The 71,795-nt window shown below is 47.2% G+C and overlaps 1 protein-coding gene across 1 annotated transcript; it reads left to right on the top strand.

The window, feature by feature from the left end:
• The first annotated feature begins 15,155 nt into the window (after positions 1-15,155).
• IL2RA (interleukin 2 receptor subunit alpha) lies at positions 15,156-61,263 on the top strand. The gene is made up of 8 exons (XM_055543486.1): positions 15,156-15,569; positions 44,689-44,871; positions 48,907-49,020; positions 51,160-51,381; positions 52,739-52,819; positions 53,167-53,238; positions 54,397-54,463; positions 57,753-61,263. Exons 1-8 carry the CDS (start codon positions 15,506-15,508, stop codon positions 57,775-57,777), a joined length of 828 nt encoding a protein of 275 aa, XP_055399461.1. The 5' UTR covers positions 15,156-15,505; the 3' UTR covers positions 57,778-61,263.
• Positions 61,264-71,795: the final 10,532 nt, after the last annotated feature.

The following is a 71,795-nucleotide window of genomic DNA, read 5'->3' as shown; positions in this document are numbered from 1 at the left end:
CTGGATGGCTGAATGGATGGAGCGACTCTGAAGGAGCTGGGGAGTCTGGGAGAACAACTTGGGGGAAGATGGTAAGTCCAGTTTGGGAAATGTTACCTTTGAGAGGTGACAGGCACCTGAATATAAGTCTCTCCAAGGCAGTCTGATGAATGTATCACTCTGTAACCAACAGGGAAAATTTGGGCTGAATGAAGATTTACAAGATCAAAGTAACTAAAGCTATGGCTAGACATACTGAGAACAGAAACACCCCCCCCCCTTCTCAGAGCTTCTGCATCCCTGCTGGCGGTTTCTCTTGTGAGTTACAATGCCTCCCCACCCACTGGCATCTTTCTGGGCCATGCAACTTGCTTTGGCCAGTGGTGCGATGTATGGGCTTCCCAGGTGGCTCAGTGGTAAAGAATCTGCCTGCCAATGCAAGAGCCCCAGGAGACATGGGTTCTACCCCTGGGTTGGGAAGATGCCCTGGAGGAGGAAATGGAAACCCACTCCAGTATTCTTGCCTGGGAAATCCCATAGATGGAGGAGCCTGGTGGGCTACAGTTCATGAGGTCGCACAGAGTCGGACACGATTGAAGTGAGTTAGCACACATGCAGCCTGGAGCAGAGCCACAGCCATGGCGGGGCTCAGACAGTCTTCAGTGGACATGCAGCCTTCCCTTGGCTTCTGGTCAAATCAAAATAAAATCGTTAACTCCTGACTTGTGTCTACAGACACTCAAACAAGCCATGCCTCTGAACGTTTCCAGATGCGTCTCGCCTGTGTCTTCTGGCTCAGCCGCCACACAGTCCTGAAGATGTTCTCTGTTTTCTGTTCCTAGATGGTGAGCTCATCCCCGATTTTCCCCCAAATCGTTATGTCGACTAAAAAGATGCGCAATGTTAGAGTCGCAAGTTCAATTTTTTTGGGAGCAAGATGAGGACTGCAGCCCGGGAGAGAGCACCTCAGATATATCTCTGAGAGACTGCGCCAAAGAGGCAGTTGGGGAAGGTCAATATAGAAGATTTTGGTGAAGGGGAGTTTAGTGCCACGCAGTGCTTACTTTACCAGAGGTTTGCTGCCAGTCACGAGGAGCATCTGTCACCATGAAAGGACTTCAGTGCTTTTCTAGAGATGAAGAGATGCGAGCATTGGGATCATGAAATCCGTTCCTGAAAACGTCTAACTCTAAAGACCTGTTCTACCGGATTCCCTAGAGCACAGAGTGCCTCAGCCCACCCTGAGCTCCCTCGCTGGGTGCTGGACGTCCACAGCACAGGACCCTGCAGAAGCACAGGGTTCGGTCTCCACAGAGGCAGATAGCAAGCGCTGTAGTTGTTGTTCAGGGCTGGCAAATGCTCTTGTCAAGTGCCAATTTGTAGTTGACAGTTACATGCTTTGTTCTCTCACTTCACCTAGGTCTCTGGCCAAGTGTCTACAACTTTGAGGGGCTTTAAAAAAAGTTTTTTGAAGGTCTTTTGCCCATGCTTCATGTATGGGGGATCTTAGTTCCCTGACCAGGGATCGACCAACCATCTGCAGTGGAAGCAGAGCCTTAACCACCGGACCTCCAGGGAAGTCCCTGCGGGGCTTGTGTGGACCCTGACCTTTAGAAGCATCCTCTGTGTCCCCTCCCCCGGCCCGCTTTACTCTCCTGAATTGTTTTTCTTTGTAAAACAACGCAACATTAACACTGTAGGTTTTCCTTTCTTTATTCGCTTATTGTCTGTCTACCTCACTAGGACTTAAGCACCACAACAATGGCAAGGATTTTGTCTGTTTTGTTCTTGCTAAATATAGTAGCTGGCTCAGTGTGCCTGGCAAACAGTATAAGTAAATGGTGTATAAAGTAAAATTGTGCAAGTGTTAGCTGCTCAGTCATGCCCAACTCTTTGTGATCCCATGGACTACAGCCCACCAGCCTCCTCGGTCCATGGCATTTTCCAGGCAAGAATACTGGAGTGATTTGCTGTTTCCTTTTCCAGGGTATCTTCCCAACCAAGGGACTGAACCCAGGTCTCCTGCACTGCAGGCAGATTCTTTACTGACTGAGTCACCAGGGAAGCCCAAAGTCACTCAGTCGTGTCTGACTGTTTGCGACCCCATGGGCTATAGCCCACCAGGTGCCTCCATCCACAGGAATTCTCCAGGCAAGAATACTGGAGTGTGTTGCTACGCTCTTCAGGGGATCTTCCCAACCCAGGGATCGAACCCAGGTCTCCCATATTGCAGGTGGATTCTTTACCATCTGAGCCACTGTAGAATTCTCCAGTCAAGAATACTGGAGTGGGCAAACAGTAGATACTCAATAAATAGCAGTGGTAACAGCAAACGAGCTCAGCAGAAAATGAAGAATTTCCTTCTTTGCATAAAACAGGCATGTCACCAAGGTGGGAAATATGCCATCAATAGGCAAGATAGAGTTTTTTGTTTTTGTTTTTCAGAAAAAAAAAAAAAACCAGATAGGTGAGTAAATTAGAAATTAGTCCTGTCTCTACCCTGGATGAAATCAATCTAGTCTCAACAGATCTCAATCCCGTAATTTCTCAAACAAGAAACAGAATACATCACAGTAGTTTCAGGAGTATAAATATGAGGTTACTCAAAAAGTTGTGAAGTTCTAAGAAAGAAATAATTTCATCAATTCGAGGTATTGTTAATACTCCATCTGGCCATGACTGATGAAACAGATATTTGGATTCCATGAATCTAACCACTTGCTAATGTCACTTCTAGAGTCTTCAAATGAATTCCTTTGTTCTATTTTCATCCTCCAGGTGTCATAAAAAATTTTTGCCTATTATGAAATACTATTCTGGCCTCATGACCCCCAAAAGTCCCTGCTTTGTTTTTGTTTTTTATTTTTGCTTTGTTTTACTTTGTTTTCTCAAGCTCTGAAACTAGAGGTTTCCAGAAAGAATGGTGGGGCAAAGTGGGAGCTTTTAACAGAGGATCACAGCTGCCCAGAATCTAAAGCGAGGGGAATGTTATTTTCTCTCCTCACCCCCACCTCCCCGCCTTCTGGCCCCTTACTCAGAAGACAAGGCTCCTCGGCTCAGTTTCTGGAGGCTCAACTGCTCTTTTAAAAAGAGGCGAATCCAGAACCTGAGAGGACAATCTCAGCTCCTCACCCCAGCTGGCCGACTGCACCCAAGTCTCTGGATTCTTGGCTGAAAATCCTGACCATCCTGCCTCTTGACACTGCAGGTGTGAGTATAAACCAGACTCTTGGTGTATGTGTGGACTCAGACATGCCATCATCAAATGACTTCTCCTGAAACCCAATTCCATAAAGAAAGAGCCTGCTGAAAACCGGTGAAGACCGACAGCATATGACTCGGCTCTCAAAAGCAGAGCTCAGAATGGGTTCTCCATGTGATCACTCTTTCAGCAGACTCTTACTGAGTGTCTGTTCTGTGCCAGGTACTGCATGGGGAATAAAAGGGGACATAGAGGCACTTTCTGCCTCTAAGACTCGTGGAGTTGAGTAGTAATGATCAGACATGTCTCCAGAGACCCAGGACACAGTTAGAAGTTGGGAAGGGTCCTGAGAGTGAGGGGATGTGGCAGGTAGACCTGGGGACCCAGACAGGTCCCCACCCCCAGGTAACGGGGAGTGTGGGCGTTGCACAACCTCAAAGAGATTCAGTATCTTCATTTGTAAAATGGAAATTGTGATGGTTACACTGACCACACCCATTTTTACAAGAGGATGGGGAGACGATACATATGGCACGCTTAGCACAGGGCCTGCCCTGTTGCACACACTTCATCACTGTTAGTGATTGTCATCGGTTTTACTGAGGCACAGGAAGGAGAGATTAGGTGAGATCCCTTTAGGAAGGAGCATCCGAACTGGATCTTAAAGAGTGACTTAGGTTTGGCCTTGAGGATCTGGCAGAGAGAACCTAAGGGGATTAGTGAGAAGTTGATGACTTTGGTTTTCTCTTGTGTTGTTTTTTTTTCCTGTAGCAGAGTTGTCATGAAAGAGAGAGGTGGAGAATTCATGTTGAAAAGAGAGGCTAGGGCAGATTATAAAGGACCCTGAGCACCAGGCCAAGGAACCTGGGCTTAATTTCAGGGACATTAAGGACATTCCTAAGATTCTAAGTTTTGGATAATAGAAGAGAAAAAATGACAAGGTTCTTTAGAAAGATTAAGCCGAATCTAATAAGTGAGAATTGTTGAGGAGTGAGAGACACATCTGAGCCAGGGAAGCCCATGTGGGAAGCTGGGTAAAGGTCTAGACAAAAAAATGATACAGGTCTACGCACCCTCCGAATACCCCCAGCCCCTGAGCCCAGACGCCGCCCAGAACCTGCTCCAGGCAACTATTGGTAATTGATCATCACTGGCTTGAGAGAGAAAACACATTATTATCCATCCCCGAACTAGAGCCACAGTGGAAGAGGTGAGGGGGATTTTACTGAACTCCATATAGCAAACACATCCTGCTCTCGAACAGAAAGGGAGAAAAGGAACCTCGCTTTTGGACAACCTTGGTGGAATCCCGCTGGAAAAGTCCTCATAAGCTGCAAAATGACAGCAAAATCCCTTTTTGACCATTCGAGATGGAGGACTTGGTTTTTGGTTCATGCCAACCAGCTGTTTACTCCCTGTATTTTATGGGTGGGGCAAGTCACAGCTTCTTGGATACCAGATGTGTGAGTCGGGGAGAGGAATTTGATGCATAGTAGGTTTTGTTTTTTTCATGGTACCATTTGACTAGTGAGATCTGGTGGAAATTATGAACTGCAGAAATTCAACTCAGCGTCTCAATAACAGGATGCACCTGTAGATTTCGTAGAATTTGCAGCAGAATTCTCTCGACACGAGTTTGAGAGAAATAAGACTGTTTTCATAGTAACAACTGGGGCGAAATCTGAGGTACTGTTATGTCCTTCTCAGTGACAGCAGGTATCAGCCATGGCAGATACCATCCACCGTCTAACAGGCGTGGTTTGAAGACCTCCACGCTGCAGCCTCTCTTGCATTGATTGATCAGTTTGGGGGATTATCAAGCTGACAATGTGTCTGCAGTTAGCTGGGGCTTTTCTAATCTGCAACCCCCATGATTAGACTGTGGGCTCTTTGAGAGCAGGAGCCCTTGTAAATTTCCTTTTGCCTCTCCCAGTCCTCACTGAATTGAATTATACTGAAGAATGCTCGCCAGAGTGCACGAACTACAGGAAAGAGTAAATTGTGGGACTTCTACTGGAGATTTCAAGTCCATAACTAAGAGGTCAAAGGCAGAAAGACCTGGGACACCACACCACAGACCTGGGAAAACCACCTGTTTTTTCAACTGGATAAGGCATGTGTGTGCTCAGTGGCTCAGTCCTGTCCGACTATGAGACCCCAGAGTCTGTAGAACTCCAGGCTTCTCTGTCCATGGGATTTCCCAGGGAAGAATACTGGAGTAGGTTGCCATTTCCTCCTCCAGAGGATCTTCCCGACCTAGGAATCGAACCCAAGTCTTTCATGTCTCATTGTCATTGGCAAGCGGGTTCTTTACCATTAGCGCCACCTGGGAAACCTATATGCGCTATGTAAACAACAGGCTCCCTGCACTACCTCTGGTCATCACACTGCCTCTATCTGGGAGAGCCAAGTTTCTTTTCTCTTGGATTCTGACTCTGAGACCACAGCTCAGCACATAGCTCTGCTAGAGAAAGGAGGTACAAGATGAGAGAGCAAGGCTGCTTTTATGTGGTATGGCTGGGTGAGGCAGGGCAGCCCTGGTGGCTAAGACACCCTGCAACTCAAGTCATTCCCCTTGTGGAGGGCGCATCTGTTTCACCTTTGAGGAGACCCTGAGCATCCCCTGAGCAGGGCCGTGCCCTCATTTCTCAGATCCCCCCAGGTCCTAGCACAGTGCATGTTTAACTGTAGGTGTTATCAACTTCTGTTGATGTAGGACTTGACAAAGATGAAATCCTTTTTATCCAAGTCTCACCTCTTCTCTTTCTTGAACTTTCCTTGAAGATGCTAGAAGAAAATAAAATGGTAAAAAAAAAAAAAAAAGCAGAGGCAGGAAAGACCAGAGAGAAATCATGAAGTTCTGAGCTAAACAGCTGTCTCTCTTGTCCCAATCTGTCAAAGAAAGCTGTGCTCAGCATTTGCACACGTTCTCCAAGCGAAATTAACCCCAAAAGGCATAAGCAAGAAATGGGCACCAGAACCAAGATTTTCATTGAATTTTCTTTGGGGGAAAGGGTTAACATTGCAAAGCAAATGGCAAAATCTTCCAATGATTTTAAATTCCCCTTAATTTTTCACTCTATCCCAATCCCTTCTCTGCCACTTTCTCTCAACCCTACTTCCTCTTGGTCCAGCATTTCTTTCTTTTAATGGAGCACTTTTTCTGGGCCTTGACTGCTCTAACGCGCATACTCATGCCCATTTTGCAAGCACAGCTTAGAGCAGTGGCATTTTAATACCTGAAAACAGTAATCGGTGGACTCAATAGAGAGCTCACCTTAGCACCCTTTCATCTGCGGGAGGACAACAACTCCAGTGATCAGGGGTCAGCATCCCCAGGTGGGACTCAGGGTCTCGCTGCAGTCACTTCTTCCTTATCTCTATCTTCCTTGTCCTACCCTTTCTCTTACCTCATCCTTTTATTTCTGCATTCAATCCTTCACGATCCACTTCTTTTATTGGCCTTTCATAGGAGAATCTGTGCAACTCGGGACTAGGGGCACTGTTGAAATGACCTTTGACAAAGCCATAACGGAAAGTGAAGGAAAAGTGAAAGAGGAGGATTGATTTCTCACCATCTCTTCTTCTTTTGCCTGCTGCTCCTTTACCCTCCCTCCCCAATCTAGATTCTGATGAATAGAAGCAGTTTGTTGCAATTTGTTCATTATAAGGGGTGCAGGGAAAGATTGGAGAGCCAAGGCTTAGGATAGTCTGGATGATAAATGACAAAGTTCGTGTCTTCAAGGACGGAACAAGAGAGCAAGAATGACAGACAACCACCAGTAATCGACTAACTCCTTCCTATTGATCCAGCAGTCCTCAACCTTTTTCGCACTGGGGCTGGTTTCAAGGAACGCAATTTTTCCATGGACTGGCCGGGGGGGAGATGGTTTGGGGATGATTCAAGTGCATTACAATTATCGTGCACTTAATTTCCTTGTTATTACATCAGCTCCACCTCTGACCATCAGGTACTAGATCCTGGAGGTTGGGGACCCCTGCATTAACCCACCTTTCTTCCACTCACCTAACCTCAGCCTCATGCACCCGGGTTTAAACATCCATGGTCTTCTTCCACCTCCTCCCTTGCTGCGCCACTTCCCACTGGTCTCTTCATCTCACACTTATTAACATCTTTGCCTGGGAATGTTCAAGGGAAGGAAAAGGTTAAACTCCAATCAATGAATTTCACTTCTGCCAAAGTTCACAGTGTCCATCCCCGACCTCTTGCCTCCAAATACCAGGTATTACAAGCTGCATTTTTCTTTTGTCGTATATTCTGACAGTAACCCTTCTGCCATTCCAATCTGCATCATCCCCTCATTCAGGTCCTGTTATTTCCTGCCTGAAGAGCATCTCGGGATCTCTGTCCCCATACTTTTACTTTCTGCTGCACCAGCTCAGGCTGACTATGATGTCATTGAATATGTCCCACTCTGTTTAGACTCCATTAGCGGCTGAAGTCCACACATCTCATTCTCTCCTTTGAGGTCCACCTCCATCTAAATCCAACTGCCATTTCTGCTCTTGGCTCCCACCCCCTGGTCTGTGTTGTTGTGTGTTAGTTGCTCAGTCGTGTCTGACTCTTTGCAACCCCACGGACTGTAGCCCGCCAGACTCCCCTGTCCATGGAATTCCTCAGGCAAGAATACTGGAGTGGGTACCATTCTGTTCTCTAGGGGATCTTTCCAACCCAGGGATCGAACCCAGGTCTCACACATTGCAGGCAGATTCTTTACCATCTGAGCCACCAGGGAAGCCTATCCTCTGTCTACCTACCTCTATTTCTATTCGACCATAGACCACGCCTTCTTAACCCCAGTATCCACCTACCCACTCATCCTTCAAGGACAGTTCTGAGACTGATCATATCAGTCTTCCTGAATTTTTCTCTTCCTGAACTTCTATGTCTCTTATCATTATCACTAGTATTTATCACCTTCTACTGCTACAAAATTGTGACAAACCTCAGAAAAGGCAGTCTGGGTCAGAAATGTGTTGTCTGATGCAATGAATGGTCTCTTCTGGGAAGTACCAAGTGTTTCTGATAACAGAATTGAGCAACTTCCTGAAAAATTGAGATTCAACTTGAACAGTTGACCGCCTCTCCTGGGAGAAACTTAGTTACCTTTAACCAAACTTTCTTTTCTTGAACATAATCTGTCTGTGTCATCTAGTCACCTTTTCTTCCAAAAAGAATCTCTACCAGGAAGATCTTTGACCTGGACTGATTGGAAATGATCTGGCAGTAGTAGGCTTGAAACAAACCTTCAATGTGTGCTCATGAAGAATGTCTGAAGTTGCTTTAATAGATGCCAGTTGTATTCTTATAGGTATGTATTTTAACAAATAGCCATTGGATACCCACGTGTCACACTCTGTGTTGGGTCGTGTGAATTAAGCTGCCCAGAGGCCCGTAAATTGGCATGAAAATCTTTTCATCTAAGTCCTCAAAGTGAAGGAGACTCTTCTGAAATGGACTCCTAACTTCCTGGGGATGTGTTGATGTATATTTTTTTCCAAGGGAAGAAATTAGAGATTCTATCAAATTCTCAAAAGCGTAACCACATCCCCCCAAAACACAGATTAACCACCAGACTAGAGGAAGAAAAGGCATATGAAGGTGGGGATGACACCGTCTCCCAGAGTAATGGAAATAAAAACAAAAATGAATAAACAGGACACACTTAAACTCAAAAGCTTTTTCACAGCAAACGAAACAACAAACAGAATGACAACAACCCACAGGTTGGGAGGAAATATCTGTAAATGATGTGACTAATGAGAGACTAGTCTCCAAAATTTACAAATAGCTCATGACACTTAACAGTATCAAAACAAACAACCCACTCAAAAAATGGGCACAAGACCTAAAAAGACATTTCTCCAAAGAAGACAGGCAGATGGCCAAGAGGCACACGAAAAGATGCTCAACATCATTCATTATTAGAGAAATGCACATCAAAACTGCAATGAGATATCACCTCACAACAGCCAGAATGGCTATCATCAAAAAAATTCACAAACAATAAATGCTGGGGAGGGTGTGGAGAGAAGGGAAGCCTCCTACACCGTTGGCAGCAATGTAAGTTGGTACAGCCACTGTGCAGAACAGTGTGGAGGGTCCTTAAAAGCTAATAATAGAGGCACCATATGACCCTGCAATCCCACTCCTGGGCAGACGGAGAAAAACATGATTCAAAAGGATATATGCACCCCAATGTTCATTGCAGCACTATTTACAATAGCTAAGACATGCAAGCAACCTAAATGTCCATCAACAGAGGAATGGATAAAGAAGATGTGGTTCATATATATCGCAGAATATTACTCAGCCATTAAAAAGAGTGAATTAATGCCATTTGCAGCAACATGGATGGACCTAGAGAGTGTCTTACTGAGTGAAGTAAGTCAGACAGAGAAAGAGAAATATCATATGACATCCTTTATATATGGAATCTAAAGTGACATGATCCAAATGAATTTACAAGACAGAAACTCACAGACTTAGAGAAGAACTTATGGTGGTCGGGGGAAGGATGAGGGGAAAGGGATAGTTAGGGAGTTTGGGATGGACTCTTATATTTAAAATGGATAACCAACAAGGACCTGTTGTACAGCACATGGAACTCTGCTAAATGTTATGTGGCAGCCTGGATGGGAGGCGGGCTTGGAGGAGAATGGATACACGTATATGTATGGCTGAATCCCTTTGCTGTTCACCTGAAACTATCACATTGTTAAGCAGCTCCACCTCAATGCAAAATAAAACGATCAAAAGTTAAAAAAAAAAGAGTGGATGATAATACAGCAAAGCAAGTGCTGTGATAGTGTCAGTCTGTTACTGAACCAGGTTCATCTTACTCGACATAGCAAGACAAAATGCTAGGACACTGAGGTTTGAAGCAGAGAGGGGTTATTTACAAGGCAGCCAGGTGAGGAGACGGAAAAGCAAATCTCAAGTTAGACTCCCCGATGGCAAGGGGCTGGAGTATTTCTGGGATGAAGACTGAAGAAGCAGGATGGTCTGAGGCATGGGAGTGTGGGGAAAGACGATTGGGAAAAGGTGCCATGATTATCTTTCTGTGCAAGAGTGACTAAATTACCTTCAAAAGGTCACCATGCAGACATTCACACCTGCCCAGTTGAAAGGTCTTTGGTTCCATCCAGTCTTAACCACATCAGCTTGAACTGGACACAGCAAACTCCAAATTCCTAGCCGACAACTTGGGCAAGCATCTTATTGTTCAGGCTACGTGCTGCTTAGACGGCATGCAAGTCTTAAAATGACCTTGATGAATGAAGGCAGGTAAAATGAAATTCAACCCAGGGTTTGAGTCTGAGGATTAGAAAGTGATAGTCAAGTGTCTTTCCTTCTCAAACGTGAATCCACTGTGGGGAGTAGCTTTGCTCTATGCAGCCTTGGTACAATATATACACAATTCACGACAAAATGGGTCTGCTCTCTTCTCCTGTCTCTGCCTCCACCCAGTGCTGTCAAGGTCAGGAGACTAAGACTGAAAGTTCAGGTCAGTGCAAACTGTAAAACTTGACCAAGTTATTTGTCTTATATGAGTCCATCTTAGCGCCAGGAGCTGGTCCCCTTATTTTGTCAGAAAAATTCTGTAGACTTTGTGACTGTTACTCATATGCACGTAGATATTTTATCATCACACTCCATTAAGTACTTCAAGACGATTTTTTTTCTGCTGCTTTACTAGTGGACTAGGTGCTGCTTAGCTACTTGAACTTCACCAACCTCTTGGTTCGAAGGTCAAGGTGTGTTTATATGAAACAATATTAGGAAGAAACCTCAATTAAATAACATGTCAAATAATTGAATCATTTACCTAGATTTAATGTTTAGAGTCCCACATTTTGAAAAGGTAAGGGAAAACATTTTTGGTTAGAAGCTCACAAAATGCTGTTTGTTTTTTTTTTCCATTTATGATGAGTCAGATTGAGACTATTATGACAATTCTTATGGGATTTGAGAATGGTTGAGTCCTCCCTAAGCAGACCTGCCACCCCAAAGGAAGTCACTGATCCAGGGGCACACGATGTTTCATCCATCTGTGGGAACCAATGATATCAGTCAGGGTAAGCTAAGTTGCTGTAACAAAAACCCAACAAGAATGCAACCTAATATACCAGAAAATCTACTGGTTTCCTAAATGACAATTCATGGATAGGTGTGCTCCAGGCATTCAGGAACCCAGGGGGAGCACTCAACTTCCAGGATGACTCTGGTCACTGCATTCCAGCCATGGAATGAAGGGAAAGAAGGAAAACAGGCAGGGGTGTAAACGCCACTTCTGCTAATGTTTCTCGGCAAGAACATCACCACAGAACCAAACTTAGCTCCAGGGGGTTAGGGAATGTGCTCTGATCATTCACCGGAGAAGAAGGGAAGGTCACCTGGGGGACCTGCTGGCTGTCTCCACCCTACCATGGCATGTCGTCTCCATGACAACAGTCATGATGTGGTTGTCAGCCTACTGGTCTCTGGTCCCTGTCCATAACTTCATCATGTACTTATGATATTATTCAGTTTAATGAACCCCCACATGTATATCATATTGACTAAGCTCTGTGACTTAAAAGAGTTTTACATGGTTGTCCCAAGAAGACTGACTTAAAAAGATTTTTCATGGTTTTCCAACTTGGATTGACTTAAACAACACATCCTAACATTTCAAAGTGAAAATGAAAAATTTCAACCTGAAATTTCTTACAAATGGAAAAATGAGCGTCCCAAGGTAAACCACCTGATGTTTTTGGGAGCAGTGTGCAATTTCTACGCCCTACCTTTTCCCTAACATTCCAGTGCGGAATAAAATGTCAAATGTGGCTTTCTTTCAAGGCTCTAATTCAGCAACACTACTCATAAAAAATACAGTTATTTGATTAAAAAGAACCCCCAACCAGGCAACTGCAGGAAGAAAACTTCTAGTTGAACTAAAAAAAAAACCCACCTGCTAATTGTGGGGTGAAATAAAGCTTTTACATTATTTAAAAAAAGCCCTGTTTCACTATTTTTGTTTCCACAGTTTATACATTATTTTAAATAATAAACAAGATAAAATTAAAGGTGTTTAACTATTTTGCTATTATTTTCTTATTTTGTTGCTAATAAGATAAAATGGATTTAACTTTTCTAATAATTATGAGAAGGGGTTGAGGGAAGTTCTGTTGTAAAGCAAAAAAAAAAAATTACAACTTGCTAAAATATGACACAAATGAACCTATCTATGAAACAGAAATAGATTCACAGACATAGAGAACAGACTTGCGGTTTTTACAGGGGAGGGAAGGGTTGGGAGCTTGGAATTAGCAGATGTAAACCAATATGTCCAGGGTGGATAAACAGTAAGGTTCTACTGTACAGCACAGGGAACTATATTTCATATCCTGTAATGAACCACAATGGAAAAGAATGTGAAAAAGAATAGATATATACATAACTGACTTACTTTGCTGCACAGTTGAAACTAAACACAACATTATAAATTAACTATGTGCTAATACAATTTTAAAAATTACAATTCAAATTTTGATTATTTTATATAACAGTGAATTAATATGTGAAATTAATGTTGTCTACTTACTTCAGTCCAAGTATATCTTCCAAATCCTGGTTAATATTTCCTTGGTCCTCAAAAATTTTGTAAATAAATATCATTACATTTAATTTTAAATTCACAGAAGAAAACTGATATAAAACTGAAGGTATTAGTAAACTTTAGGTAATTGTTACTTTCCAAGGAGAAATACTAATTCCAAAGACCCTGTAGAGTTAAAAAAATATGAAATACCTTCAAAGCTTGTATGTCAATACTTCCTGGTGGTCCAGTGTAGCCACTGGAGTCTTAGCAGACTCCACACTCCCAATTCAGGGGATCCAGGCCCAATTCCTGATCCCGCATGCCGAACTAAAGATCCTATATGTTGCAATGAAGATGGAAGGTCCTATGTGCCACAGCTAAGACCTGGCACAGCCAAATAAAGAAATTAATTTTAAAAAAGCATGGAGGTCATTCTGGTTTGTTTGCTTCTCCATTACCAACGTGCTCACTGATCTTGGCTGGATTTCACATTTTGGTCTCGTTTTCATTGCTTTACTCTTGAATGTTGAGCACTAACCATTCTCTGCTCCTTCCCTTTCTGAATAATTCAGCCCTAAATATCACATTGGCAGCCACTCTTCAATGCTTTGGGGGAGGGGATGTTATTTGGATTATATTTCCAATTTTTCTGTGTTTGTTTCAAAATTATACTTTGATACCTGTAGCCAGGGAAAATCTCCAGCTTAATAACTGGGCCAGCCCTACAGACAACAGGAACTGCTGCTCTCATTCTGCGGGTTGAGAATGTTTCCAGCAGCGAGCGTAAGCCTGTCCTGGAATGCTATCGATGATCCTGTCACATTCTGACAAGTATTGCACTCCCAGAAAGAGAGCAGTTCATGCTTTTCCCTGCAAACTCTGGTATTTAGTCTGAAAACCACTTTTAGTTCATCTGCAGGTGGCTGTGGCTCAGTGGTAAAGAATCTGCCTGCCAAAGTAGGAAACGCAAAAGAAGCGGATTTGATCCCTGCCTGGGTCGGGAGGATTCCCTGGAGTAGGAAATGGCAACCCACTCCAGTATTCTTGTCTGGAAAATTCCAGGGACAGAGGAGCCTAGTGGTCGACAGCCCATGGGTCACAGAGTTGGACAGGTCTGAGCACTCACACACTCATGCACAAGGCTCTTTTCAGAGATGGTAATTGCTTTTCTTCCTTCCCTCCCTCCCTCCTTCTTTCCTTCCTTTCTTTTTCTTTCTTTCTTCTTCTTCCCTGGGGCTCAGACGGTAAAGAATCTGCCTGCAATGAGGGAGACCTGGCTTTGATCTCTGGATTCAGAAGATCGCCTGGAGAAAGGAATGGCAACCCACTCCAGCATTTTTTTCCATGAATTCCACAGAAGGAGGAGCCTGGAGAGTACAGTCCATGGGGTTGCAAAGGGTCAGACAGGACTGAGCTGCTAAGACACACACATCTTTTTTTAAAGTCTTTATTGAACTTGTTACAATGTTGCTTCTGTTTCGTGTTTTGGGTATTTGGTCCTGGGACATGTGATTGAACCTCCACCCCCTGCATTGGAAGCTGAAGTCTTAGCCAGGGAAGTCCCAGTAATTGTCTTTCTTAGACCCAGTAATTGCCTTTCTTAGAGAATGTCAGAATATTCTTAGAGCTTATCAGTAACACATATTGGAACTATGAACTGCTTTGGCATGCCTGGATAGTCTTCCTTTTGTCAATGTTTTTGCTTACTTGCTAATATTTTTTAAATTTTATTTTACTATAAATACACGATGACATGAATTTCTAGAGCACAAAACATAGTCAACTATTCTGTGAAAATCAGAAGATAGCTCTGATCACTAAACAGGAAAGCAAGATTCAACTTTCTGGAAAAAAAGAAGTCCAGCGTTGAAAACCAAAATCCACTTTTAGTAATGATCTTTCAAGAGAAAAACACAGCTGGTGGCAAAATATCTTATAAAACGACAACTCATATTCAGAACCCAGGGCATCATGGTGAGGGAATTACGGCTAGTACTGATTGTAAGTCTTGGGAGAATATTCAGGAGTTCTGAGCGTGGGGCAGTCTGTGCTTCCTCTTCAATTATATGAATATTGGAGACCCCACCCGAAGACCCAGTGGACTTCTTCAAGGACTCCGTGGTCAGACAGCTTTAGGAAATTCCCATCTAGGGCCAAGACTGCTTGGCATGACCTGGCGCCCCTCCGTCTTGAGTGGCACCTGCCGACTCCCCGGGGAGCTGCGAGTCCGGGACCTCAGTTTCACGGTGACATCAGCTTATGAAACTCTAGTTGAGACCACTGCCAAGAAGGGCTTGCTCACCCTGCTTTAACGGCAGTGGGAATCTCCCTGTCCTTTTCAGGGGTAAGCCAAAGAACGGATTCATAAATGAACCCCAATCCTTCTCACCAACCCCAGCCCACACCTCCCAGCAACTGAACTTGAGAAAGAAAAAAAAAAAAAACCTGGTTAAAACCACTTCCTATATTTGAGACTAGAGAAGAGAGTGGTATGCACAATTTCCTGGCTGAAGAACCCAGGCTAATACTTATACAGAGTAAGCACTGACTGCCCTAGAGGTTGACGGACCGGCAGGGATGACAACCTGAGCGGACTCACGCTTCATTCCCGTCTCCTGGTGCGATGCCAACAAGAGGCTGAAGGGAAACCCGGCGTTCTGCAGAGCAGCACTTTCTCTTCCCAGCCCCAACATCGGCAGGGGTCTCAGGGGCCAGGAGGATGGAGCCAAGCTTGCTGATGTGGAGGTTCTTCGTATTCATCGTGGTACCTGGCTGCGTGACAGGTAAGAGGTCACTGGTGTCTTTGGAGTCCTGGGAAGGCTAAGGATGTAGACTCTTCCCAATCACACAATACGAGGGGCATCTAAGTAGAAAGTTCAGGGAGGGGACGGGACCCTGGGTTCTGCCCCTGTGTCCATGGCCCACCGGGGCCCCATTCTTTGCCTCAGTCATCACCGACTTATAAAGAGAACTTGGAATGGGGAGTTCTTGTCACTCAAGGTCTTTGACGGTTGATTCTGGGAAGAACATAGTGGTGTGATATTTGACTGTTAACCAGATACTAATGAGCAGATTCCTCACGAGATTTTATTTTCCCGTGAGTTTAGTTTTCCACTGCATCCACTGGCTGTAAGGGTAATACTAGAAGTCTGATAGAAATCTCTCTAATACCAGGTGAATGTGCCTCAGATGTCAGTAACTCATTTATGAAGCACTGGGATCATTTAGGATCTCAGAAAAGTTAAGCTTCAAGGATGTGTACTTTGTTTTTTATTGCCTAAGGAAATGATACCTAGGAAGCTCCTTGTATGTGCAACTTTATAGAAGTTTTTTAAAAAATATAAGCATATCACTTTGAGAACATTAATTCTTATCTTCTTATGTGTCTACATGCATGTATATATATGTGTGTGTATGTGTACATATGTGAAAGTTTTGCATTTCATTCATCCTTTCAGAAGGATATTGTCTGTTTCTGTTTTTTGTTTTTTTTTTAAAGAAATAAGAAGCCACCAATTTCAGCCTCAAACCTCCTTCCTAATGGCATGTGAATTTTCTAAAAATGTCCTCCCTTGCTTATGCAGGAAAACGTATCAGCATCTATAATTTCATATCCTTCATTTCTAGACATATAATAATGCCAAGTGGCCACAAAAAGATGTGTTAAGAAGTGAAACACAATGATGCATAAAGAGTCTTTTGGGCCTGTTGAGGGGAAGTGACCAGTGACTGGGCGATGAACTGACCCAGGGGTAGGATCTTCTTTACTTTAAAGTGAAAAGTGGACATGATTTTAGGAAGACTTATGTGACTTCTGCCTCTGCTGGGTCTTTGCAAAGTGAGAGGCAGGCCAAGGGAACAGAGAAGTCTTTACGGTTGACTGCTCCTCATCTCTAGGGAGCACATTTCGAGTAAGTGCGGGTTACTGACAGGTGTTGGTGACTTATCTGAGGATGTGAATGGTCTGATCGCAGTGCTCTGCCATACACTCACATCTTCAAAAATCTATCCAATGCCTCTTGTTCCCCTCTTCAACAGTACAGGAAATACAAATGTGAACAAAACATAGCCTCAGCTTAAAAAGGATATAACCTGGTGAGGGGAAGAGAGTTATGACAACAGTGTGGTTGGGGTGGGATAAGATCTATGGGAGCAGGGGGCCATCTGGGAAGGCTTCACAAAAGCGGCAGCACAAAGAGCCCCGAGGGGCCAGTGAATTTCCCTCCATGGGGATTCCAGAGAGAGAGGACCACACGCGCAGAGATGCGGCAGAGTGCCAGGAAAAGCCCTCAGCCTCGGGTGGAGGTACAGGGCTACTGGGGATTAAGACTGGATGACCCCAAGTTGAGGATTTTAAATTTCATTTGGGAGTCAATCAAAGACAAGGAGAAAGTAAAATTTACCATTTATAGGGTACCTTACGGGGCTTCCCAGGTGGAGTAGTGGTAAAGAATCAATCTGCCAATGCAGGAGACACAAGAGACATGCATTTGATCCCTGGGTTGGAAAGATCCACAGAGGAGAAAATGGCAACCCACTCCAGTATTCTTGCCTGGAGAATCCTGTGGACAGAGGAGCCTGGCGGGCTATAGTCCATGGGGTCCCAAAGAATCGGACACAGCTGAGTGAGTGAGCACAAAGTACCTTGTATAGGCCAGACACATGTCTTCCTTCCACCTTCATAGTTCCTTTGCAAAGTGGATGTTACCAACCCACGAGATGAAGAAGACCCCAAGAGTCAGAGGCCACAGAGGCAGTGACACGGCCGGGACTCAAACCCGGTTCTTTCCGCTGAGTGCTCTTTCTGTTCACTGTGGACAGGGCCCAAGTTCTATGGAGGTGACTCCACAGAGAAAGATGGGCAGACAAGATCTCTTCCAGAGACCAGTAAGGACTTGGCAGCCAAAGAGAATGACATGGGCTGAATTTCTGGGATCCACACATGGCTTAGGAATCTCTCCAGGGTCAGAAATAATCTCTCAGACTTTTTCCTCCCAGAGGAGCCCAGTCTTAAAATAAACAAATCTTATTCCTAGGAAGGGAGAGGTCACTAACAAAATCAATCAGACTGTCAACAGATGCAATTTCTAGCTGATTCATAAGGCTGATTTTCATTCTGAAAATTTCCAAAGCCACCATTTAAAACTTGAGGGCTGACAGGGAGTGTATTGGTCAACGTGGGTGTTTTTAGTCTCTGTATTACTGGGTCCTGGGATGTGGTTGAAAATAGAATTCTCCTGATGTTGCCAACAGGCACGTTATTGATGGTGCCTTTCTCAGCATTGTGGAAATTCTGAGAGTTTATCTGTGCCTTCATCATCTTTCTTTCATTCTAGGAATTCTGTGATCAAATCTACATGCCCTAGACTCAAAAACACACACCCAGTGCGGAAACCCATGAAGATGATATTTTCGTCTAATTATCCCTTCTTGTAAAGATGACTGCCCACACTGGAATTTCCATCTTCACGTTTGTCATTAAAACACAAACGCTTAACCCTTCACATTCAATCATTCAGTTTCTCTAGATCCCAAAGTGTGATTACCACATGTTCCTTGTTTATCTTTAAGATATGCCTTGGAGACGGTAGTGTATATAGATAGATGGATAGCTCATTACCGTGTGTGTGTATATATATATATATATATGGATTTGGTAAACTTAGGGAGTATCTCATAAAACAGTTGCTACTTTCTTTAAAAACAGCATTTCTTAAGTAGGTGGTGCTGTTTATCACCTGTACATCTGGTCCTTTTGAGATCTGAGAGCATCAAGGCGCCAGAAAGAGCTGGCTTCGCTGCCAGTCAGCTGCTGTAAAGAATGGCTGATGTGCAAGAGAAGAGTTCTTAGCTTCTCTGAGCAAAGCCTTGAGTGGTCTCGAGGCGCCTGTGTCACCTCTTGCTGAGATCATTCTCATCAGAGCGACAGTCACTCTCAAGTCGGGCTAGCCCTCCCCCAGCCCCCACACATTCCCTGCCCTCCTCACCGCCTCATGACCAGCAGAGACCTGAAAGAGAAACAGGGGTTCCTTTGGGAAGTGGGGCCATGTCCCCCGAGGCCAGGGCAGAGAAATGTTAGGAGGAAGCTGAATTTTGCAGGGGGGTGAAGGGCGTGATTTGGGGGCAAACTGCTGGATCTCTGTGGGCCTCAGTTTCTCTGTAAAATGAGGAGGTTGATGGGGCTGATCCTGAGACTGCCTTCTGGTTCTCTTGCTCTATGTCAAGAATTCTGAACAGGAAATAAAATAAGCTCTGTCAAAAGGCCTTTGCAAGCTGGGGCACTTTCAGATGAAAAAGTTTCCAAACCGAAGACATATACAGCAGGGTCCGGGTTGAGAGGCCTTTGGAGGCGCGAGCGCCAAGGCTGACGTGTCATCACGGTTATTTCCAGCCTCTGGGAGGTTCCGCCCTGCGCTCAGGCCTGGAGCGCGGCTTCAGGCAGGGTGAGGGCTGTAATACCGCTCCCTGCTGGGGAGGCTTCTGCTATTTGCTCTTGGGGCCTTTTTGCCCTCAGTCGATGTCCTTGCTTCTCGTAGGGGAGGGCTTACGTAAGAGGGAACCTATTTCTCTTCTCTTCATCCCAGGCCATTCCCTGGGAGGAGAGCAAAGAGGGTCTTCATTCAGTCAATTGCTTCAAAAAGCTATAAGCCCTTGCATTCTTGAAAGCGGTTAAATTGAGGCTTTCTAACGACTTCGGGGGAGCCTCAGAGGGGCACGTGTGCTGGGCAGGAAGACAGTCAGGGCAGAATTTTGGTTCTTCTCTGCTGCCCTCCAGTCTCTGTTTCTTTTAATACTGACTTTTGTTCACACATTTGGCTGCACGGGTCTTAGTCGTGGCACGTGGGCTCTTTGATCTGTGCTGAGGCCTGTGGCGTCTTCAGTTGTGGCCTGTGAAGTCTCAGCTGGAGCATGTGAGATGGTTACCTGCGGCACGTGGGAGCTTAGTCCCTGACCCAGGAGGGAACCTGGGCCCCCGGCATGGGGAGCATGCAGTCGTAGCTACTGGGCCACCAGGGAAGCCCCTCCAATCCCTGTTCTCTAACTTCCCCTCTGAGAAAATGAATGTATGCATATGTGATGACATTCGTACTTTTCGTACGTCAGAGCACCCAAGCGCGTACCCGTGGGTCCTCGGCCTTACGCGCGATTCTCGGCTTTCGTTCCTCGTCTGCTCCCTGTCCCAGTCTTTCGGTGGCAGCGAGAAACAGAGAAGGAAAGAGACTTGAGCAGGAAGGAGGTTGAGGCTGGGTGAGGGAGGTTGGCACTGAAGAGGTAAGACCTGGGCCGTGGATTTACTCAGGTGAGTGCCCTGGAGCTCAACGTTCAGAGGAAAGGGTGCCTCCATCTTTTCCTCCCCAGACAGTCCTGGGCACCCTTTCTCCGGAAGTACCTGAGCAGAGCGTAGAAGAACATTGGTCACAAGTGGTATGAAGAGCTGGGCAGCAGGGCTCAAGGGATGGCTTCTGAGCCCTTTGGACTCAGGACCTAGGATTCCTGTCTCCAGGCTAACAGAGTGCGTCACCGCAGCCCAGCGGGGCCCTCTGAAGTCACAGTATTGTGAGCTGCTCCATTGTGTCCGACTCTGTGTGACCCCATGGACTGCAGTCCACCAGGCTCCTCTGTCCACAGGATTCTCCAGGCAAAAACACTGGAGTGGGTTGCCATGCCCTCCTCCAGGGGATCTTCCTGACTCAGGGATCAAACCCACATCTCTTGCATTGCAGGTAGATTCTTTCACCATTTGAACCACCAGAGAAGCCCCTGAAGCCATAGGTGGGGGGGGTACCCTAAACTTCCTGTGACCCTTCTGTCTGTTGCTCTTCATCCAGGCATGTATCAGGGGAGGAGAGATTGGAGGCCACTAATGAGGACCCTCATCTGCCTCTTTTGCTACCTTTTCTAGTAATTTCTTCAGGAAGTTCTGCTTAGGTGGAGTCAGCTGCTGTCCCAAGCATTATCCGGGGTGGGGGGGAGGTGGTGGTGGGAAACAGCCCAGAGATGACCTTACCACATAAAGATGGACCTCATTTGTTACTCCTATATACATCCTGAAACTCCCAACAGGAAGAACAGTGTGATAGACACACTCTATCTAGCTCCATCTTTCTTGAGTAGTGAGTCCTTGAGCAAATTTGGGGAGTGCTGCTACTTGTTTCCTTAGAAAACTTTCTTATGCACAAAATTTTGAGAGCAATATTTGGGGTAATAACCTCCCTGTCAACCAGGGTCTCCAGGTAAGACCTCCGATCAGGTTCTTTAATATCTGAACAGCCATACTCTGAGCACAGAGAATGAGACACAGGATGTTACCCTCACTAGTAAGGGAGATGTAGCTGGCTTGGCAAAAGTAACCTAAAAGGCCTGGGTGCCTAGACAAGATTGGAAGCAAAGGTTTCCAAGGAAAAACCAAAGACACCAGGGAAGCAAGAGGAGTGGAGATCTAGCACTAGAAGTCAGGCCTCTCAAATTCCAGTACAATATTCCCCATATGTCTTCACATCAACTCTCAGTGACATTCATCCATCTACTTTCTATCCATCCACCCATCCTTCCTTCAATCCAACCATCCATCCATCCATCCTTCCCTCCTTCCTTCCTTCCATCCATCCATCCTTCCCTCCTTCCTTCCTTCCATCCACCCATCCATCCTTCCCTCCTTCCTTCCTTCCATCCATCCATCTCTCCATTCATTCATCCTTCCTTTCTTTCATCTATCCATCATCCATCCATCCATCAATCTATCCATGCATTAAGATTACTGAGATTGAAAAGGTCTTTGCTCTCAAACTGCTCCTGGCCTAAGACTGGAGATAAAACATCTGCTGAGCAACTCCCACCTTGAGGACTTGCCAAGGGAGGCAGCAGTATTTGCCAATGACTCAACAGCCATCACTGAATCCCCCCTTTCCCCAGGCTTTCAAATAAGTCACCCATTTCGGGGAAAACAATACTAGAATCATCTCTGGGTCTTTTAGGTATTTTCCACTCTAAGATTACTCAGGAATTTTCCGGCTTTTGACTTGTTTGGAGCTTACTCTGGGATTTGCTTCCATCAGTGAGAAAACACAAGTCTAACTGGGAATTGTATTTATAACAGCAGTTTCTGGCACAAAGTGCACATTAAATGTGCATCTGGGAAACTTTCACAAATGATGTCCAAGTCCCACCCCAGACCAGTTAGGTCAGACTCTCTGGGGATTAGAACTGGACATAAGGCTAGCAGTATTGTTAAGCTGCTCAAATGATTCAAGATGCAGTTAGGATTAAAATCCACAGAGTAGTGATTTCCATGGTTGGTCCGAGTCCATTGTTTTATTCCTATTCACTGGGAATAGATGCCCTAGCATAGTACTTCCCAAAGTTCAGTGTATTACAGACCACCTGTAATACGGGTGAGGCAGGGGGCTTGTTGTGAGACAGATTCTGATTCACGATATCTGGGGTGAGGGAGGAGATTCTGGTTCAAACAGGCTCCTCCATGAGATCCGAGTGCCTGGTGCCTGAACCCATTTTGAGTAGCAAAGCTGTCATGGGAGAGAAGAAGCAGGTGCTGTGTCCACCCCACACAGAACTTGCAACTAAAATGGGAAAACCAGTCCGGGAAAGACACAAGATTGAACGTAGCAGCGTGGTAGGTGGCAGAGTTGATGACACCCTGGCATCCAGAGGTGCTTCCTGGGGCATTCAGAAAGCCTTCTTGGAGAAGGTGGCTCTGAGCTTGCGCTTGTGAATCTCAGGAGCTGGCTGAGGGGTGGTGTTTCCTAATGAAGTGGCTAAAGTTGTATACATGAGTCATGCTCCTTGAGCAACAAACTGAAGATTGAGGTGTTCATAAGGGCAAAGAAACAAATGCCCCACGTTTCAAATATTTCCTACTCCATGTTGGTCGCTTGCTGAACAAAAATGAAGCTCAAATGCCTAGTGATCCTATAAAAACTAGTACTTCTGTTCTGACAAGAGGCACCTGGGTTCTTGCCCTCTCACTTTGATCCTCTAGTAACACACATCGTTGGGGTCTGGAGTCTGCACTCCCACAATGGGCCACCAAGTCAGCATCACTAGGACCTCATGACACCTCTGGGTAACAGTCAAGAAGTCCGGGGTCTTATTTCCCCACATTCAAATTTTGCCCCGACCTCTGTCAAGCACCAGGGCTTCCATCCTGACTGCCCACGTGACCGTCTGCCCCTAACCCACCCTGTACACAGCTTTCCATCAGCCATGGTGCCTGCAGTGTTCAGCCCAGGGCCAGGGACCCACGAGGATTTCAGGCAGCAGAAACTCTAAGGCACCAAAGTGTGGCTGCCCCGGGTGGGGTGACCAGAAGGCCACTGAGCATGAGCGGGGTGGCCGGTGCAGGCCAGTGGAGTTGGGCTTCTGGGTGCCCCCTTCCCCACCCACCCCTCCAGACACAACGAAAGGGCCAGATGGATCAGGAGACTAGGAAGAGTGAAATGCTTCTTTCTGAAAAGAAGAAAGAGCAGCAGGTTTTTAAAGAACACAAAGTGCGTGCTAAGGAGGTGATGGGTCCCTTTACTCTAAAGAGCATGAAAGTGATGGGTCCCTTTACTCTAAACAGCATGGAAAGCCCACTGGGCTCCAGGAGGCTCTCGGGAGAGAGGGAGATGAGGAAGGTGGGCAGAGCTGTGAACTGCACAATGGCTGGCTGGTTGGGGCAGGCCCCGCACAAACCCTGATCCCAGCACCCACTTTTCCCTTTGAGGCTTGTTTTGCCTTCAGCCTTGTGCCAGGAAACAAACACTTTTGGAGGGTGCTGCACTACAAAAGCTTGTGGAATCTTAGTTCCCCAAACAGGGACTGAACCTGGGTCCGGGCAGTAAAAGCACCAAGTTCTAACCCCTGACCCCCAGGAACGTCCCTAAGAAACATTTGAAACACGAGCGATAACGACAAGAGCTCATATTTACAGCTCTCTCACAGGCACTACGTGAAAACGTGTTGGCTCTGTTAATCCTCAAAATTGGGTCCACCTTGTTCTTACCCCCTTCTCGTACCCAGTAAACTGGGGCTCACAGAGGTGAATCAGTTATCGCATGGAATACAACCGGGGGTGCGGGGGTGCCGGATGGGAGCCAGGCTGGCTCCATGCAGGGCCCGCTTTGTTGATGATTCTCGTAAACTGCTGTTAATAAAGAAGTTTAGTTTCTCCTTTTGAAAGTCTGCTCTGAGTAGGCCCCCTGCCCCTGTGGTTGTCGATAAATGAAAAGCCTGTTCCGACCGCATCCAGCCCCAGACGCCCAGAGGCCCCCTGCTGTCTTCTCGAGGGGCTGGCTTTTCAGGCCCGCATAATACCTGAAGTTTAAATTCTCTAAATCCTGCTCTCCCCCCTCCTACCCGCCAAACAGCAGCTCGGGGTGTCTTTCCTGCATTTGACTGGGCTTCAAAGAAAGCACTCGTCAAGCCACGTCTGCCCCAGCCGCCCACGAAGCAAGGAAATTCTGAGCACCTTCAGGCATGAGTCAACACCACCATGTTCAGGAATCTCTGCCCACAGAATCACCCACTCTTCTGTTTGGGCCCAAAATAGATACCTCCTTCAGAAGCCTCCCTGCTTTCTGTAGTTCAGCAATAAGAAAACAAAGGCGAGGGTAGGTGTGCATCCAAGCCATGATGGAGGGAGTTGGCTCTGTTGTGAAGTTCTCTGCAGTGAAAACACTGCCGCTGAGCTGGGCCCGCAGGACAGGTGTGGCAGGCAGAAGAGGGACGCAGGAGGGCGGCTGGGGACGGTCGTTCCTTTGTTCATTCATTCGCTTGGCGAACATTTATTAAGCAAATACTATGTGTCAGATACAGGGTCGGCAGATGGGTGCAACCCAGCCCTGGGTCTCCAGGAACCCACCATCCAGCAGGAGAAAAATACATCGCACAGACAATGCCAACCGAGCTGAGACTCAGAATGCAAATACAAAGAAAGAGTGGATGGCCACACAGACAGGCATTTGTTCCCATGCAAGTCCCTGGACATTGTCACTCAAGAACTGCCTCACTGTCCTAATACCTGGGACAGAAACGAGGGCTGAAGGCATTTCTCTGTCATTACTAAAGCTATTGAAATCATACACTATGGATTTTGAATTTAGAACAGCATAGTCAGAAAATGTGCGGAAGTTTTCCTTTGCTCAAGAAACTCCCTGACCAAGAAAATAGGAATATTTTTGGTGGGAGCAGTTACTTTCCTTAAAGGAGAAACGGATGGCTCTCACAGCCCACGGGTGTTGTAGAAACACCGTTATCATGCGGAGCTGACAGATGGCACCTCCTCACCAGCGTGTGAGCCAGTCTCCAATTTCAAACACCCAAGAAGGAACTGCCTCTCCAAGAAAGGGATGAGTGGAACCTAGTCAGTCTGGTTATGCTAGGTACTTAAAAGGAACAGTGTTTTTTTAAACTATATATGTGTATATATATATATATATATACATATAAATATATATACACATATACACACATATATATATTGGATTCATAAAAAAAATTTGTGTTTTTCTGTAACATCTTTCAGAAAAACCTGAATGACTTTTTTGGCCAACCTGATATATACAGGTTGTATACACATGCTATATATAGTGTATATATGTATACACATACATATATGTACTATGGATATATACGTGTATGTGTGTGTTTATGTACATATATGTGTCTCTCTATATATATGTTTAGTTGCTAAGTTGTGACCGACTCTTTGCAACCCCATGGACTGTAACCCCCCAGGCTCCTCTGTCTATGGAATTCTCCAGGCAAGAGTCCTGGAGTGGGTTGCTATTTTCTTCTCCAGGGGATCTTCCTGACCCAGGAATTAAGTCTGTATCTCCTGCATTGGCAGGCAGAGTCTTTACCACTGAGCCACTGGGGAAGCCCATGTGTATACATACATGTACACAAATATACATATATACACTATGTGTATATACATATATGTATATACACATGATATATACACATACATATATGTGTGTGTGTATGGATATATATCTGCCTACAATGTGAGAGACTCGGGTTCGATCCCTGGGTCGGGAACATCCGCCTGGAGAAGGAAATGGCAACCCACCCCAGTACTTTTGCCTGGAGAGTCCCATGGATGGAGGAGCCTGGTGGGCTGCGGTCCATGGGGTCGCAAAGAGTCGGACACGACTGAGCGACTTGCCTTTATGGATATATATAAACATATACAATGTGTATATGTGTGTGTGTGTGTAACTATACACGTGTATAGAATGTGTACATATATATGTGTATAACCATATACACATGGTTTCATGAAATGAGGCCCTTGGAGTGAATCAGTCTACCTCCTCAGAGAAAGACTGTGGCACAGTTAAAGGGCAGCGAGCCGTTTCTACAAGTTTTGCTTGAAATCCCCACGGCCCGGGCTGACGTCAGCCTCTTCCTGCCCGGGGCCCTGTGAGTTTCCCGGGAGTTTCGGGGCGGCTGTGCTGCGGCTCCGGTCCTGGCTGTGGCAGGCTGGCGGCTTCCCCAGCGGGCGAAACCAGTAGCGCCTGCAGACCCAGCTGAGTGTGGTATCTGTTTCCGGCCCCTGCGGTAGTGACACCTCTGCTCAGCGTCTGATTTAGAATAAAAGGATCTTCGCGAAGAGAAAACTCCTTATTTCAAGTGGAAGGCAAAACAAACAACTACCAGAAAAAGTCACAAACCCCAACACCTTTTAACCATAGGAGGGCAGTTTCCGCTGACATCCTGCTGACACCCAGGAGAGTGCGGGGACCGCAAAGGGTGAGCGCTTTAGGCTCAAATGTGCTAACAGGCACTTTATTTCACTTTCAACGCCTTTCACTCGCCAGGCCATCAAGTTTCACTTTCCCTCTCCCAGGGTTTCCTGTCTCGCTCCTCTAGCCTGAGTTTGCGGTGGGCTCCCGCGGAGGGACTCCCACCCTCCTGCTCCTCCTATTCCTCCTGGGAGAGGAACTGTGGGCCAGCCAGGCACCCGGCTGTGCCTTCTGCACCTGTGATCTTACCGAAGTCTCACAACAGCCCTGTGAGTCAGGGACCACTGGGATCATTGCCATTTTACAGACAAGGAAACTGAAGTTGTTAGGCTTTCATTCACACACCCCAGAAAGTGACGGAGCCAGGCTACCTGCTCCATCCTTGTACAGAGGAAGAAGGCAGTTAACCGGTCTCATCAATTCCCCTGGGCTTCCTAGGCAAGTTTTCTGTCTCTTATTTTGAGTCACTCTTTGATCCACTCCCAAATTAATTCTCTTGAAAGCAACTTTCACAATGCCTCTTCCCTGATCAAAGACCTCATGTTGTTCCCCCACCACCTGTGGGGCATGCTTCCTCTGCCTGGCGTCTGGTGTTTTTTCTGACCTGGTCCTTCTGAATGTCCTCTGCATATTGGACCCCCTGCAGCTCCAGCCACTCCAGCAGGCAGGGCTCCTGTTCTGCAAACATAGCTTCCTCACCTACAGTTTCAAAGCCTGGCACCTAGGGACACCTCCCCTTTTATAATCTACCACATCTCATCTGCCTACTTGGAATTCTTCGCAATTGGGAAGCATCTGGGGAGAGTAGAAAGGACTCAGGAACTTGGGATTCCACAGGGCTTGGATTCAGAACCTGGTTTGAACTTGTGTAATCCTGTTTTCCTGTAAAACCATCACTGGATACCATTCTCTGCCAGCACTAGCAGGGTAGGGACAGCTGATGGACAGGTGAGAGCAGATGGTCCAGGAAGGCAGAGGCATGCCCAACCCCAGAAGAAAGGGCCAAGGATGCTTCCCAGAGCAAAGTGACAAGGAAGGGTACTGCAGGACAGGCAGAAGGCAGGCAGGAAGGGGGAAGCAAAGTCTCGAGCGAGTTAATGACAGAGGACACAGCACAGTCCTTCAGGTCGGGGAGCACCCGTGGGGTGGAGCTGTGAGATGGCCGTGGAGCCGGGCCAAGTGCAGGGGCATGGACTGTACCTGGGGAGGAGCCAGCGCCACAGAGCAGCTGCAGGGATGGGGGCCATCTGGGCTTGAGGGCATCAGCCCTGTTATCTGTGTGTATGACTGATGGCAGGTGGCACGGGGGAAGGGGTGCAGCCCCTGAGGGTGCTGAGTGACTTGGGGGAGAATCGGGAGTGGGCCGGTCCTTCAAGCCTCCAGGGGCCTCAACTGCTGTGGGACGAGGCAGCCTGCCTAAGGTAATCAGGATACAGTAGGTGCTCAGTCAGCACGGCTTGCTGGGCCTGCAGTCTGCACTGCCGAGAGCCAGAGTACCTCTCCACAGGCTTCCCAAGTTCAGTACAGCCAGTGCTGGGCGCCCCGCCCCCCACCCCGCCGGCTTGCTCGTCCTCCGTTATCTCCAGTTTTAATGAAAGATGCTACCCACCACCACCACCTCCAGCTGCCCAGGGAACATGCCCGGAATCCCGCTCCTTTCGCCTTGCTGGCCCCACACTCCTTAAAAAGGCCCAGTCCCTGGGGAGTCCAGTCTGAACCATCTCTGCATATTAGTACCCAGTCTCCACTCTCCAAGCTCCAGCCCCCCAAACCCCAGTCCGAGGTGCCCGAGATGGCCTTCCTGCCTCACAGGACGCACGGGGGATGGGGCGGAAGGAGGTCAGAGGCTACTGTGGCCACAGGGACAGGAAGTAGCTGCGACATAGGAGGAAAGGTGGGCGCATACAGTCATGGGCGCCTCCCCCCCGAGAGGCTGCGGATCCTGGCATCGTGGAACCGGCTGTGTGACTCTGGGCAGGGCACTGACGCTGCCGGCTCACCGCATTGTGTATAACACGGAGCCAGTAGGGACGGCCATCCCGTCATTAATCACACTGAAGTGATTCTTATTTACAGCTGTATCAATAACACTGTAGCATTCTGTATATCTCAGTTTATTGTATATTCAATGTCTTGCTTATAATAATGGACTATAAAATAGTCGTCATATTAATTGTCATGAATGTTCATAACAGCCTCCTACAGAGGTGGCTGGGGGGACCGGGGAAGCCAATTGTGTGCCTGGATCAGTGGCCAGCATGCAGTGACTGCCACATCTTGGACAGAGCGGGCACGCTCTGTGCATCCGAGGAGATGCCAGAGAGGCTCTCTAAGTCCCTTTCAGTTCTGACATTCTGTGGTTAATAAACACCCCAGAGCAGGGTGAAACCCCATCCCTTCCACGCTGTGCTGATCGAGCCGTTCAGGCTCCCCACCAGCCAGCCCGCTCCCCTACTGCGTCCCATCCGTTCACCAGCAGGACTGAAGGCATCACTCACACCATGGGAGGAACTCTATGCAGTTCATGCTGCAACGACTACATCCTTGACGGCTCCCATCTGTTCTTTTCAGCACAAAGCAATTCCCCTTGAATCATGGTAAACAGGTCTTAGTTCCCATGTCCTTGGAAAATACTACCACCTTGGATTTAAATTCAGTAAGAGGAAGCCCAACACGAAAACCCCTTACAAATTCATCGCCTGTGGTCAAACCTTCTAAGTTGGGTGTCCCTTGAAAGGAACAGTGCTTGCCTCTGGCTTTGATCAGAGACCACATTGTGGGTGCTGCCTATGAATTTAGAGAAGGCAGGAATGGTGTGGATTTTAAAATATTTTTATTTATTTGGCTGTCCTGGGTCTTAGTTGCAGCATGCAAACTCTTAGTTGTGACCTGTTGGGTCCACTTCCCTGCCCAGGGATTGAACCTGGACCCCCTGCACTGGCAGTTTGGAGTCTTAGCCACTGGACCAGGAAGTCCCTAGAGCTGATACTTTAAAAGGTGCTCTGGGGAACTTGGCTCAGACAGTAAAGAACCTGCCTCCCAGTGCAGGAGATGCGGGTTCAATCCCTGGGATGGGAAGATCCCCTGGAGAAGGGAATGGGCAACCCATGCCAGTATTCGTGCCTGGAAAATTCCATGGACAGAGGAATTTTGTGGGCTACAGTCCATGGCGTCACAGAGTCAGAGCGACTAACAGTTTCACTTCACTTTCTGGGGATCTTGGAGTCTGTTTCCTTCAGTAGTCCATACACTACTCTGTGGACTACTGAGTCCACAGAGTAAGCTCATTAAAAGCCTTTCAGTTGAGGCTGCCTTTCTGAGGCCAGTTCCTGGAGTACTGGAGAGGGCTCTGGGCCTCGTCTACGCGACAGTCTTAAACACCCTCCTCCCGACTGTGTGGCCACCCCCATCATCAGTTCCCTCTGACACAGCCTCATCCCCCTGTTCTCTGTGGGGCCTCGCCTACTGATGTGTGGATTTGGGGAACACGTTCCGGCTGCTGTTGGTCTACACTGAACCCATCTTAGGCTAGTCACAGTAGACAAGCAGATCAGGGCTGCCTCCAAAGCACCAAGAACCTCAGAACCTAAATCAGCACCTTCCCTCCAGCTGGCCTGTGGCCTCCATTTCCATAGCGGCATTGACCTTCTCCATGGAAAGGCTGGTCACCATCCAAGACAAACAATGATGTCTTCGTCTGAGCAGGCTGTCCTAGCAGAAGACCACGGCCTGGGGGCCTTAGGACAACACAGCTTACCCCTCACTTTATTCCTGGGGGCTGAGATCTGAGCCGGGGGTGGGGGCAAGTGGCGTGATGGGGTTTGAGCGAGGGCTATGGTTCCCCCCAGAGGATTTCTTGTGACTCTCCTAGGGGACCCAGACCCACCTATGAGGGTCCAACCTCACGGCCTTAAGTCACCCAATGCCCCACCTCCTGACACCGTTGCTCCAGGCAGGAAGGTTTCTTCATATGAATGTGAATCCAAACACTTATTTGAAACGGAGTGTATTCTTGAGAGCAGGCAGGAAGAAGCGTGCCCAGAGTGAGGGGTATGGGAGGTACCCCGGGAGGTGGGGGTGGCTACTGGCAAACCTGACCCTCGTCTTCCCAGGACACTTGGATTTGGGGCGCCTGACGCGCTCGGGGCCCACTCTGGCACAGCCAGCCCCTGCACGACACCTGAACGGGATGTCAGTTCTGACGAGTGACTCTTCCTTCTGGATGTCTCCATGTTCTCCTGTGACTTTTTTCTTTTTTCTTCTCTCCTATGTTTCCCCTTGGGTCTTGAGTTTCTACCCAGCATTGTACCTATGCGCCTGGCATTCTTTAAAACAGTGGAAACTCTGTGGCTATGGAGTTGAAAATCTCACGACTCCATGGTCTAAATTCTCTGAAGGCTCCTCTTGGGGCAGATGGTGGGTGGGATTCACCAACGTAGCACATTTCTGCTGAAACCATTATTTCGTCCCAAGAAACAGCTTTCAAAGGTTTGAAGGAAAACTGATTTTCGATTTCAGAGAAAGAACATTGTTATATTTCTACACCCCTTGTTTTTCTTATCTGACAATATTTTAATTTTCATCGGGTTGACATTCGGCGGTAAATGTGTGGTTAACTTTTTCACATACAGAAATTTGTTATCAGCTAAGCCTCCCAGGGACAAAACCACCACCCTCAACATTTCATTCGCAGGAGCATTTGAGACCCCCAAATGCGACAGCTTTGACTTAGGGACAGAAATACTACTGGTTCTCACTTTCCTTTCTTCCCTTCTAACGTAAAGAGAAAAGAACTCTTTTCCCACCCAGCCCCCCATTTTTCTTGGTAACAAGTGTTGATTAAGGCAGAAGGTGTTCTCATTCTTGAGTTGTGGAAACTCTGACTCTTTGGTCTGAGAGGCCCAGCCGGGTCTCAGAAACTGTGGGTCAGATACAGAACTCGTGAGCGAAGGATGCTCAGTACCAGAGAACCAGCCCAGCTGCACTGAGTCCCCCCCTCACCCCAGAGCACACAGCACCCCCACTTATTCCCACCTGGGGAGTCGGGTGACCTTTTCTTTGATGCCGTTAACCTGCCTTAACCCCATCCCCCCACCCAGCCCACAGCGTGGTGACCCTGAACTTGGTTTTGCCACATTTCCCTCAGCATGTGGGGGATTCCCAGGTGGTGCAGTGGTAAAGCATTGTCTACCTGCAATGCAGGAGACAATAAGAGACGCAGGTTCAATCCCTGGGTCAGGAAGAGTCCCTGGAGAAGGAAATGGCAACCCGCTCCAGTAATTCTTGCCTGGAGAATCCCCTGGACAGAGGAGCCTGATGGGCTACAGTCCACGGGGTTGAAAAGAGTTGGATATGACTGAATGACTGAGCATGCACGCCTCAGCACTTACGCTGAGTGAAGATGGATCTGTGTTGACTGAATGAATCAATGGACCATATTATCGATGTGATTGCTAATACACTCAAGCATTCGTTCAGGGCCTATGGCTGCCTGCATTGAGGAAATAGTTTAAACAAACAGTAGGTGACATGGACGGCCAACAACAACCAGAAATGACCAGAAGTTTTGAAACTCAACAGTGGTGAGCCAGTGGGCAGTGATCAGGAAGTTGACCGTACTTTATTACATGTGCAGGCCATTGTGAACGCAGGTGAGAGGAAGGAAACAGATCCAGGGTTCTCACAAATAGTTCTTAGAAGATAAAGATCAAAAGACTCTCCATTTCCTTGTTCTGACACAATCAAGCTTTATTAACACTTTAGATATTTTCTTCCAGCTCACAAAGCTTACGTATCTTATCATTTGGTCCTAAAAACAACCCTGCTCCAGAGATAATAATAGCAACATCAAGACCTGGGGGCCAAATATTGAAATCTTTCGCTTACATTATTTCCATGGATACATCTCTTGTCATTCACACCCTTGCCGGTCACACTCCAGAAAACATTCCCCTTAAAGTCCCCAGGTGGCACTCGTGGTAAAGAACCCACCTGCCAATGCAGGAGACATAAGAGAAGTGGGTTTGATCCCTGGGTTGGGAAGATCCCCTGGAGAAGGGAAAGGCTACCCACTCCAATATTCTTACCTGGAGAACCCCAAGGACAGAGGAGCCTGGCTACAGTTCACGGGGTCCCAAAGAGTCAAACACGACTGAAGAAACTTGGCACACAAGCACAGTCCCCTGAATCTGACATTCTCTCTGCCAGGCGAACCACGGTTTATCCTTCAAACCCGGTAAAGCCGAGACCAGCCTTCCTCCTGACCTGACTCACAGGCTGGGAAGGCTTCCCCATCAGGGACACCATGCCAGGAGGCCCAGATCAGCTTGGCAAAGGCAGTAACCTGGAGGACCTGGAGTGTCTAAGAAGCCCCTAAGGTCATACGCTCCTTAATGGCGCTGAGGGATCTGCCATCTGTGGTTTGACTGGCAGACTTGATTCCTGAAGTAAAGAAAAGAAATGTTGTCAATCCCTCCTGTCAAAAGCCGAGTCTGGTGCTTGAGAAGCCCACTTCCTGAATCCAAGGCGAAAGAGGGAGAGTGGTTGTGATACCCGGAGGTGGATCACAGAGGTGGAGAGCTCCGCACCTGCAGCCGTTGACTACGGCACTAGTTCCGTCCCTTGTGCTCTGGGCTGCTAGGATGCTTGACTTCTCAACGTTCTTTACTTTGTAAAAGGTATTTATTTATTTGACCGTGTTGGGTCTTAGTTGCATCATGCGGGATCTTCCGTTGCCGCACCCAGACTCTCTAGCTGTGGCGCACAGGCTTGGATGCTCCTCGAGGGCCCAGTTGTCCCACAGCATGTGGGATCTTAGCTCCCTGATCGGGGATCTAACTCTGGCATTGTAAGGAGGATTCTTAACTACTGGACAGCCAGTCAAGTCCCTGACTGGATGGTCTTTTTTCCTTTTCAGCTAGCTCGGATAAGCCTCATTGGCCACGATACTGCCACTGCACAAAACTGGTGACATTTGAAAACACATATCGGAAGCAGGGAAAGTTGGGAGGTGGAAGGAAATGATAAGATGCTCTGGCAGGTCTGCAGTCCGGAGGGCTGGAGGCAAGGGTGGGCGGTACAGGAGATGGAGGGGGCTACATATGCCAGGGTCCTGGAGAGGTCCAAGCAACAACTCCTGGGAAGGGATTGCACCCGATGGCAAAGGCGAGGGGAACTGAAGGGACTGAAAAGTTACCTCATGGGCATGAGAGGGCCCTTAAAAGAAACAAGGACAAGAAGACCTGAGGGTTGTTTGAGTGCATGTTTGTTTTTAACTTTTTATTTTGGGAGAATTATAGATTTTCATGAAGTTGTAAATAACAATATCAAGAGATCCAGTACAGCCTTCATTCAGTCCTCCCCACAATTATAGCATGGTATCACAACCAGGAAGTTGACCTCACTGCAATCTATCAGTCTTGCTGATCTAACAATCTTATATGCTCTCATTGATACATGTGTGTCTTTATTTCCATGCGACTTTCCCACGTGTGTAGATTTCTGTGACCATGAGCAGAGCCAATGTACACAAAAGTTCCTATTCCAAGATCCCTCCCACTGCCTTACTGTGACCATGGCCACAGGCCACCATCCTCCCTGACCCTTGGCAGACACTGAGCCACTCTCCATCTCTATGATTTTTGTCATTTTAAGACTACGAGATAAATGGAATCACATGATATGTAACCTTTGAAACTGGCTTTTTTTCACTCAACCTAATTCTTTTGCGATCTACCTTTCTGCACATAATTCCTTTCCAATCCATCTTTCTGCATTCCTTAGCTGGTATTATCAGACATTATCCAAAAAAGTGCTTCTCTCCTCCTCACTCCATGCCATGCTTTTTCAGTATCACTATCGATGGCAACCCACTCCAGTATTCTTGCCTGGAGAACCCCATAGACAGAGGAACCTGGCAGGCTATAGTCCATGGGGTCACAAAGAGTCGGACACGACTGAGCAGCTGGGACACACACACAGATCGTTTGCTAGCTTTTAAAACCATTTCATTATTTTATCACTACCACCATTGCTTCTTTTGGGTTTACTGGACACGCTGTCATAAAATTTGCAAGTAGAGATAGTTTCATTTCTTTTCTTTCTAATATTTAGGCGACTACGTGTTCTTTCATCTGATTGCATTGATTAAAACCCCAGTGGCGAGTTAAGTAGAAGAGGAAATAGTAGGTTTTGAGCAGGGCTGGAGCACCAGAGGATGGCCAGATGGGGAGGTGAAGGCACTATGTCTCGACGTGAGCTCAGGGCTTGAGGTAGGCGTCTGCATGGGGCAGCACAGCATCCTTGCCAAGACCTCAGCTCAGAAGCCCAGACAAGCCTCTAGTCCCATCACTGAGGGTCCTCTAGCCACACGACCTTGCTGGGCAACCTCAGGCAATTCTCCAAACCTCACTGTGCCTCAGTGTCTCATTTGTAAAATGGTAGGAATGTCAGGATCAAATCAGGGCATATTTGTGAGGGCTTGTCATTGTTACTCTAAGACGAATTATTAACATGTACTCTTAAACTCTCCCAGCGTTAATTCCTAACGTGGCAAACAGTGATGGATATAATCTACAAAAACAAAAGCTTTGCGGTGGGACCTCAGTAATTTTTGAAAGTGTAAAGAGGTCTAACACCAAAAGGTTTGAGAATCACCGCCTTTGTCATATTGCTTGTTTAAAGAATTGAAATATGTCCAGGTTTGTTGGTCAATATCTGGTCTTTGAACTTCTCAAATGATCCGTCTGCACTCCTTTCCCTGGCTCCTCCCACACATCAGCAACTGAAGGGTCACCCTGTGGCAGACGGGGGCTGTGGGACGCTGGTTTCACCCTTACCTTGGCATCCCTCACACTGGTTCCCGACCCCCTCTATCCTGCTTGTTCAACACTTTGAATCTCACGCCTACAGAGAAACCAACTGCGTCACCCTCTGTGTTTTTGTGGTGACCTGGGGTCCATGAAAACCTTTTCTCCTGCTGTCTTCTTCATCCCTGCTTCTTCTGACTCATTTAAGTTTGCTATTTGAAATTATTTCCTGAAAGTAAAAGTGAGATCTTTTTTTAAAGGTAGGCATGAGGGGGCTTCTTTGGTGGCTTGGTGATAAAGAATCCTCCAGCCAAGGCAGGAGACAACGGTTCAATCCCTGGTCCAGGAAGATCCCACAGGTCGCGGAGCAACTAAGCCCATACTCCACAACTATCAAGCCTGTAATCTAGAGCTGGGAAACCGCAAACTGCTGAAGTCTATGTCCTGGAGCCCGTGCTCTGCAACGAGAGAAGCCCGTGCAAGGAGAAGACTGCGCATTGCTAGAGAGCAGCCCCCACCCACCACAACTAGAGAAAGCCTAAGCAGCAGTGAAGACCCGGGACAGCCAAAAATAAATAGATGTTCTTTAAAAAAAGAAATAGTGTGAGTCACTCAGTCATGTAAGACTCTTTGCGACCCCATGGATTGTAGCCCGCCAGGCTCCTCTGTCCATGAGATTCTCCAGGCGAGGAGAGGGTTGCCATTTCCTTCTCCAGGGGAATCTTCCCAACCCAGGAATTGAACTCAGGTCTCCTGCATTGTAAGCAGATCATCTGCCATACAAAACAAAAAAAAAAGGCATTCCTTTAAAAAAAAAGAAAGGTAGGCATGAAGGCAGCAATAGTGGGATTTCCTGTGATTCTGGTCCCATCGCCTTGAGCTGTGTGACTTCAGGCAACTGACTGAACCTCAGTTCCCTGACGTGGAAGGTGGGGTGACAGTCTCTCCCTTTGAGGGTTGCAGAGAGCATGGAAGGTAACTCTACAAGGCAGCAGCCGCAGGCGGGGCTCAGGGGTCACAGCTACTGTTATATAAATAGCCCCAGATGGAGGACGTGAGCTCTGAATCCTTCAAAGATAAGGATCTGAATTCAACCACAACACTTCACAAATACTTCCCAGTGACCCAGATAGTGTAGACAGAGCCCTGCCTCCAGCTAGAGGAGCTTCCACCGCTGGTGACAAGCATGCTTGCTCCTGACGCTAGCTATGGGGGGAAACACTGAACCGGAAGTCGGGGCTCTGTCGTGTCTCAGGTTTGCAGCTATTCGTCGAATGGAACAAGGCCTGTTTACTTAATCAACAAAAGGGCAGGTTAGCCTTAATTATCTCTGGAATTTCTCCCAGCTCTCAGATCCTGGGATCCTATTGAGATTAATGGTAAACGTGTCCTATAATATTTTAGTTTGTACCTGAAATACCTGCTTTTTCTGAGGCTCAGACTGCTGGGTGGGCCCCCCAAGGAATTTGGAGACTGTCTCTTACATTTAGATAAATCTCTGAATATTCACTGGAAGGACTGAGGCTGAAGCTGAAGCTCCAATACTTTGGCCACCATCAGGTGCCCTGATGAGGTGCTCTCATCAGGGAAAGACTGAAGGCAGGAGGAGAAGCGGGTGACAGAGGATGAGATGGTTGGATGGCATTACTGACTCGATGGACATGAGTTTGAGCAAACTCTGAGAGATAGTGAAGGACAGGGAAGCCTGGCGTGCTGCAGTCCACGGCGTCACAAAGAGTTGCTGGCAACTTAGCGATTGAACAACAACAGCAAATCTCGGGGTTCTTAGATTTGACACAGATGGGTGTTTTGAGGTCAAGAACCACACCATTTCTTTATCCAGTGGCCCAAACTTTCATGGCTCCCACATCCCTTGTGTAAAGCTCAGTGAACCATCACCCAGAAGCTCCTGTGCTGAGTGAGCTCCTCTGATGCCTGCCCCCAGTCTCGAGCCTATGGACGGCCAGGCGGATGTGCCCAAAGGCACATCTTCCCTGAGATGAAGCCAGGCACTCAGAGCTGGCCTGGCTGTTCAGGCAAACACAACTTGCTCTTGATTCACGCACAGAGCGAAGAATCTTATTTCAGACCTTGTCCACATCCTTTCAAAGCCCCTTCCCTTTCCCTGTCTTTCATGTCACTCACACAGGCCGCAGGGGCCATATGAGTGCTCTTTTGTTTTCAGCAACATCAGAAAAGAATATTAAAAAAAAAATCACCTAGTCCACAACTGTTTTCACCCATCTACCTTTCCTCCAGCCAAGGGAGTTCTCAGTGCACCCTCTCAGATGCTTTTCCTGGGAACAAAGTGTTCCAGAAGCAGGTTTAGCGGCGCTTAAGGACCCCACTGGTCGGCCCCTGGGGGAGGCGGGCCCCTGCTGAGGGGGCAGCCACTGCTAGATGCTGAACGTGGCTGCAGCCCCCAGCAGCTTCGAGGCACTCGTGAGAAATCATCTCAGCATCCACACTTACCCTATCATTTCAACAAGCCCCCCGCAGGCCACATGTCTGCATGTCAAAGTGTGAGAGGCTCTGCTGTGCACAAGTGAAGCAGAGTCCTGCCGGCTCTTATCAGACTTCCCGCTCAAAGGACCTACTTCCCTCCAGGTGCTGGTATTCCTGGTTAACTTGAGGGACACGAAAACACCTCAGCCCAAAACTCATCTTAGTTCTTTGCGGTTGCCATTGTTTAGTCGCTAAATCGTGTCGGACTCTTGGTGACCCCAAGGACTATAGCCCCCCAGGCTCCTCCGTCCATGGGATTCCCCAGGCAAGAATACTGGAGTGGGTTGCCATTTCCTTCTCCAGGGGATCTTCCCAACCCAGGGATCAAACCCATGTCTCCTGCATTGGCACTTTACTACCGAGCCACCGGGGAAGCCCGCATCTTAGTTCGGTTCTCTTCTAAAAACAAAATGGCAAAACACAAAGGGTAGCTTTATGTTGGGGGGAGTGGCATTGAAAGCACATGCGGGGCCAGAGAAGGGGTATCAGGATCCCACCTACAATTAGGAAGCCCTGGTCTGCATCTCATGTCACTCCTACCGGGTGGCCGGTCACTTAGAGGAAGGGAAGTGACTGCCCTGAGTCACCAAGTTTCTCATCTGTTACTGGAAACCCAAGCAGCAGGAGCTGTCCTTCTGGAAACAGCAGCAGATGGTTGGTGGTTTGGTCTAACGTTCAAAAGGAGAGAGCAGGACCTCCCTGGTGGCCCAGTGGGAAAGAATCTGCCTGCCAACACAAGGGATGCAGGTTCAGCCCCTGGTCTGGAAAGACCCCACCTGCTGCAGGGCAACCAAGCCTGTTCGCCACAACTACTGAGCGCCTGCTCTAGAGCTGCTGAGCTACAGCTACCGAAGCCTACGTGCCTAGAGCCCGTGCTCTGCATTAAGCAATGCCACCGCGAGAAGCCTGGGCATCCCAACTTGCCACATCTAGAGAAAAGTCCACGCAAAGCAAAGAAGACCCAGCATGGCCAAAAATAAATCAATAAATCTTAAAAAAATGAAAAGAAGAAGAAGAGGCCAGAAAGGAGAGAGCAGACACCTGGGAGACAGAACAGCTGGTCTGTTGCAGCGTTGCAATGGATGCCTCCGCTCTCTCTCCCCCTGCATGGGCGTGGTGAGATGGAGGAGGTGAAGCTCCAGCGACCCACTGGAGGGAAAACAAAACAACGGAGATCAAAAGCAGTGAGTGTCCCAGGGGCCCCCGCCCTCGTCCACCTTCCTCCTAGACCTGCGTGGTGACACAGCCCAGAGCAAGGCAGCTCTCAGTGACTGTCGCCAGTGTCAGCTGGAGACATCAAAAGTGCACGGATTCCTGTACTTCAGTTGAACAGGGAATTCCCGGAGGCAACAAACCTACAAATATCCCAAGAGGAGCTGCACCTGGGCCAGTGTGGATGGAGGTGGGGTGGGTGCAGGGCAGAGGGACACGTGTGTGGCGTCCCGCCTGTGTCTTTCCAATTATCTGTCTTAGCTAAAATCTGAAATGAGACAGGAAACACTTTCGACATCAGAAGAGCTCAATTTAAACTCTCTAAGTGAGAGTGGAAGCTCTTGGGGTTTGCAGGATTAATGATAATCACTGGCTGTCTTTCTACCTCTGATCACACGAAAGGTAGGAGGTGGCAAGACCATATCAGTGTTCCTCTGAGCCCCTGGTAGGACCCCGCCTGGACCCCCGGTCCAAGCTCTGAGCATTCACCCCAAGTCCCAGCACCAGACTAGGAATGTACACAGTTCTCCTTTACTCCAGAAGCAGCACTCGCTTTCAATCCTCTCCGAAGAGAAAACAACATCCAATTTAGAAATGTATCGATGCTTTAAAACGACAGAGAGAAAAACAGTTCCCTTCTCACTGCAAAAACTTTTTCTGCATTTGCCTCCAGAGTTGGGGAAATGGGCAGAGTGGAGAGCAAAGAAAGACTTCTGTTAGAAAGGCAGAGCCTCGGGTGGAAACAGGAAATAGATTTGGAAATGTGGGTGCAAGAGTAAAGGCAGAAAAAGCCCCTTAGCTGAGCTCTGAGAATTTTAGAGTAAAACTAGGGAATGAGGGCAGCTGCCATGCTGTGTGAGAAGAAAATTTGTAAGGATAATATGAGGGAAGGGGATGTAAAGACATTTTGCTGAGTCACATAAACGGAATTGTCCATCAACACTCCTCTGCTTCCCTGGTGGCTCAGATGATAAAGAATCTGCCTGCAATGCAGGAGACCTGGGTTTGATCCCTGGGTCAGGAAGATCTCCTAGAGAAGAAAATGGCTACCCACTCTAGTACACTTGCCTGGAGAATTCCATGGACAGAGGAGCCTGGCAGGTTACAGTCCATGGGGTCACAAAGAACCAGAGACGACTCAGCAACTTTCACTCACTCACTCCTCTGCAAGATTTCAGGAGAGAAGAGGCATTTTCCTTTTTTTTTTTTGAAAGATGTTGTACTGCTGTTTCTTTTATGACTAGTCTGAGAAGGACTTTTAAAAAATCTCATATTTAATCCTATTAAAAAGAACACCCCACCCTCTGTCTGCCTTTGCTGAACACCCTCCCACTCCACCTTCTTCAGATAACATCTGGCTCAGTCTTTGCATGGTTCCAGGGCAAAGGGTTATAGTCAAGTTCTTTACTACTTCTTAGCTATAGATCAGGGAAGTTCCATTGCTTCTGGATTCCAGGAAAGATGCTTTGATAAAAAGCAAGTCTGTGGGAGTAAGAAGCTCTGGAACTTTCCCTTGTCACCACATGACCTCCTCGACGCTCAGGCTAATTTATGATGATTCCGGAAAAATTCCCATGGCCTAATTAAAAAAAGCATATCACCATGTAAATAGTTTTTAAGGACACCAAGTTGTCCCAAGGGCAATTTTCCTGGTTCTTTTCCAATTTCTGTGTTTGGAAACTTTCTTGGTTTGTGATTGAGTTGTCAGATTCCGAATGCATCTGAGGTCAATCCTTGATTCTTTGTGCTAGTGAATAATCGTGAGAGTTGCTTGGTATACTTCTTACTGATTTTTTGGAAGTAAAATTACTTGCAGTGTAATGCGCAGATCTGAAGTGTACGATTTTGATGAGTTTTGGCCACTAACCAAAAATTTCAGAAATGGAGACCTGATTGAAATAAAAAGGTGTTTATTTGGGGTTTGTTAGGAATACCCCAGAGAAGCCCTTGACCAAGGGCAAAAGGGCAAGGGTGGTGGGAATTGGGAGATTGGGACTGACACTATTGATACTCTGTATAAAATAGATAACTAATGAAAACCTGCTGTATAACACAGGGAGCTCTACTCCATCCTCTGGGGTGACTTAAGTGGGAAGGAAGTCTAAAAAATAGGGACTCTGCATATCTACGCCTGATTCATTATGTTGTACAATAGAAACTAACACAATATTGTAGTGCAACTAGACTCCAATAAAAATTAAGAAAAGGAGCCCGTGAATTGTCTCCCCACTCCACCCCCAACAATAAAACAATGGAGGCTTATAAAGGGAAAACCCACAAGGTTACATTTAGTGACATGACTTGTTTACCAAGAATTATAGTTGGAGCTGGCTAGCATAAGGGTGCTTGTTAAGTACCAATTGGTTGACATCTGAAAAGGCTGCATACACAGTTTCAAGGAGGGACCTTGAGACCATCCGTTTGCAGCTGCTGGCAGATACTGCTTTGAAAACGGTTGGTGGTGTCCTTAAGTTCCGTGCAATTCAGAGAAAATTCAAGTTCTTGGTGCAAGGAGGTGTCTGAGAGCAGGTCTTCCATGGCTCCTGACTCCACTTTTGTCTGCCTGAACTGTGATGAGTCCATTATAATTTCAATTTGTCATCAGGATGAAGATGTACACCCAAGGACCCATCATTTCCATCACCCCACCGACTCCTTGCAGTCAATCCCACCCACCACGAGCAAACCCTGGTTTAATTTCTTTCTGTATACTAGTTTGTCTTTTCTGAAGCTTTATGTAAGTGGAATCAACGTGCGTGTGTGTTGTTTTATCTTCTTTTGTTCAACATAATGTTTTTGAGATTACTTAAGGCTACTATAAATGTTTAAGTGTTTTCATAGACACAAGATTTCACTCCTCCTGGATAAATACCCAGGAGTGGGATGGTTGGATCCTAGGGCAGGTATATATATAACTTCATTTTTAAAAACTTTGAATTTTCCAAAGTAACAGTGTTATTTTCACTCCCACCAGTAATGTCAGCAAGTTGCAGCTGCTCCCTGCCAACATTTGGTATTATCAGTCTTGTGTCTATTCTAACCATTCTAATGGACTCTTTTAACAGTGGCTTCTGATTTGCTTTTCCATGATGTCTAATGTTGTCTTGAGCACCTTTTCAAGTGATTACTGATAATCAGATATCTTCTTTGGAGAAGTGACTTGAACAATCTTCGCCCACTTATTTATTGTATCCATCATTATGGTATCATACAGAGTAATTTCACTACCTAAAAATCCTCTGTGCTCTACAAATCCGTCTCTCCAGCCTCCCTGCCGCTGCTGTGGCTGCTGCTGCTGCTGCTAAGTCGCTTCAGTCGTGTCCGACTCTGTGCGACCCCCTAGATGGCAGCCCACCAGGCTCCCCCATCCCTGGGCTTCTCCAGGCAAGAACACTGGAGTGGGTTGCCATTTCCTCCTCCAATGCATGAACGTGAAAAGTGAAAGTGAAGTCTCTCAGTCGTATCTGACTCTTAGCGGCCCCATGGACTGCAGCCTACCAGGCTCCTCCGTCCATGGGATTTTCCAGGCAAGAGTACTGGAGTGGGGTGCCACTGCCTTCTCCGTAACCCTTGACAACCATTGATTTTTTTTTTTTTTTACTGCCTTAATAGTTTTTCCTGTTCTAGAATGTCTTATAGTTAGAATCATACAATGTGTGGTCTTTTAAGATTGTCTTCTTTCACTTAGTAATATGCATTAATGTTTCCTCTATGTCTTCTTCTGGCTTGAGAGCTCATTTCTTTTTAGCTCTGAATAACTTTCCATTGTCTGAATGTACCACAGTTTATTTGTCCACTCATTTACTGAGGGACATCTAAGATTGCTTTTTCTGGACAGAGAAAAAAATGAGCTGAACTAGCATATACTCTATGACTATCATGTGCTGGGTACTCTTCAAGTTACCTTGATATGTTATTTCACATAATATTTAAAACAAATCAGCAAAATAATAATTATTATACAAATTTTACAGAAAAGGAAGCTGCATCTTAGATAAGTAACTACAATAAAACTGTGTGGCTATTAAGCTGGTGGAGCTACAATTTAGAGACCCAGCTTCCTTCCCTTTCCACCACTCTACGTTTCTTGCCTTATTATGATTACTACAATTACCAGAATTTAATTATGTGACAGGCTTCCCAGGTGGCGCTAATGGTAAAGAACCCGCCTGCCAAAGCAGGAGACGATAAGAGACGTGGGTGCAATCCCTGGGTTGGGAAGATCCCCTGGAGGAGGGCATGGCAACCCAGTCCAGTATTCTTGCCTGGAGAATCCCATGGACAGAGGAGCCTGGTGGGCTAAAGTCCATGGGGTCGCAAAGAGTCAGAGATGCCTGAAGTGACTCAGCATGCACGTTATGTTACAGGTTCCTCTGCAACTGCTGGCCCACTCGGCCATTCAAATTGCTGTTGTTTAGTTCCTTCTGGGTTAGAGGTGAGGCAAGCTGTTCACATTCTCCTCATTCTCTGGGGGGTGTCAGGAGGGTCCTGCATCCTGGATGGGGATGGGGGTGTTCTCCAGGACGGTGAGTGGCTGGGCAGAGCATGAGGACTCTGAGAAGCTCCACTCCAAGCAGAGTGACTGACTCACAACTGGCAGATGGTCCTCTGTCGGCCGCGGGTTCGGCCACCTGCCCAGAGCCGATGCCTTTCTGCTGGGTGGCGAGGCCAGCTGCGGGCAGCCCTGGCCGCCTCACTTTCTCCCGTTTCCTGTTCCGTCCTCTCCACCTCCTCCACACAGCCTATGACTTTTTCCTGAAAAATCTCATCTCTTGAAGCAGGGCAACGTGTCTAGAGACACACAGTGGAATCCCTGTTCTGATGAGACCAGCACACTTTCCTCCCCATAATAGTTGGGTGTTCGGCCACTTCTTCAAGTGTCTTTAGTGGGAAACCAGTGATGGTTTTTTGGGCCAAGGGAGGGTCAGGTTTTGTGGTGTGAGAAGAAATTTGGTAAACTCAGAGGTGGGTAGATGGGTGAGAAACACATTTCCTACTCACCACACACTGAGTGAACACTTAACAAATATTTCTCCTCCAAGAAACGATTTCTCAACAGATACATTTCATTCCTCAGTTAAATCCGTGTGGCTTCCCCCGCTGCCCACCTTTGCTCATGTTAGTGGAGTGAAAGTCACTCAGTCGTGTCCGACTCTTTGTGACCCCATGGACTATACCCTGGAATTCTCCAGGCCAGAATACTGGAATGGGTAGCCTTCCCCTTCTCCAGGGGATCTTCCAAACCCTGGGATCAAACGCAGGTCTCTCTCATTGCAGGCAGATTCTTTACCAGCTGGGCCACCAGGGAAGCCCTTCCTCTTGTTCCTTATATAGAAACTATGCTTGCTCAGCAGCAGTCATCAGAATAAAACCCCAGCTGTTTCTATTCATTTAGTTTGACAGACACTGTAGCTTGGCAAAGAACTTGGCTGAAGTTAAATTCTGAACCATCTCTAATCTGAAGGTTTCTAAAGAACCTTCAACAGCCTGAGTTTCTTTCCAGGAAAAAGTGGGGTACATGTCAACCCCTTAAATCAAGGGAAGAAAGGTGGATTTCGATCATTTCGATGGTTGACTGTGCCCGTGTTTGGAAGCTCCTGGATCACTAAGGTGCCTTTTTGTCTTGGCAGAGGCTTGTCATGATGACCCTCCGAGTCTCAGAAACGCCATGTTCAAGGTCTTCAGGTACAAGGTGGGCACCATGATAAACTGTGACTGCAAGACAGGCTTCCGCAGAGTGTCCGCCGTCATGCGCTGCGTGGGGGACTCCAGCCACTCTGCCTGGGAAAACAGATGCTTCTGCAACAGCACCTGTAAGTTTCCACTGGTAACCCCTAGGGAAGGAGAAAAACTGTAGCAAAGAAGGAGGCGGGGCTGCAACTTTCCTTGGGGGCTGATGGGGGGGGGGGTGGAATTCCTTTACAATGTTGTTAGTTTCTGCTGGATAAGGAAGTGAATCAGCTACAAGTATACATATATCCCCTGGCTCCTGAGCCTCCCTCCCGCCCCTCATCCTACCCTTCTAGGTCACCACAGGGCACTGAGCTGAGCTCCCTGTGCTGTACAGCAGCTCCCCAGTAGCTGGTCCACACACACTAGTGTATATATGTAAATGCTACTCTCTCATTGTCCCACTCTCCCCTTCCCCTGCTGTGTCCACACGCCCATTCTCTGCATCTGCATCTCTATTCCTGCCCTGCAAATAGGTTCATCTGTACCGCTTCTCCATGATTCAGAAAGATACATGCACCTCAATGTTTATTGCAGCACTATTTACAATAGCCAGGACATGGAAGCAACCTAAAAGTCCACTGACAGAGGAATGAATATAGAAGATGTGCTACATATATACAATGGAACATTACTCAGCCATAAAAAGGCATGAAATTGGGTCATTTGTAGAGATTTGGGTGGACCTAGAGTCTGACACACCAAGCCCTCAAGGAAACCACACTTTAAGAGGGCGGGGTGGGGGGCAGATGTTACACTAATAATTACTAAACAACTGAAAATAACTGTAGTTCATAATGATGTGAACGTAGCACATGCAACTGAGCTGTTCTCCATAGCAGCTGCACCACTGCCATTCTTCAGTCGCTCAGTTCAGTCGCTCAGTCGTATCCAATGCTTTGCAACCCCATGGTCTGCAGCACGCCAGGCTTCCCTGTCCTTTCCCAACTCCCAGAGCCTACTCAAATTCATGTCCATCAAGTTGGCGATGCCAGCCAACCATTCATCCTCTGTCGTCCTCTTCTCGTCCTGCCTTCAATCTTTCCCAGCATCAGGGTCTTTTTTTAAAGAGTCAGCTCTTTACATCAGGTGGCCAAAGTATTGAAGTTTCAGCTTTAGCAGCAGTCTTTCCAATGAACACCCAGGACTGATTTCCTTGAAGATTGACTGGTTGGATCTCCTTGCAGTCCAAGGGACTCTCAAGAGTCTTCTCCAACACCCCAGTTCAAAAGCATCAATTCTTCAGCACTCAGCTTTTTTCACAGTCCAACTCTCACATCCATACATGACTACTGGAAAAACCATAGCTTTGATTAGACGGACCTTTGTTAGTAATGTCTCTGCTTTTTAATATGCTGTCTAGGTTGGTCATAGCTTTTCTTCCAAGGAGCAAGTGTCTTTTAATTTCATGGCTGCAATCACCATCTGCAGTGATTTTGGAGCCCCCAAAAATAAAGTCGGACACTGTTTCCATTGTTTCCCTATCTATTTGTCATTCAGTGATGGGACCAGATGCCATGATCTTAGTTTGATGAATATTCAATTTTAAGCCATTTTTTTTCACTCTCTTCTTTCATTTTCATCACTAGGCTTTTTAGTTCTTCTTCACTTTCTGCCATAAGAGTGGTGTCATCTGCATATCTGAGGTTATTGATATTTCTTCCAGCAATCTTGATTCCAGCTTGTGCTTCATCCAGCCCAGCATTTCGCATGATGTACTCTGCATATAAGTTAAATAAGCAGTGTGACAATATACAATCTTGACATATTCCTTTCCCAATTTGGAACCAGTCCATTGTTCCATGTCTGGTTCTAACTGTTGCTTCTTGACCTGCATACAGATTTCTCAGGAGGCAGGTAAGGTGGTCTGGTATTCCCATCTCTTTAAGAATTGTCCAGTTTGTTGTGATCCACACAGTCAAAGATTTTAGTGTAGTCAATAAAGCAGAAATAGATGTTTGTCTGGAATTCTCTTGCTTTTTCTATGATCCAACAATCATAGGATGTTGGTAATTTGATCTCTGGTTCCTCTGCCTTTTCTAAATCCAGCTTGAACATCTGGAAGTTCTTGGTTCATGTACTGTTGAAGCCTAGCTTGGAGAATTTTGAGCATTACTTTGTTAATGTATGAAATGAATGCAATTGTGTGGTAGTTCGAACATTCTTTGGTATTGCTTTTCTTTGGGATTGGAATGAAAACTGACCTTTTCCAGTCCTGTGGCCACTGCTGAGTTTTCCAAATTTGCTAGTATATTGAGTGCAGCACTTTAGCAGCAGCATCTTTTAGGATTTGAAGTAGTTCAGCTGCAATTCCATCACCTCCACTAGCTTTGTTCATAGTGATGCTGCCTAAGGCCCACTTGACTTCACATTCTAGGATGTCTGTTCTAGTTGAGTGATCACATCATCGTGCTTGTCTGGGTCATGAAGATCTTTTCTGTATAGTTTTGTGTATTCTTGCCACCTCTTCTTAATATCTTCTGCTTTTTTTAGGTCCATACTGTTTCTGTCCTTTATTGTGCTCATCTTTGCATGAAAAGTTCCCTTGGTTTCTCTAATTTTCTTGAAGAGATCTCTAAACATGTCCATTCTATGGTTTTCCTTTATTTTTTTGCATTGTTAACTTAGGCAGGCTTTCTTATCTCTCCCTGCTATTCTTTGGAACTATGCATTCAAATGGGTATATCGTTCCTTTTTCCCCTTCCTTTCACTTCTCTTCTCAGCTATTTGTAAAGCCTCCTCAGACAACCATTTTGCCTTTTTGCATTTCTTCTTCTTGGGGATAGTTTTGATAACTGCCTCCTATACAGTGTCACAAACCTCCGTCCATAGTTCTTCAGGCACTCTGCCTATCAGATTTAATCCCTTGAATCTATTTCTCACTTCCACTGTATAATCATAGAAAGTGGAAATGAAAGTGAAGTCTCTCAGTCCTGTCCGACTCTTTGCAACCCCATGGACTGTAGCCTACCACAGTCCTGTGTCCATGAGATTTTCCAGGCAAGAGTGCTGGAGTGGGTTGCTATTTCCTTCTCCAGAGGATCTTCCCGACCCAGGGATTGAATCTGGGTTTCCCACATTGTAGGCAGACGCTTTACCATCTGAGCCACCAGGGAAGTGGGATTTGATTTAGATCATATTTGAATGGTCTAGTGGTTTTCCTAGTTTCTTCGATTTAAGTCTCAATTTTGCAATAAGGAGTTCATGATCTGAGCCACAATCAGCTCCTGGTCTTGTTTTTGCTGACAGAATAGAGCTTCTCCATCATCACCTGCAAAGAATAAAATCAATCTGATTTTGGTATTGACCATCTGGTGATGTCCACATGTAAAGTCGTCTCTTGTGTTGTTGGAAGAGGGTGTTTACTATATGACCAGTGTGTTCTCTTGGCAAAACTCTGTTCACCTTTGCCCTGCTTCATTTTGTACTCCAAGGCCAAACTTGCCAAACTGTTACTCCAGGTATCTCTTGACTGCCTACTTTTGCATTCCAGTCCCCTATGATGAAAAGGACACCTTTTTTTGGTGTTAGTTCTAGAAGGTCTTGTAGATCATCATAGAACCGTTCAACTTCAGCTTCTTCAGCATTAGTGGTTAGGGCATAGACTTGGATTACTGTGATACTGAATGGTTTGCCTTGGAAGCAGAGACCATTCTGTCTTTTCTGAGACTGCACACATTGCCATTCTTTAGGATGCCCTCTGACTCTTAAACGACCTGCCTTCGGGAGACAGGAGTGGCTGAGATTGCTCCTCTGACCGCCACACTCACCTCCATGCATGGCGTTGACAGGCTGATGGCCAGAACGGGGTCCATTTTGGGGAGACACACAGGCACAAACCATTCAGCCAGAAAAGCCTGGGTCCTTCAGAAACACACTGTAGGCTACCATCATCAAATACAGGAAGCCTGCCTGGCGGGCTGGTGCTCTGCTGCCCGTGAACAGGCCCTCTGAGAGCCAGTCCCCTGAGGACAGGATGTGTGGGGCTCATTTTTATAACCTCTGCATCCCCCAGTATTGCCTGGCACGTTACAAGCCCTAGAAAGATGTTCTTTCTGCGGGTTTTCTCTTTTAAACACCTGTGAAGTTATATTCTTCATTCCCTCCATATTCTCTAGCCCCTGCTAAGAACCCAGTAAAACAAGTCACTCCTGCACCCAAAGAACAGAGGGAGAGAAAACCCACAGATGCACAGAGCCAAACGCAGCCTCCGGAGCAAGCTGACCTTCCAGGTAGGAGTGGACCGCTCTCTCACAGACACACGCAGTGCGCCCCCGGGGAGGGGAGTCCGGCCTGTGGTCCTCTCTCCCGAGGACACCCTGGGGACCGGCGCCGCGGCGCGGTGGTGGCAGGCTGTCTGCTCAGCATCTTGAGCCCCTCTTACAGCAGCCAGCCTGGGCTCTGTGCATCCTCCAGGCTTGGGAACTGGCCCAAGAGGGCTCAATTCGGTTCAACTCAACTCACTTCCATTCAAATAGCATTTTGGGGGCTAACTGCCCCAAGCACAGTGGCCAGAGAATAGCAATCTGAGTCGCCAGTACTCCTTGGCCTCAAAAGATGCTCTGTGTTTCCCTTAAGGAAGAGACACTGAACTGTGAGCCAAGTAATTGACTTCCAGACGTCTCTATCTCTAACAGGACAGGGTTCTGAGGTGGGTGGGGCCACACTGGCTTCTGGAAGCTGTGGACAGAGCTTGAGCTAACGGGCTGTGGACGAGCCCATGCTGTGTCACCCAGCTGCTGCCCCGACTTTCCAAAATTAATACGGTGGAAGTCAGCCTTGACATTGGGAAGAAAGGAGCCCGTTAGGCAAACCTGAGCTTTGGGGGGCCAGCTGACCTTTCAATACCCCGTGCCCCTACGCCGATTGTACAACCTTACAAAGAACTTTACGACTTGGTATATAATCTCGTTCCAACCTCAGAACCCAGTGTGTCAGGGAGCAGGAAATATTCCTTCAATTTACTGATGGAATTGAGATGCGGAGACAATTAAAGACACGACGCAACTCACAAAATGGGACTGAAATAAGGCCGCGGGTCTCCTGAATTAGACCAGGGGCTCTTGGTACGATTATTTAAGCTACTTTGAATTTATTTTAAGCTTTTATTAATTAACAAAAAATAAAAAGACAACGACTAATCTGGGGAACCTGCTGCAATATGCTGTCTCCTCTCCTTGTCACTGTGACTTTTTTCTGGAGTGAGGATTCAGAGCACATTCGTTGTTTTCCTCTCCTTCTCGCTTCCCATATCCCACAATTACTGAAAGTTTTCTCAAGCGGTCAGTGTTTACTCTCCTTACTCAAGAGATAACCAGCTGCCTCTGGCTAAGGGATGCTGCGCAGACTGTCTTGATTTGGAGGTTTTCACTCGAAAGAAGCAAAACTAATTCCAATGGGTCTGGACGGTTATGAATTGTACTGACTGGAAAGGCAATTTGATTGTGAGACTTAAACACATGTTCAAGGATGGACTGCAAGATGCTGTACTGAGCAGACCCCTCAGAATGGGACCACTAGGCCTCCTGCTGCAAAGGGTCATGGAGGGCCGTAGGAGGGGTTATGTTGGATCCTTGGGGTTGTGGAAGGTCAGAGCATACCTATAGCTTCACAGTTCTGGGCTTAGAAGGATCTGTGGTTCCATGTGTCCAGATTTGGGGGGCAAGGGATTAAATCAGGACAGGACATGATCTGTGGGGTTAAAGGTCAGCCAGGCTTTGGTTTTAGTTGGATGAGGGGAAGGTTACTGGACATGGGAATTTTCAGAGGCCTTAAAAGGGCAAGCTTCAGGTATGGCTTGATCAGGGACCAGGCTCCATTTCTCTAAGATCGTCTTGGTGCTTCCCTCCTCCCAGCTTTGGATTTGTCCCAAGTACTTCTCCGTGGCTCCAAGGCGACCACTTGAGAATGTGCTTCCTCACTTAGCAGTTGAGATCTAGGTGGTCTCCACATCTCCTCGGCCCAGACTGGCTGGAGCCTGCCCTTAACCCTAAGCTGAAGCCACTGTTCACACACCTGTCCACTTAGTAAATCTCTCCCTGTCAGCAGAAGCTCATTTCTCTGTGTTCCCAGAGCGAGCACCTGTGTCTCAAGTGTCATGCTCCCCACGTTCTCCCTGCAGAAGCTCCCTTCCCTGATCCACTGTCTGCTCACTGCAGGGGAGGGGGACTGGGTCTTCATGCCTTTCACAAAGTGCCTAGCAAAGGCCCTAACAAATAGATGTTACCAATACTTATGAGAAGAAAGCGGGGGAGGGGTGGAGGAGGGGCCAAAGAAGAGAAGAAGGACTGTGGTCTGGTCTCTAGGAAGAGGCAGCCTGGACTCACAGCATCTCCTGAACTTGCCTCTGGAATTCCCTTCCCCTCGTCCAGGTCACTGCGAGGAACCGCCACCATGGGAACATGAACGTGAACCTTTAAAGAGAGTCTACCATTTCACGCTGGGGCAGATGGTTCATTACCAGTGTGCCCAGGGATTCAGGGCCCTACAGACCAGCCCTGCTGAAAGCACCTGCACGATGATCAACGGGGAGCTGAGGTGGACCAGGCCCAGGCTCAAGTGCATACGTGAAGGGGAGCACGGTCAGGCTCCAGGTACAGAGGTGCCCGGGCCCAGGGCCCGCTGCCTGGCGGCTCCCCTGAGGCGGGCCCGGCAGGACTCCCTGACCCACCCGCCACGTGGTCCTGGGCAAGCCGCTCCCTCTCCTGTGGCCTCGGTTTGTTCTTACTCTAGAAAACGGATGAGATGAACTGTAAGGTCTCCACGCCCTGGGGTCCCCCATTCCCTGATGGGGATAAAGAGCAGGATCTGAAAGAGGAAGGCAGGCGTCTTCCAGAGGGGCCCCCCCACCCCCACACGGCGCTGCTCCCGTTTCTAGATGATCCTGAAATTCCACCTCTGCTTCTAAGCTACCAAGGCTTCCTCATTCAAAAGGGAAAGTCCACCTGCCCTGCATACGTTTCCAACTTGCTGATACGTAATGTAAATCCATCCTCCTTCTATACCAGGAGAAAGCCACCCCCCTTCTTATGTGAATCCCACCTGAGCTTTGCCAAAGTGCAGACGTGCAGGGCAGGGACTTTTCAAGCACAGACACACGCACATGCTTGTATGCTCGTTCACGCACACGGACACGCCACCTACGTTGAGTTCTTCTGCTACTTTCGTCCTGAAATCGTATTACCATATCTACAATCAAAAGGCCCCCCATTGGGCCCTAACTGTCGGTAGTTTCTTTGCTCACCCCCATTGCCCAGGCCCCACACCTCTCTCTTGGATCTTCTTGTGGGGGGTGCTGTGTTTCTTTCCCATAGTCCGCTCCCCGTGAGTCACGCTGCCCACCAGGCGTGTCCACGAGCAATGGGGAATCGGTCACAAAGAAAAGCTCTCCTTTTGGGCGTTTCTACTTTAATAGGCTTCCCAGGTGGCCCTAGTAGTAAAGAACCCACCTGCCAATGCAGGAGACATAAGAGGTTTGATCCCTGCGTTGGGAAGATCCCTGGAGAAGAAAATGGCAACACACTCCAGGATTCTTGCCTGGAGAATCCCATGGACAGAGGAGCCTGATGGGCTACAATCCAGAGGGTCGCAAAGAGTCGGACAAGACTGAAGCGACTTAGCATGCACGCACTTTGCTTAATGGTTTGATGGAATTTGTATTAGGATGACCCAATTCCAAGCTGCAGACGGCAACCAGAGCTGAGTAGGAAGTTTGGGGAGAAAGCTGCTCAGAGCTCCAAGGAGAGCCAGAGTCAGGGTCACAGGTCCCTCCCTCCCGCTCTGCTGGGGTCAATGAACCACTTCACTGTGACCCTGATGGGGACCGCAGAGCCGAGACACACCTCAGCTACCATGTCTGGGGTCAGCTGATGAGGTGGAGGGGGTAAGTGGGAGACCCCAGACCCCCACTCCTCACCTCTGCCCCACAAGCATCCTTCTTCTCTCCTCCAGATGACGCAGAGCCTCAGGAGAACACGGAAGCTCCCCCTGGGAGTGGAACTTTCTTAACAACCAGGATGGCAGGGACCACAGGTACGGCTGGCATTCTTGGAAGATAAAAGCCTGGCTATTAAACTGTGAGGCAGGAGAGGGAAGAGCTGGCCTGGGAGTTGCCCCCTGGTGCTAGAGACAGTCCCACATCTGCACACGACCTCCCAGGCCTCAAACACGGTCAATGTCGCCAGTGTCAGAGGATAAGCAAGTTGGAGGGCAGCAGCTCGAGGCAGAAGAACGAGATGTTCAGAAGTTGGGCCAGGGCTCCCCTGGCCTCTCACAGGTCTCCAGCGGCCTCCGAGTCCCCTGCCTCCAGAAGCCTGGACTCTCACAGCCCCAGGCAGCCCCACAGCCAGCATCCACAAGCTCCTCCCCCTCTCTTGCAGATTTCCAGAAGCCCACAGATGAGATTGCAACGTTGGATACGTTCATATTTACCACTGAGTACCAGATTGCAGGTGGGTAGTGACCCAACAGAAACCTACACATTTGCTTGGTGGGTGGTGAGCTGCTCGGTGAGTTAGTCTAAATGAACTCTTTACACTATATGATGTGTATAAAACTCAAAGACGAATCCAGAGCATAACGTGACTCAGAGTCACAGGCACGGCTGTGGTGAGTCAGCAGTGAGGTCTCCAACCAGCCTCAACCAGAGCCTCCTGACCAGCTCCCAGAGGACAAACACCCAGCACCTGGATGTGAGTGGAGGGAGGTGGTGTGCCCAGCGCAGGAGAGAAAAAAACACGCCAAGACCACTCCAGCTGCCTTCTGGTGGGAGCCAGAAACAGGCTTTGAGGGAAACAAAAAAACCCCAAAACACCAAAACGGAGCTCTTAGAGTAGAATGTTGGTGACCAGGGCCTGGGGGTGAGGCAAAGAGAAGATGGGTGACAAAGGGCACGGACTTCATCGGCAGAGGAGTCGGTCTGGGGACAGTCAGGCTGTGGGGATTACAGCCAACGATGCTGTGCTGCGGACTTGAAAGTTGCTAACAGTAAATCTTCAATGTTCTTGGCACAGAAAAGAAATAGTAATTACAATATATTTTGCAATAAAAGTGCACACCTTAAAATTACAGCCTGTTACAGGTCAATTATATCTGACGGGGCGGATGGAGGGAGAAAAGCAGGCTTTGAGGCACGTCTGAGACTGATAGATGGCTGGATGGATAACCGCCAGCTCCAGGGCAAAGGAAAGAGTGTATGGGAAACAGAGATGCTTTCAGGAGATGCCAAGTGTTTATCACTTACCTTTATACTCATCTTGGTGTTTCAACATTTCTTTCACCCCTTGCGGGCCTCACTCAAGGCCTCTTAACTGAGGCTGGGCCGCTGACCCTCTCTGAAAAGGGTACCTGTCAGCTGCTCCCCGAGAAGGAGGGGAGCCCCCCTGGGAAAGGCTGGGGCCCTTTTGGTCCATACCCCCAGGTCCTGGTCCTGCAGCCTCCAGGGAAGCCTGGCCAGGAGGGAGCTGCGTCCTGAAAAGGGGCGGCGGAGAGCGCCGCGCTCACCTCCCCGGAGGCACTGAGCTGGGTGTGGAGGGCTGGGGGCACCGACACACGGGAAGGGGCTCCCTCAGCCCTGGGGCTGCCTCCCTGACCTGTTTCTCTGTCCACAGTGGCCGGCTGCGCCCTCCTGCTCGCCAGCATCCTCCTCCTGAGCTGCCTCACCTGGCAGCGGAAATGGTGAGTAGTAGTGAAACAGAGAACTGCCTGACGCTGTGTGAGTCCCCCAGATGCCCAGAACTGCAGTCTTCCGGGAGACGGGAGCAGACCGCAGACTGACCCAGAGAGCTGTTCCAAGTGTTAGTCACTCAGTCGCGTTCCACTCTTTGCGACCCCATGGACTGTAGCCTGCCAGGCTCCTCTGTCCATGGGATTCTCCAGGCAAGAATACTGGAGTGGGTTGCCATTCCCTACTTCAGGGGATCTTTCTGATCAGACCCGGGTCTCTTGCATTTCAGTCAGATTCTTTACCGACTAAGCCACCAAAAGCCTTCTTAGAATCCAGTGCCATCTGAGAGCGCCCTCTTGTGGCCAAATGAAATACTACTTCCTTTTTTTTTTTTTTTTAAGCAATTGCTAGCATTCAGAAAAATAAGATCGTGGCAGCCGGTCCCATCACTTCATGGCAAATAGATGGGAAAACAATGCAAACAGTGACAGACTTTAATTTGGGGGGCTCCAAAATCACTGAAGATGGTGACTGCAGCCATGAAATTAAAAGACGCTTGCTCCTTGGAAGGAAAGCTATGACCAAACTAGACAGCACATTAAAAAGCAGAGACATTACTTTGCCAACAAAGGTCTGTCTAGTCAAGGCTGTGGTTTTTCCAGTAGTCATATATGGATGTGAGAGTTGGACTATAAAGAAAGCTGAGCACGGAAGGATTGATGATTTTGAACTGTGGTGTTAGACTCTTGAGAGTCCCTTGGACTGCAAGGAGATCCAACTAGTCAATCTAAAGGAAATCAGTCCTGAATATTCATTGAAAGGACTGATGCTGAAGCTGAATCAAATACCTTGGCCACCTGATGCAAAGAACTGACTCATCTGAAAAGACACTGATGCTGGGAAAGATTGAAGGTGGGAGGAGAAGGGGACAACAGAAGATGAGATGGTTGGATGGCATCACTGAGGCAATAGACACGAGTTTGAGTAGGCTTTGGGAGTTGGTAATGGACAGGGAAGCCTGGTGTGGTGCAGTCCATGGGGTTGCAAAGAATCGGACACAACTGAGCTATTGAACTGAACTAGGAACTGGTGATGAGATGGAGCTGGCTTACAAAGGTTCCTGAAAGCCGAAAGTTAGGTGTTCTGGAGTTTTGCAATCTGCTTTTAAGTTTAGCCATCATTAAAAACTAAAGTATTAAGCTTACAATTAAATAAGTTAAGTAGTACAAAGTCAATAAATATTAAAAATTAATCACTTTCTAATTATTTTATTTGCATTTGACTACTTTATTCTCAGGGTTGTTTGCATCTGTGTACCCGTGTTGAGGAAACACTGCCTAGATAATGACTTTACACTGTGCCTCTCTCCCCAGCTCTGTATGCAGGACATATTGACACTGGGTGTGGTGGGGGTTTTTACACCATGCAGGTGAGCAGACGGTTTCCGAGAGCTGGTTGTTAAGCATTTGCCTGCATGCCAGTTCCTGCAGCCTCACCCCATGGGAGCTCTTAGCCAGGTAGGAGGTAACCAGATGCTGCTGAGAGCTGTCTGACAGGGTTGCCGCTAGCCACGTGCGGATACTTCAGCTTAAACTTAAATAAATTAAATATGATTAAAAGTTCGGTCTACACGTGGCAGTAGCCACATTTCAGGTGTTTGATAGCCACATGTGGCCACCTTGTTGGACAACACAGATACGAAACACTCCCATCTTCACAGAAAGTTCTTACAGCACAGTCCTGGCTAGAAACTAGCAGTTTTCAATTCAGGAAATCCCCTTGGCACAGCTAGCTGTGCTATGATTTTTCTTTTTCTGCAGCTATTGTCTTCTACTCCCAAAAAGTTTTGTAGAACAGCTCCTGTGTAGATGTGGGTCAAAGGGCACACACTTGCAGTTAGGAAATGGCCAAGTTCTGGGGAATCTGACGCAGCAGCTTAGGTGACTACAAGCAACAGCAGTGTATCTATACACTTTAGAGTTGCTAAGAGACTAGCTCTTGAATATTCTCACCACCAAAAAAGAAATGACAACCATGTGATGTGATGGAAGTGTTAGCTTAACAGCAACGTGGTTATTAGGACACAACATATAAATGTATCAAATCGACACACTACACCTTAAACATCCACAGTGTTCATTGCCAATTATCTTTCGATTTTAAAAGGACTCAGAGACTATCTCCTGGGTACAAGGCACTAGGTAGGGGCCTCAGGATGATTAAGAAGGGCCCCTGCTCTCAGGAGCTTATAGACCAGTCAAAGAGAAGAGAAAATAAAAGAGAGAGACTTGAAATGCAATTTGTGAAAGCCTAAGACTGAGGTGTTACAGAGAATGAAGAGAGAAATGACACACGCCATCCTACAGGGGGGCACCCAACAGGCTTTCAGAGCCCACGCCGGCAGACAGGTGAAGAACAGCAGGAGCAGCTGCAAGGCAGAGGGACAGGAGGAGAAGGGAAGCGTCCTAAAGGGCAGGAGGCCGTCTGTGAGGGTCTGGCAGTTCTCCTCACTGAGGGGTAAAGTGCCCAGGGCAGTGGTCGCAGTGCCCCGATGTGTGATGGCCAGAGACCACGTCCTGGAAGATCAGGCCAGACTGGGGAACTCAGGCCCATCCTGAGGGCAACAGCAGCCACAGAAGCTGGCTTATGCGGTAAATGGTAGCCTCGGCATTTGAATGGCCCAGCCACCAGAAAGGCTGGATTGAGGGTGGTAATAGCGGTGGCAGTTTGATATGTTATGCTGGAATAAATCCACCCAGGGGACAAGGAGAGCATGGACCAGGTGGGGGCATCAGCTAAACCAGAGGAAAAGATTGGAGAGACACATAAAGGAGTCAGGTTAGCAGAGTCTGGTGGCTGATTGGAAGTGAGTGTGAAGGAGGAGGGTCAACTCGAGATGAGGCAGGTACCCACTCCCCAGCGGCTGTCACCACCACCTACTGGGACAAAATGCAGAGTGAGGATATGCACCCCGTGAGGAGCAGCCCCCGAGCACAGCCCACCTTTCAGCCCCTCCCCAAGACCCACCAGCTCCCCCACCTGTAATTGGCCAGACCTCGGGCTCATCTTCAGCCCCACAGGCTGCACGATGACTGGATCATGTCCCCGTGAGGACCACGGGGCTGCCGGTCTTGACTTCTAGAGGGATGATCAGTGGGATGGTCAGGGTATCCTGAGGTGGGACTTAAAGTTGGGGGGCCAGTGGGGCTTTTGCGGGATGCTCAACCCACATCAGTTTAGTGAGATCATATTGGTTTTGGTGCAGCATTCCACCCATGACTATGACTTGTATCACCACAGGAAGAAGAACAGAAGGACAATCTAGAAAACCAAGGCCAGAAGAAGTCAAGAACAGCCCACAGATGTCATGGACCACAATCAAAATCAAAGAAGCTAAACACTCATCCAAGAGGCCTTTCCTGATCCGGTGGGCTCTGGAAAGCTCTGAAGTCACAGAACAGAACACCGGGAAGCTGCAACCCCATCGTGAAGCCAGCTCTGTAGTATCAGCCCTTGAGGTGGACCTGCGTCTAGGCAGCAAGTCCAAGGTCGCTGGAGGAACGGGGAGAGACAACCAGAACTCTTGCTCCTGTTTCCAGGTATATGCGTTCACTAGACCACAAGTAGCATGGAGCTCTCTCCACACCATGTAGAGTATAAAGAAGAGTAGTTTCATGCTAAGAGCATCCTGACTTCCCAGGTTAGAAATCCCAAAGAAAGCCCTAGCACTGATGTAAATAGACACACATGCCCTCTGCCCAGGTGAGTGGACTTTGTCCCTGGATCCACATAAGTCCTTTCCAAGCCTCTGGTTGACCAGCCCACTCTCCTGCTCATATACCCCCAAAGGAATCCTTTTGACCTTAGCCCAGTCCTCGAAGCTAGCCCCCTCTACTGAACATTCCAGTTTGAGTTTCTAAAGAACAGATTCCCTGGGGGAGCGTCTTTGGGTGACCACAGAAGACAGCAAGCAAACCCATGGAACTGTTGAGCTTCAGAGTTTGAAAGGATTTCACTGGAGTTAATGCCAGGAGAAGGGGGAGAAGCTGGGTCCCAGGTAGTGGGTTATCCTTAACATTTAGCTTCAGCTGTTTGTGACTGGCTGTTCTAAGAGCTTTTTCTCTGGGATTGCTATAAATGATGCTCCGCATTTGGCTGCCACAAATTCGATGTTTACAGACAGACACACAGTGTGCAAATGTGTACATTTGCAAAGAGGTGTCATAAAAACACTGATAACGGAGCAGTACATCCAATGCTTATGAGAGGAAAGAAAGAAAGAAGGATGGGGGCAGGGGAGCGCATGTAATTACGGACGAGGTCACATCAATGACCCTCACACTGTGAGCAAATTAAAATTGCCTGGAGAACTTGGTGAGACCTGGAAGCCTGGGCCCATCTCCAAAGTTACCAAAGGGGAAGTGGGGAGGGATAAATTAGGAGTTTGGGATTAACATATAAATACTACTATATAGGAAAATAGATAATTAACAAGGCCCTACTGTATGGCACAGAGGACTCTACTCAAAAATCTTATCATAACCTATAATGGAAGAGAATGTACAAGAAGAACATTTATATACATATACCTGAAACTAACAGAACATTGTAAATCAACTATGTTTCAACAAAAATTTTTTTAAAAAGAAATGCAAATCAAAACCACAGTGAGATGGTTCTACCCAGTAAGACGACTTTAAGGAGGAAAGAAAAGAAATAACAAATGTTGACAAGAATATGGAGAAGTAGGAACCCTCATACATTGCTGGTGGGAATGTAAAATGGTGCCGCCACGGTGGTAGTAGTTTCTGAAAAAGTTAAACATGGAATGACCACATGGCTCAGCAATTCCACTCCTGGGTATATTACCCAGGGGTGAAGAAAACCCATGTGCACACAGAAACTGGTATAAGACTATTTATAACAGCATCACAGCCAAACAGTCAAGAGACGGAAACAACCCAAACGCCCCCCAGTGGATGAGTAGGTAAGCAAAGCGTAATCCCTCCGCACACTGCAATTCGGCCCAGGCACAGAAAGGAATGAAGCCTTTAAGAAAGGTTGCCATGTAGATGAGCCTAAAGAACATGAGGCTAAGTGGAGGAGGCCAGACATAAAATGTCACGTGCTGTGTGATTCCCTTTGTACAAAATGTCCAGAAGAGGCAGCTCCAAGGAGACTGAAGCAAACTACTGGTCACCAGGGCTGGCATGAGTGGTTGCTTAATGGGCACAGGGTAGTAAATCTTCCCAGGTGACTCAGTGCTAAAGACCCCACCTGCCAACGCAGGACTGTAAGAGACTGTAGGGAAGATGCGCTGGAGAAGGGAATGGCTATCCACCCCAGCATTCTTGCCTGCAGAATCTCCATGGACAGAGGAGCCTGGTGGGCTACATAGAGCATGCGGACATGACTGAGCGACTAAACAACCACAAAACAGCCCAAAGACAGGCATGTCTCAGACCCTATTTAAGAAAAAATCTGAAGGGAAACCCAGAGAAAACCCAGGGAAAATCAGGGGGAAAAAACAACTACACCACAGGCAGTTTCACCCTCTGACATCCCAGGCATTGTAAGGATTAAACACAGCCTAATTCCTACACCAACATACAAAGCCTCACACCAAAGGCCTATTTACCTCAGCTCCTGTTACCTGGGACATCATATCCAGCTCTCAACAAAAAAGTACAAGCATGCCAGGGAATTCCCTGGTGGTTCAGTAGTTAAGACTCAATGCTTTCACTGCCAAGGGCCCTGGTTCGATCCCTCGTCAGGGAACTAAGATCCCACAAGACAAGCAGTGGGGCAAAAAAAAAAAAAAATAATTACAAGGCAAGCTAAAAGGCAGAAAGTACAGTTTGAACAGACAGAGCCAGCATCAGAACCAAATACAGACATGGCAGAGATGCTGGGATTACCAGGTTGGGAATTTAAAACAACTGTGGAAAATAAGTCATTCTAACAGAGATTGCTGTGTGACTCCCTAAGTCCATCTTTCCCTTAGCCCCGGGTTTTAGGGGGACACAGTCCTCTCCCAGCTGAGGATTACATTTGCCAGCCTCCCTTGGGCTTCAGTGCGTCCCGGGACTAAGCTCTGCTCCAGGAGACGTGAGTGTAGTAAAGCAAGCAGTCTCTAGGATGTGCCCTTGAAGAGAACTGGTATGTCCCGCCCCTCCTTCACCTCCTCCGCTGGCCGGCAGGTGGCCTTGGTGGTGGGAGTCAGACCAGGAGTGGGATCAAAACGGAAATAACACCAAAGGAGCCAGGATGTCTGGCATGGCGGGGCCATCCCAGGACTGCTTATACTCGTACTGGATGTGAGACAGAAATAACCTCCCCTGGGGGCAGATTGGGTGTTTGGAATGAACATGTTCACACTACTGTATATAAAATCGATCAACAAGGACCTACTACATAGCGCAGGGGACTCGACACAATACTCTGTAACAACCTAAATGGGAAAAGGCATTGAAACATGTAAAATATCATGTATGAAACGAGTTGCCAGTCCAGGTTCGATGCACGATACTGGATGCTTGGGGCTGGTGCACTGGGACGACCCAGAGGGATGGAATGGGGAGGGAGGAGGGAGGAGGGTTCAGGATGGGGAACACATGTATACCTGTGGCGGATTCATTTTGATATTTGGCAAAACTAATACAGTTATGTAAAGTTTAAAAATAAAATAAAATTAAAAAAAAATAAAGTCTATTTTATCTGAAAAAAAAAAAGAAAAAGAATAGATACATGTATATGTATAACTGAATTACTTTCTGTACATCTGAAACGTATGCAACACTGTTAATCAATTATGCGCAAATATAAAATAAAATTTTTGAAAAATAAAATGCGGATGTAACATTTATAACAGTTTCTCTTGCATCTCCTGCATTGGTAGGCAGATTCTTTACCACCGAGCCACCTGGGAAGCCCTTATAACAGTCATAACTACCAAAAAGAAAGAAAGGAACACTCTCCTTTTTAGGCCACTGTGATGTCTGCCCTTGTTAGAACAGCTGTATCAACACCCCATAACATCCACCCCTACCAATATCAGAGACAGACATGCCTCGCCCCCAAATTTGGCTGATATGGTCTTATCAGTATCCAAATATTTTCAGTGGGAAATGAGACAAGAATGATCGTGCAACATTTAAACAGACTTTCAAGTAAGTACATGTTTGCTGTTCATAAATATTATCTAAAAAATTTCTCCCTCCAGGAGGTAAACAAGTACATCCAAGAAAACAGCATTGCCACTCCGCACTCATGTGACTACTTCCTTACTAATCTTCAGAGAATGACTGTAGTTAGTCTGCAGTGTCCCTGAAGGCTTTCCAAAAATGTGGGCTCACATGCGGATGTTCCAGGCAGACAGTCCTTTCTGGCTAAGCTAGGAATCAGAAAGAGGGAGGGCTGAGATTTGCAGAGCTAATGCCCTTGTTACTCCATTCCTCCTGTGAAAGAGTGCAGTGCAAAATGTACGTCTTTTTCTTTCTACAGTTTCTTTCTACAGTAGTAAGTTATCCTACTTACATAAGTTATTCTAATGCTACGAGGGTAGGATAACAGAGTATACCATCTGGAAAAAAATAGGCTAAGAACTACCTTCAAGCAGTCAGGTAAGATGGACGGCTACTAATTTCCATTAGTAGAGTTGGAAGAGAGAATCTGGCTTAAGTCCTTTAGATTACCTTGAAAGAATAGACCCCAATATAAGAAGTTATAAACTATCTGAAATCTTCAGTGGAGTGCTTCACAGCCACGTGATTAACTGAGAAGGTAAACACCACTGATCAGCAACGGAGTAAAAGATGCAGCCGCAGATAGGTGATGACTTCTGTTCTTGCACACTCGGGTCTCTGCTGTGAGGGGCTGTGTCTTTGCAGCTTCGCACTTGCTCCCGCCCTGGCTGTGGGCTAGGTGGCCTTCGGGAAGTCCAAGGAAGAGTTTGGAAGGCCGATGAAGAAAGAGAAGCCATAGTCCTTCCTTTCAGCTTCTTGTGGCCTCTCCGTCAGCGAGAGGTGGCTGTGGGCTCCAACAGCCTTTGGCAGCCCTGGTACAGTCAGCAGCGGTTGACTGCCATTACAGGCTCCAAAACAGTTTTGCAATTAGAGCAGCACTTATTTCAACCGCAGCAACAGTTTCCGTCAGAATCAGCCGAAAGTCTGCTTATGTAATCCCACCTCTTCCCTGTGTTCCTGATGGCTTCCCTGGAGTGGCTCAGACCTTAAAGAATCTGCCTGCAATGTGGGAGACCTGGGTTCAATACCTGGGTCAGGAAGATCCCCTGGAGAAGGGAATGGCAACCCACTCCAGTATTCTTGCCTGGAGAATTCCATGAAAGAGGAGCATGGTGGGCTACTGTCCACAGGGTCGCAAAGAGTCGAACATGACAGACTAAGTGACTAACACTTCGCTTCCTGAAATAAAAACCTCTCCTACTTTGCTCCTTTAGTTTATTTAATGCAACCAGATCCTTGTATTAAATAAGCTCTGCTTAGGCTTCCATTTCAGGCCAAGATGGGGAAATAGGAACTGAATTTACCCTCATGCCTGAAACAACCAAAAATGAGATAACAAGATTTTTTTAAAGACTTTTTTAAAAAAAATGTGGACCATTTAAAAGTGTTTATTGAATTTGTTATCATACCGCGTCTCTTGTTTATCTTTTTTGTCCCTGAGGCATGTGGGATCTTAGCTTCCCGACCAGGGACCGAACCTATACCCACTGCTCTGGAAGGCAAAGTCTTAACCACTGGACCACTAGGGAGGCCCAACAATGGTTTTCAAGACATTGCATGTGCTGCAGTGAAGGATACCGATCCCTGAGGGGTGAGAAACAGACAGGAGAGCCTACGCTGGCCCAGCTTATGTGTTACGTTTCAGGCCAGGCGTGGGGAGGAGATGCAGCTGAGTGTCCAGAGAGAGCCCAGGCCTCATGGTTCACAGGGAGGAGGACCCAGGAGAGAGCAGCACTGAGAGGACTCGGAGACCAGCGGGTTCTGGAAAGACTGCGCCACTGCCCTTCCTCTCACTGAAGTGCCGGCCATCGGCTGTGTGTGAGGGACTGCTCAGGCCAGGAAAAGGGCCCCCTGAAGAAGTAGGGCGGCAACACTCAGCACACGAGAGGTCACGGACAGTGCCCACTCTCAGCCTGGAGACCCGGGAGGTCGTGGACAATGCCCGCTCCCACCAGCCTGAGACCTGGGAGGTCACGGACGATGCCCGCTTCCACTAGCCAGCCTAAAGCTCTCTGGATTCCGTAACTCCTGAGGCACTGGGTAGAGTGTTCAGAGGGGCCACACCTCAGCATTGGGGAATAACAACCTCCAGGCTACAAGCTGTGTAAATCCTTCCTGACACACCTTAAAAGCGAGATCCAAAAGGATCAAAGCGTATCCACGCATTTCACTGCACTCTGGAACTAAGCTCGAGATTGTTTACAGGAATGCAGAGAAACATCCAGCAGCCAACGAGATAAAATCCACAAACCAGTCAGGATGTACGGGCCATGCAAGCAAGCAGGAGTACATGACTCACAATGAGTAAAGGTCAATCGATCAAAACCAAAGCCGGTGACCCATTAAAACAGGAACAGTAACGGCATTCCATCTGTTTAAAAAAGCTAAAGGAGGACTTCCCTGGTGGTCCACTGGCTAGGAATCTGCCTGCCAATGCAGGGGACACGGGTTCGATCCCTGATCCGGGAAGATTCCACATGGCATGGAGCAACTAAAGCCTGTGTGCCTGGAGCCTGCGCTTGGCAACAGGAGAAGCCGCTGCAATGAAAAGCCCACGCACCCAACTAGAGTAGCTCCCTCTCGCTGCACGCAACTAGAGAAAAGCCCAACCACAGCAGCAAACACCCAGCACAGTCAAAATTAATTAACTAATTTTAAAAGATTTTTTAAAAGCTAGAGGAAAGATTATATACGTTAAGTGGAGACATGGAAGATGGGCAGGGAGGGGCAGAATAAGGGTTACAAAGGGCTTTTGTGTGACTGTGGGTTTACAGGTGCGGACATGTCAAAACCTATTCAACCGTATGCTTCAAATATTAACCCCCTCCAATAACATGCTTTCTGAAAAATTCACCTCTGTTTGAAGTTCCTGGTGGGGTGGCAGGGTTTGGGAGGTTCGAGGGGAGACTGGCGTCTGAATGAAATGTCTTCTGGCCTCACCAGCCTGCAGGTTCAGATAAAGCCAGGGTACTGGGGATAAACCATAATGCCTTGTTCTTGCTCCACCTGCTAGTGTTGGACTTCAACCCCGCACACACCCATGGCATACGTGCACACACACGCTGACACGCACACACTGTTTCCCTCGGACACCTTTGGGGATCCCCAGGATCTGGCCGTCAGGACTGCATTTGCACTAAAACAAGTTCCGTACACCCTGGAATCTCACCTAGAGTCTCTGTGAACCCCAAGTTCTCAGCTCACACCTAAATAGCTTTTCAGGTTCTCATCCACAGCTAGGGGGCCAGACCAGTGGGACAGCCTCAGACAGGCACCAACCTGTCCTCTCTTCCCCCGTGGGCTTGTCCCTGGGGCCCACTCCTCCAAAACTGCAAATAGACTCCTGCTTACTGTCCCTAGAGGTACAGCAGGCATGCCCCGAGAGGGGTGGATTTCACTGGTGAACTCAAGGGTGCGGGACATCCAGTCTATAGAGATCAGGACCACGGTGCTGAAACCTCTTCTAGGGCCTCTGGAGTTTCAGCTTCCTGTGTATTCATTTTACAAATATGGAGCACCACTCTCTAGAGAAAACCAGACAGACAGCTTCATAGCTGGTATGATAGGATCATACATAAAGGAGGACGTTTTGACTGTGTTAGAAATGAAAGGACTAGTCTGTGTTCTGCACCCCCGCAACCACCGACGCTGGGACTCATGAAAACAAAGTCACCAGATGCTAATCTGGTTCAAGGAAACTCCACCAAACTGCGTGGGACAAAAAAGGAGGGGGATCTCGGGACAACCGGGAGAGCGAGTTTCCTTCCCTATGCCCATCGCCTCCCCAGCCCGTAAGGAAGAGGACAGGGCAGGGGAGGGGCGAGCTCAGAGCCCACTGTCCCCTGCTCTGGGGCAGGTGGGAGGTTCTGACACAGGCACTGTTAAACTGAGACTCAGGAGAGACCGGGGCAACTGCAGAGGGCAGGGGACAGCAAAGACCCTGGTGATCTTTTCATGATGCATAACATGTATCAAACATCTTTAGGGTACGTAATTTTTATATGTCAAAGAACATCAACAAAGCTGTTAAAAAAAAAAACAAACAAAAAGAGCCTAGGGGAGTCTGACTGTTTTGGGATGGGCAGCCAGGACACTAATCTTGCGCTCCTAGAAGTGGGGAAAGCCGGGGAGCTGTCAGAGATGGCCCAAGTTCTGAGCTCCCCTCGGGGCAAATGAGGCCTGAACAGAATCCAAACATCCCCAGGTGCCCGGTGCACCGCAGGCAGGGGCCGCACACTCTCCAGGCCTCAGCGAGGAAGGAGCCTGGGTGCGGGCAGGGAGCTGAGGCTCAGGATGTCAGCGGATCTCCTGCAGGGCACCCCCGGAACTGCTGGGACTGGAACAGGAAACCCTCCCTCAGCACCTGGAGACACTGGGACAGAAATCGAAGAGAGACATCCCCCGTCCAAGGAAGAGAGGGATGAAACTCAGACCCAGTTAATAATTGACCTGCAAGTTGACTGAAGTGGATGGAGGGACAGCGTGGAGTGGGCGAGGTGGGATGGAATGTACCTGGCAGGTCAGAGGTTTAGTCAGAAATTATTGTCACACATTTCAGAGTGGATGGAGCCTCGGTGAAGAGAAATACAGTGTGTTTTTTCTTTCATAATGTCTGTGTTCCTAAAATAATATTTCATTTTGATACTTAAATTGTATATGCAAGATGTTAAAAAAGAAATTATTGTCACAACTCTAGAATGCTGCCACCTAGGTCCTTGTGAGGGCAGATGTCTGCTCACTTAGTAGGAAATCAGATGGCATCTCTGCTCCCCAACACTACACCTGCGAGGTTGGCAGGCTTTTCCTTCCCTCTTCTCCCATGGTTCCTCTCCCTAGAGATGTCTCAGTCATATTATAGTGACAAACCATGTGCTGGGATCCTTAGAGACAAGGATATTGGAGAATAAATAAACTGCAAGTCCAGTTTTGTTTTTTCTGTTTGTTTGTTTGTTTGTTTTTCCTGCCACACTGAATGTCTTGTAACACCTTACTTCCCCAACCAGGGATTGAACCTGTGCCCCTGCAATGGGAGCGTGGAGTTCTAACCAGCGGACCACAGGCTAAGTCCTTTCTTTCTGCTTCTTAGCCATGTCCCTCCATCCTCTTCTGGTTCACACAGTACCTGGTGTGAAGTCTTCAGAATGCAGTATATTCCTTATGGATCATTTCATTATTTCATTCTGGATGACTTTAAGGTTTTCCCTATATCACTGATTTTAAGCAGTTTGACAATGACATGCTATTTGTTTTTACTGGTATTTATCTTGATCGGGGTGCTTTCAGCTTCCTATTCTGGAGTTTGTTGTTTTTCATGCACTTTGGGAAAATTTCAGCTTTTATCTCTTCTTCCATCTTCCTCTCTTTCATCCTTCAAGGGCTCAGTAACATGCATGTAAGACTATCTTGTACTGTCCTGTGGCTCCAGGATGTTATTTCTTGTCCTCCCTTTTCACACCCTATGTTTCAGTGTGGATCATTTCTATTGACCTTTCCTCAAGCTCATGGTTCTTTCCTCTGCTAATAAGCCTGTTGAGGAATTCTTCATATCTCATATCATGGTTTCATTAGTCTGCTAGGGCAGGCCTTATCTCCAAATGCAGTCACCTTGGGGGGTTAGGGCTACAACAGATGAATCTGGGGGGAATTTAACCCGTAAAAATGATGTTCATTTTCAGAATTTTGATTTAACCGTTTTCTAGTGTTCACTTTTCCCACTACGCCCTTTTAATACATTAGTCACAGTTATTTTTAAAGTTTTTGATAGTTCCCACATCTGCATCACCTCTGTGTCTGGTTCTGTTGACTGTTTTATCTCATGTCATCTTGTTTTTTGGGTGGGGGATAGCTTGTTATTTGGATTGAATGTTAAATTTTCTGTGTACAAGAATAGTAGAGACTGAAGCAAAGAATATTTACACCCATAAATGGGCATGCATGTTCTTCTATCAGGCAATTACAGCAATGTATTGCACTTTTCTTTACCTCTCTAAATAATTTTATTGAGGTATAATTTACATACCAAAAAATCCACTCAATTTTAAAGTACAATTAAATGACTTTAGTAAATTTACTGAGTCGTTGCACTTCATTTTTATTGTGTTTTGCAGATAATGCATCTTCTTTCACAAATTGAAGGTTTGTGGCTACCCTGCAATCTGTGATTGGTCATAGACATAAGATTTTAAAATGTGTGAACTGAACTTATTCCAATAAAGTAATATTTCTGATTTTTAGCATGGTGGAGGAAGCTGAGTGGTTGAATAAAAAGATTACTATATATTAGATGTTGCAAAGCCTATAAATGGGTTTTCTTGGGCTTGCATGGTGTCTTGATTGTTTCTAAAACAATAATCACTATTTGAAAGCCAGGAGTTATCACACAAGGACCCAAATGTTGGACACGCACAAAGCCTGCAAGGGCTTTCAGCTCACTTCCTCTCATGCCCCGAGTCCTGCTGTCTGGCCATTGAGGGCATTTATTTGGGTTTGAGATCCTGGGGTAAGTCATGAGTTTGCATTTTTAAAACCCTAAGGTTCTGTTGCTTTCTTCCTTGGTTTTATCCTGAGTTATTCAGGAATGAACCAAAAAACAATGGAGAGAGCAGGAGGCTCATGAAGCTGGTCCTCGTCTTCAAGCCTCCTCACTGGGAGATGAGACAAGGGAGAAAGAAGAGACAGGATGAGGGGCAGAGAGGAGGGGCAGGTGTATTTCTGAAGATTAAGGAAGAAGCCTCAGGGCAACTGGCCACGTTGGGCCCTTGGGTGGATGAGGGACAGGAGGGGATTCTCATGGTGTAACTGAAAGTGAAACACAAAGGCAGTTCAGCTCGGGCTGGTTTGCTTCACGAGTTTGGCATCTTAGTTGGCTGTAATCTTGCTGTAGGAGGTGATGGCGGAAGCAGGAAGATTGGTCCCAGCTGTTGGGACTTCACCCAGGGTGGGGTTTCTATTCTCACCATCTGTTCATGAGGCCTCACTGTCCATCTTTTTGGGACTTTGGTGTGATGAGAGGGAAAAAAAAAAAAAAAAAACTTTTGAGAAAAACAACTTTGTCTTTCTGAGTTGCTGCTGAGACATTGTATGCTGTGATAATCCTTCTCACACCCAGAGTCTGGACATCCGGATAAAGACTCAAATGGAGGATACCACTCCGAGTTCCCTCTTCAGTATTCTCGGGGCGCCTTTTAAAGTTACTGCTTACAGGGAAGCCTGTGAAAAATTAGTGACCTCCGCCCAAAGACTTCATGAGTAATAGATGCTTGCTCCCCTCCTCGCTACCTCCTGCTCACTGTGGCCTGCGATGGAGAATTGTCTTTCCTGGAGTCAGCTGGAGTCAGTTGTGACCCCCTCCTCGCTTTTGGGATCTGTAAGTGATGATAAATCCTTGCCTCTGCCTCCTTTGTGTGGATGCATTGAGACTTTGCCTTCAGTCAAGAGGACCCCATGGGTTTTACTTCCCCAAAGCTGGAGCTGGCATGCTGAGAAAGCGCCCCGCCAACCCCACGAGGGTGGCGGGTGCTGCCTCCTTCAGCAGATCACTGCCTGCGTGCTCTTCTTCTGTTACACCCACTGGACTCCTCCGGCTGTCTGGCCCCCACCTCGGCAGATGGCTCGACTTAGTGTCACAGATAATATTTCTCCCAACCCCTTTCCCACCCCTAACTTGTACTTAACATTTCTAGCTGATAACTTTCTTTACAATCATCTAGAGAAAAGGTCAGTTTTCATTCCAATCCCAAAGAAAAGGCAATGCCAAAGAATGTTCAAACTACCACACAACTGCAGTCATCTCACACGCTAGTAAAGTAATGCTCAAAATTCTCCAAGCCAGGCTTCAGCAATGTATGAACCGTGAACTTCCAGATGTTCAAGCTGGTTTTAAGAGGAACCAGAGATCAAATTGCCAACATCTGCTGGATCATGGAAAAAGCAAGAGAGTTCCAGAAAAACATCTACTTCTGCTCTATTGACTATGCCAGAGCCTTTGACTGTATGGATCACAATAAACTGTGGAAAATTCTGAAAGAGGGGAATACCAGACCACCTGACCTGCCTCTTGAGAAACCTATATGCAGGTCAGGAAGCAACAGTTAGAACTGGACATGGAACAACAGACTGGTTCCAAATAGGAAAAGGAGTACATCAAGGCTGTATATTGTCACCCTGCTTATTTAACTTATATGCAGAGAACATCATGAGAAACGCTGGGCTGGAAGAAGCACAAGCTGGAATCAAGATTGCCGGGAGAAGTATCAATAACCTCAGATATGCAGATGACACCACCCTTATGGAAGAAAGTGAAGAGGAACTAAAAAGCCTCTTGATCAAAGTGAAAGAGGAGAGTGAAAAACTTGGCTTAAAGCTCAACATTCAGAAAACGAAAATCATGGCATCTGGTCCCATCACTTCATGGGAAATAGATGGGGAAACAGTGGAAACAGTATCCGACTTTATTGTTTTGGGCTCCAAAATCACTGCAGATGGTGACTGCAGCCATGAAATTAAAAGATGCTTACTCCTTGGAAGAAAAGTTATGACCAAGCTAGATAGCATATTGAAAAGCAGAGACATTACTTTGCCAACAAAGGTCTGTCTAGTCAAGGCTATGGTTTTTCCAGTGGTCATGTGTGGAAGTGAGAGTTGGACTGTGAAGAAAGCTAAGCGCTGAAGAATTGATGCTTTTGAACTGTGGTGTTGGAGAAGACTCCTGAGAGTCCCTTGGACTGCAAGGAGATCCAACCAGTCCATTCTGAAGGAGATCAGCCCTGGGTGTTCTTTGGAGGGAATGATGCTAAAGCTGAAGCTCCAGTACTTTGGCCACCTCATGCGAAGAGTTGACTCATTGGAAAAGACTCTGATGCTGGGAGGGATTGGGGGCAGGAGGAGAAAGGGAAGACAGAGGATGAGATGGCTGGATGGCATCACTGACTCAATGGACTTGAGTCTGAGTGAACTCTGGGAGTTGGTGATGGACAGGGAGGCCTGGCGTGCTGCAATTCATGGGGTCGAAAAGAGTCAGACACGACTGAGCGACTGAACTGAACTGAACTGAGGGTAGTTTATAAAGGACAATGCATTACATATTACACATTATATGTCATATATGTAACACTTATCGAGTATTTGTTATATGTGGGGCACACAAAATGATTTTATTAATTCATCTGATTTTCACGGCCACCCTATGATGTGGATCTTATTATTACCACATGTGCAGAACTGGAGAGAATGTGGTTCAAAGTCAGTTAAAAAGCAAAAGTTCCAAGACAAATCAAACAAAAATGAACACGCAGATACAGAGAACAGAATAGGGGTTACCAGAGGGGAAGGGGTAGTGGAGGGTAAAATGGATAAAGGGGATCAGCTGTATGGTGATGGAGCGAAAGTAAATTTTTGGTGGTGAGCACTCTGCAGGGTAGACAGAAGTAAAAATAAAACACTTTACAAATGAAACTTGCTATATAAGTCTTGTCACCTCAATAAAAAGATCCAAAACAATGTTGAGTCAAAAAAAAAAAAATGAAACTGCAAAGAGTTGTTAAACACACTCTGCTCTGACATGTTTAAATCTTTAAAATTCAGAGTCCATCACTCCATTTTTCAACTACAAAAGTGATTCGAGTATGGCTATGAGACTACAAATGAATATAATTGTGATATCAAAAAATGGATTGGGGGACTTCTCTAGCAGTCCAGTGGGTAAGAATCTGACCTCCAATGCAGGAGGCCTAGGTTCGATCCCTGGTCAAGGAACTAAAATCCCACACTCCAGGGGCCACTGAGCCCCAGCACCGCCACTGGAGAGGAGCCTGTGAGCCACAGCGAGGACTCTGTGTGCTGCAGCATCGACCTGATGCAGCCAAAACGAAAATGAAGCAAGTAGATGAAAGGAATGGATTGGTTGCTTGGAGATTTCTGCTGCTGAAGACTTATCACAGGGAAGAAACTAAGCGGTGATTTTCCCTGAGGGTGAATAGGCTTTTGTGTTCCAGAATCCAGGCTCTCCCAGGGATGCAGTTTACAGACTGTGTGATGTTTACTTGTCTGACTGATGGCTGGGTACCAGGGAGGTGGACCCACATAGGACTCTTCTGGATAA

Source organism: Bubalus kerabau, chromosome 13, assembly GCF_029407905.1.
Source record: "Bubalus kerabau isolate K-KA32 ecotype Philippines breed swamp buffalo chromosome 13, PCC_UOA_SB_1v2, whole genome shotgun sequence".
Taxonomy (NCBI): Eukaryota; Metazoa; Chordata; class Mammalia; order Artiodactyla; family Bovidae; genus Bubalus; species Bubalus kerabau.
The sequence above is the reverse complement of the archived record's forward strand: the minus strand, read 5'-3'. Positions and strand labels throughout refer to the sequence as shown.

Bases quoted from the DNA above. Each gene is read 5' to 3' on its own strand.
- IL2RA (XM_055543486.1), top strand. From the start codon at position 15,506: ATGGAGCCAAGCTTGCTGATGTGGAGGTTCTTCGTATTCATCGTGGTA. The intron at 49,021-51,159 runs GTAGGAGTGGAC...CCCCTCGTCCAG, and splicing joins GGAGCAAGCTGACCTTCCAG to GTCACTGCGAGGAACCGCCA. The intron at 54,464-57,752 runs GTGAGTAGTAGT...GTATCACCACAG, and splicing joins CTCACCTGGCAGCGGAAATG to GAAGAAGAACAGAAGGACAA.